Genomic DNA, 72,089 nt, shown 5'->3' on the forward strand with positions numbered 1-72,089 from the left:
TAAAACTATCTAATAGAACGGTTTTAAAGTGTTACCATTTTGGCAACGGTTTTTATGCGTATCCTTTGTACAAATATTTAAACAACAATAAAAAAACGTTGCCTAAAAATAATTTATTGTAACAGTTATAAAACCGTTCTTTAAAATAATCAAAGAAAACAATTTTATTTTGCTACTATAAAGTAGTGTAAAATTGAACTTTAACGGCAACACTTTATAAAACCGTTGTTTAAAATCATCTAAGAGAACGGTTTTAAGGCGTTACAAATTTTGGCGTTGCTAAATAATAAAAACGCATCATTTAATTAGAAATAATATATAACTTTTTGGTGAATGACATAAGATTCTCAAAGGATCACAAATGCAAAAATTTGATTCACTTAACTAACAACATATATTCAAATGCATTTTGAATTTTAAAAAAATGCCTCATATTGCAAATGACCCAAGAATAGTTAGACTTTTTATATATGAGTCTAATACTAGAGAATCGATTCAGTAATAACAAAAAATATTATTTAGTTGGAAATGATATAGGAAGTTTCCGTGAATGACACAAGAAAATTTTAAAGGACCTACAAGTACAGAAATTTGACTCACTCAACTAATAAAATATATTCTAATACATCTTGGATCCGAAAAATATATCAATATATTGCAAATGACATAGAAATAGTTAGACTTGCTATATATGAGTTCAATGCTATACAATGAGTTCGTTGATAATAAGAGCACATCATTTACTTAGAAATGACATAGAACTTTTAGTGAATCACACAAAAAATCTTTAAAAGACCACAAGTACAGAAACTTGACTTGATCAACCAATAAAAGACATTCAAATATGTTTTGCATCCAAAAAAGACATCAATTTATTGCAAATGACACAAAAATGACTATACTTATTATATATGAGTTTACCACCACACAGTTAGTTCACTGATAACAAAAGCACATCATTTAGTTGAAAAAAGGAACTTTCAATGAATGACACTAAAAATTCTCAAGGACTACAAGTATAGAATCTTTATGTAAAATCTGGTTAATTAATAACTAATTAATCTATGAATTAAAATATATTCTAGAAAATGAGAAATGAGGTTTTTATGGTTTGATGTGATAGAGAAATTTAAAGGGAGAATTTTTACACCAATTTTAAAGAAATCGGCCCAAGATTGGGCCGAACGAGCCAAACTGGGCCAACTGTACCCATATTGGGCCCAAGGGCCCAGCCAAGCCCTCCTTCATTAGAGAGCTCAGCTCTCTCTCTGATCTTCTCTAAAACAACACACACACGCTGATTGGGAGGGGAAAACAAGAAACCCTTTTTCCAAATTCATTCCAAGCTTTAATTGATCATAACTTTTGATCCAGAGCTCCGATTGACGCATCGTTTGCAGCCACGCGACCGCGACATCGAGCTCTACAAAATCCACACAAATATTCTTGAGGTGAGCTACGTTTTCTTCTTCAAATTCCCAGCCCTAAGTTTTGAAATTTTTGGGTGAAAAGTGTTGAAATTTTTTAGTTTTGATGTTATAGGATCAAAGTAACTTGAGGGAAAGGCTTGTTCTTGCCTCATTGGTCCTTGGATAAGGTAAGAGATCTCAAATCCTAGTAAAAATTCTAAATTTAAGCATTTGGGTATTGAGTTATTGTGTTTGGGTGTGATATTGTGGCTTAGGCATTGTATATATGTGTATTGGGGCTTGATTGATATCTTGGAAAGCTTGGAAATGAGCTTTTGTCTTGGAAATCTGATTTTGGGAGCTTTGAGACATTGGAAGTTGAGGAAAAAGTGAAAATTGAAGTGTTCCGGGTGGAACGAAAATCGGCCAAGGTATGGTTTTGGTTTCCTGTATCTAAAATGTAATGTGGTTGTGAAAACGTAGGCTAGTGACCCTAGGATAAGATTTTGAAAGATGTAGTTGATGGATGATATGAGTTGTGTTGTTATGTATGTATTTAGTGGATTGTGAAATAATGTTGATGTAATTGTTGGATGATTTGGATTGAGTTGAATATATGGATAATGGTGATAATGGTTGGTAAAGCATGTGATGTTGTATGGGATATGGACTAATATGTTTAATTGATGGTAAGGTTGAGGCTCTTGTTAGTGAGCATGATTGGGTCTATGATATTGATATGTGTATGTATAAAGTGATTGGTGAACTTGAATATGTGTTTGGGAAAATTGAGATATGGTATGTTGATCATGAATGGAATTATTGAATTGAGATTTGGTTAAATGAAGAAGAATTAGTGGGTTGATGATTGAAAGAGTGGATAGAAGTATTTGATATTGAATGACTAATTTTGGTTTATTTTAGGATGAATTTGGAAGTGTATGTTTTAAAAATTGGGAGTTTATGGGTTTTGGTAAAAATAGAATTTTGATGAACTTCAACGGATCATATCTTGAGCTATTGTTTTCGGAATTTGATAATTTTTATATCAAATGAAAGATAACTTCATAAGCTTTAAAATGATTTAAATTTGGTGGAAATCTAAATTTTGTGGAAGGAGATATGATCGTTGAAAGTTTGGGCCTGAAATATGAATTCTGCAAATTCTACAGAATTTGAGATTTCTAGTTTGTGTGCGCACGCACACTGGTGCGGTATTTACAACCACACTTACTAATCTGCAAGTGCACCGGGTCGTATCAAGTATTATCTTACGTGAGTAAGGGTCGATCCCACGAGGATTGATGGATTAAGCAACAATAGCGTTTGATAGGATTAGTTAGACAAATAGAAAAGAGTGTTGATGTGCAAAAAGCATTAAACAGTAACTCAGAATATCAAAGGCATGCACGTAAATAAATTGAAAATAAAATATTGAGAAGGCAGTTAAGGCTTCAGAGTTATCTATTTTCTGCATTGACTTTTCTTATTAACTATTTTAATCATGCAAGATTTAATTCATGGCAAACTATTTGTGACTAGACCCTAACTCCTTAGACCTTCCTAGTCTCCTCTAAAATTCATCAACTGCCAATTCCTTGGTCAATTAATTCCAATTAGAGGGTGATGATCAAATTCCAGTTTATATGCCACAAGAATCCTAATTGTCTAAAAATAAATGGATATATGTCACGTATCCTGTTAAATACAAACAATTAGAAATTCAGGATAATATGTTTTCAAGCTATTGTTCAAGTAAAGAGCTTTTCCAAGTTTTACAAGAACTCAAATAGAACATGGGTCATACTTCCGTTCCACCCAAATTCATAAAATAAAGAACGAAAATAATTATTGATATATAAATCAAAACATGAATTAAAATAGAAAAATAGTAATATCAATACATACAATAGACAGAGCTCCTAACCTTAACAATGGAGGATTAGTTGCTCATGGAATATGGAATGTAAATTTGTATGGAATAATATTGTGGAATGTTGTTCTGGAACCACCCTGTTGGGGTCCCTTTTATAACTAATCCTAATAATTTAAAAATCAAATTTCTAAAATTAAAATTAAAATAATAATATCTTTTCCTAAAATAAGATTTGAATTTAAATTCGAATTAATTAACAAGTCTTTAACTGATGGGTGGGGACCACTTGATTTGTCCATTCTGCAGCTTCTAATCTGTATTTTCTGGGCTAGAAACTGGGTTAAACAGCCCAGAAATCGCCCCCAGCGTTTTCTGTCAATTCTGCAGATCGCTCATGTGACGCGTTCGCGTCATTTGTGCAAATTCCAGTCCACGCATTCACGTCAGGTACGCGATCGCGTCATTGCGATTTCCTCTATTCCGCGCGGTCGCGTGAGCCATGCGTCCGCGTCGGTATTCGCTGGTCATCTCCTTGGCTTCTTCTCTTTCTCTGCAGAAACTTCATCAAATCCATCCGAATGCTACCTAAATTAAATAAAATTGCACAAAACTCAAAATAGCATCCATAGTGGCTAAAATATAATTAATTCTTAATTAAACTCAACAAATTAGATGCAAATTCACTAGGAAAAGATAGGAAAGATGCTCACGCATCACAACACCAAACTTAAACTGTTGCTTGTCCTCAAGCAACCAAAACTAATATAAGCTTAGGATGTGAATTTGCATGAGAATGAGAGTTCGATTAAGCCCATCTTCTCTTATAGTGGGGTTTACAACTACAATCCTGAACAATTTTGGCATCTCACTTTATCCTTTGAAGTTTAGAATGATTGGCATCTATAGGAACTCAGAATTCAGATAGTGTTATTGATTCTCCTAGTTCAGTATGTTGATTCTTGAACACAGCTACTTTATGAGTCTTGGCTGTGACCCTAAGCATTTTGTTTTCCAGTATTACCACCGGATACATAAATGCCACATACACATAACTGGGTGAACCTTTTCAGATTGTGACTCAGCTTTGCTAGAGTCCCCAGTTAGAGGTGCCCAGAGTTCTTAAGCACACTCTTTTTGCTTTGGATCACGACTTTAACCGCTCAGTCTCAAGCTTTTCACTTGACACCTTCACGCCACAAGCACATGGTTAGGGACAGCTTGATTTAGCCGCTTAGGCCAGGATTTTATTCCTTTGGGCCCTCCTATCCATTAATGCTCAAAGCCTTGGATCCTTTTTACCCTTTGCCTTTTAGTTTAAAGGGTTATTGGCTTTTTCTACTTGCTTTTTTTTTCTTTTTTTTCACAAGCTTTGTGTTTTTCACTGCTTTTTCTTGCTTCAAGAATCAATTTTATGATTTTTCAGATTATCAATAACATTTCTCTTTTTCATCATTCTTTCAAGAGCCAACAATTTTAACATTCATAAACTTCACTATAAAAAATACGCACTGTTCATGTCATGCATTCAGAATCACAGGAAATTCCATCACATTTAAGTAAATAAGACTATTCTTCAATATAGACCCACTTTCTCATGCAATATATCACTCCTGTATTTTTTTTATTTGAATTTAAGCTCAGTGAGTAATACATGAGACGTCTTTTCAGAATTAAAGAAATAAAGAGAAAACTAAACTAGACCTAGAATTCTAACTAATAAAGGATCATGCAACAAACATAACATAGAAAAAGAGGGGAGGAATAAAAAATGAAAGGAACTCAACCACCTTAGTTATCCTAGCGGTCGTTTATTCTTCAGGTTGTGCTCCTCAGTGAAGATGATTCGCCTCCCTTTTGGTGCCATAGGAATAAACAGAAAACCTATAAGCGAAGCGTCAACACCAAACTTAAAGGTTTGCTTGTCCTCAAGCAAAGAAGAACTGAAAATAAAAAGAAACAAATATTAGAATGAAATAAGAATAAAAGGATAAAAGAACAAGAGAGAATTAAGATTGGGAGAGGGAGAAAGAAAATTAAAACTAGGCGGCGAAGGCGAGGCGTACGCGTGGGTCGCGATTTTTTCATAATGACGCGTAAGCGTCAGGCACGCGTCCGCGTGACCAAATTTGTGCTTTTATCACACTTCTTGCCCCAAGCCGGCACAACTCTCTGCCCAAACACTCTTTTACGTCGAATTTGCAGGTCACGCGTTTGCGTCGGTGACGCGCCCGCGTGAATGGCGAAAATCACAAACGACGCGAACGCGTGGGGTACGCGTTCGCGTGGGATCGTTTGTGCGAAAGGCATGAGTCTAGCGCTACTCCTGCGCAACTATCTGTCAATTTTTATTTTTTTTACGCACACATGATTGACGCGTTCGCGTCAATGACGCTTGCGCGTCGTGTGCCCCCCCCCCCCTTTTTTTTGAAATATAGCTTGAGGTGTTCGGTTCCTGGAAGAACATAACTGCATGATCAGAAAATTAGTAAGAACTGAATAAAAATAAAATAAAATAAAATAACTAAGAAAACTACTACTATGAAAAATAGCTAAGGATACGAAATTATCGGGTTGCCTCCCGACAAGCGCTTCTTTATCGTCACTAGCTTGATGATCAGCTCCTCTAAGGAGGAGGATCATAGAGGCTCAGTGATGAGCGGATAATTTATACGCTTTTTGGCATTGTTTTTAGTATGTTTTTAGTAGGATCTAGTTACTTTTAGGGATGTTTTCATTATTTTTTATGTTAAATTCACATTTCTGGACTTTACTATGAGTTTGTGTGTTTTTTTGTGATTTCAGGTACTTTCTGGCTGAAATTGAGGGACTTGAGCAGAAATCAGATTCAGAGGTTTAAGAAGGACTGCTGATGCTGTTGGATTTTGACCTCCCTGCACTCAAAGTGAATTTTCTAGAGCTACAGAACTCGAAATGGCGCTCTTCCAATTGCGTTGGAAAGTAGACATCCAGGGCTTTCCAGCAATATATAATAGTCCATACTTTGGCCAAGTTTAGACGACGCAAACTGGCGTTCAATGCCAGCTCTCTTCCCAAATCTGGCGTCCAGCGCCAGAAAAGGATCCAAAACCAGAGTTGAACGCCCAAACTGGCACAAAAGCTGGCGTTCAACTCCAAGAAGGACCTCTACACGTGCAACACTCAAAGCTCAGCCCAAGCACACACCAAGTGGGCCCCGGAAGTGGATTTATGCATCAATTACTTACTCTTGTAAACCCTAGAAGCTAGTTTATTATAAATAGGACATTTCACTATTGTATTTGACATCTTTGGACGCCTGGTTCTTAGATCAGAGGGGCTGGCCATTCAGCCATGCCTGAACTTTCACTTATATATTTTTAACGGTAGAGTTTCTACACTCCATAGATTAAGGTGTGGAGCTCTGCTGTTCCTCAAAGATTAATGCAAAATACTACTGTTTTCTATTCAATTCATCTTGTTTCGCTTCTAAGATATTCATTCGTACTTCAATCTGAATGTGATGAACGTGACAATCATCATCATTCCCTATGAACGCGTGCCTGACAACCACTTCCGTTCTACCTTCGACTGAATGAGTATCTCTTAGATCTCCTAACCAGAATCTTCGTAGTGTAAGCTAGAATGATGGCGGCATTCAAGAGAATCCGGAAGGTCTAAACCTTGTCTGTGGTATTCCGAGTAAGATTCAATGATTGGATGACTGTGACGAGCTCCAAACTCGTGATTGCGGGGCGTTAGTGACAGACGCAAAAGGATAGTAAATCCTATTCCAGCATGATCGAGAACCGACAGATGAATAGCCGTGCCGTGACAGGGTGCGTTGATCATTTTCACTGAGAGGATAAGATGAAGCCATTGACAAGGGTGATGCCTCCAGACGATTAGCCGTGCCGTGACAGGGCATTGGATCATTTTCCCGAGAGATGACCGAAAGTAGCCATTGACAGTGGTGATGTATCACATAAAGCCAGCCATGGAAAGGAGTAAGACTGACTGGATGAAGATAGCAGGAAAGCAGAGGTTTAGAGGAACGAAAGCATCTCCATTCGCTTATCTGAAATTCCTACCAATGATTTACATAAGTACCTCTATCCCTATTCTATTATTTATTTTCGAAAACCCATTTCTGTTTTATATCCGCTTGACTGAGATTTACAAGGTGACCATAGCTTGCTTCATACCGACAATCTCCGTGGGATTCGACCCTTACTCACGTAAGGTATTACTTGGACGACCCAGTGCACTTGCTGGTTAGTTATGCGAAGTTGTGAAGATATGTTTAGACCATGATCCTGTGCATCCGTTTTTGGTGCCATTGCCAGGGAATCAATTTCGAACAACAATTCACAACCTGAGTAGCAATTTCGCATACCAAGTTTTTGGCACCGCTGCCGGGGATTGTTCGAGTTTGGACAACTAACGGTTCATCTTGTTACTCAGATTAGGTAACTTTCTTTTCATTTTCTTTTCAAAAAGTTTTCAAAAATTTTTCAAAATTTTTTCAAAATTTTCTCCTTTGTTTTCGAAAAAAAAAATTTTTAAAATAAAAATATTTTCAAAAATAAATTATTCTATGGCTTCAAAACTTTTAAGAATGAATTCTAGAGTTTCATGGTAACATGTTGAATCCTATCTGGCTGTAAAGCCATACCCAAACTGCTTTGGGATTGGCCTTCAACTAATCACCTCAGTGGAGTCATGTCCAATCCTTCTGGATAGGGTATGTCAGGCGTGTCATGTCTGAGTTACATGCTAAAGCTTGGCTGGCTATTAAGCCATGCCTGACCCTTTGATTGGAGCTTTAGAACATAAGATTCCTGGAATTCATATTAAAAATTTTGGAATCCTTGTTTTTGTTTTTCAAATAATTTTCGAAAAAAAATACAAAAAAATTAGAAAATCATAAAAATCAAAAATATTTTTTGTGTTCTTGTTTGAGTCTTGAGTCATGTTATAAGTTTGGCGTCAATTGCATACTCATCTTGCATTTTTCGAAAATTTTCATGCATTCATAGTGTTCTTCATGATCTTCAAGTTGTTCTTGGTAAGTCTTCTTGTTTGATCTTTGCATTTGCATGTTTTGTGTCTTTTCTTGTTTTTCATATGCATTCTTGGATTCTTAGTGTCTAAGCATTAAAGAATTCTAAGTTTGGTGTCTTGCATGTTTTCTTTGCATTAAAAATTTTTCAAAAATATGTTCTTGGTGTTCATCTTGACATTCAAAGTGTTCTTGGTGTTCATCTTGACATTCATAGCATTCTTGCATGCATTCATTGTTTTGATCTAAAAATTTCATGCATTGCATAATTTTCATGTTTTTCACTCTCATCATAAAAATTCAAAAATCAAAAAAATATCTTCCCCTTTTTCTCTCATAAATTCGAAAATTTGGATTGACTTTTTCAAAAATTTTTAAAATCTAGTTGTTTTTATGAGTCAAATCAAATTTTCAATTTAAAAATCTTATCTTTTTCAAAAATCTTTTTCAAAAATCAAATCTTTTTCATTTTTCTTAGTTATTTTCGAAAATTCCAAAAATATTTTTCAAAAATCTTTTTCTTATTTTTATATCAAATTTTCGAAAATAACAATAACAATTAATGTTTTGATTCAAAAATTTCAAATTTGTTACTTGCTTGTTAAGAAAGGTTCAAACTTTGAGTTCTAGAATCATATCTTGTGATTTCTTGTGAATCAAGTCATTAATTGTGATTTTAAAAATTAAATCTTTTTCAAAAACTAATTTCTATCATATCTTTTCAAAAATATCTTCTTATCTTATCTTTTTCAAAATATGATTTCAAAATATCTTTTCTAACTTCCTAACTTCCTAACTTCTTACCTTTTCAAAATTTGTTTCAACTAACTAACTAACTTTTTGTTTGTTTCTTATCTTTTTCAAAACTACCTAACTAACTCTCTCTCTCTCTAATTTTCAAAAATATCTCACTCTTTTTTCAAAAATTTCTTTTTTAATTAACTAATTATTTTAATTTTTAAAAATTAATTTTCGAAAATTACTAACCTTTTTCAAAAACTATTTTCAAAAATCACTAACTCTTTTTCAAAAATTATTTTCGAAAATTCCCCTTCTCTCTCATCTCCCTCTATTTATTTATTCATCTACTAACACTTCATCTCACCCAAATTCGAACCCTCTCTTCCATCTGTGTTCGAATTTCTTCTTCTTCTTTTCTTCTAACTCACACTGGGACCTCTATACTGTGGTAAAAAGGACCCCTATTATTATTATTTTTCTGTTCTCTCTTTTTCATATGAGCAGGAGCAAGGACAAGAACATTCTTGTTGAAGCAGATCCAGAACCTGAAAGGACTTTGAAGAGGAAATTAAGAGAAGCTAAATTACAACAATCCAAAGATAACCTTTCAGAAATTTTCAAACAGGAAGAGGAAATGGTAGCCGAAAATAATAATAATGCAAGGAGGATGCTTGGTGACTTTACTGCACCTAATTCCAATTTACATGGAAGAAGCATCTCCATTCCTGCAATTGGAGCAAACAACTTTGAGCTGAAACCTCAATTAGTTTCTCTGATGCAGCAGAACTGCAAGTTTTATGGACTTCCATCTGAAGATCCTTTTCAGTTCTTAACTGAATTCTTGCAGATATGTGATACTGTTAAGACTAATGGAGTAGATCCTGAAGTCTACAGGCTCATGCTTTTCCCTTTTGCTGTAAGAGACAGAGCTAGAATATGGTTGAACTCTCAACCTAAAGACAGCCTGAACTCTTGGGATAAGCTGGTCACGGCTTTCTTAGCCAAGTTCTTTCCTCCTCAAAAGCTGAGCAAGCTTAGAGTGGATGTTCAAACCTTCAAACAAAAAGATGGTGAATCCCTCTATGAAGCTTGGGAAAGATACAAACAGCTGACCAAAAAGTGTCCTTCTGACATGCTTTCAGAATGGACCATCCTGGATATATTCTATGATGGTTTATCTGAGTTATCAAAGATTTCATTGGATACTTCTGCAGGTGGATCCATTCACCTAAAGAAAATGCCTGCAGAAGCTCAAGAACTCATTGACATGGTTGCTAATAACCAGTTCATGTACACTTCTGAGAGGAATCCTGTGAGTAATGGGACGCCTATGAAGAAGGGAGTTCTTGAAGTTGATACTCTGAATGCCATATTGGCTCAGAACAAAATATTGACTCAGCAAGTCAATATGATTTCCCAGAGTCTGAATGGAATGCAAGCTGCATCCAACAGTACTCAAGAGGCTTCTCCCGAAGAAGAAGCTTATGATCCTGAGAACCCTGCAATAGCAGAGGTAAATTACATGGGTGAACCTTATGGAAACACCTATAATCCATCATGGAGAAATCATCCAAACTTCTCATGGAAGGATCAAAAGCCTCAACAAGGCTTTAATAATGGTGGAAGAAATAGGTTTAGCAATAGCAAGCCTTTTCCATCATCCACTCAGCAACAGACAGAGAACTCTGAACAAAATACTTTTAATTTAGCAAACTTAGTCTCTGATCTATCCAAGGCCACTGCAAGTTTCATGAATGAAACAAGGTCTTCCATTAGAAATCTGGAAGCACAAGTGGGCCAGCTGAGTAAAAGGATCACTGAAATCCCTCCTAGTACTCTCCCAAGCAATACAGAAGAGAATCCAAAAGGATAGTGCAAGGCCATTGACATAAGCACCATGGCCGAACCCAAAGAAGGAGAGGAGGACGTGAATCCCAAGGAGGAAGACCTCCTGGGATGTCCAGTGATCAATAAGGAGCTTCCCTCTGAGGAACCAAAGGACTCTGAGGCTCATCTAGAGACCATAGAGATTCCATTGAACCTCCTTATGCCCTTCATGAGCTCTGATGAGTATTCCTCTTCTGAAGAGAATGAGGATGTTACTGAAGAGCAAACTGCCAAGTTTCTTGGTGCAATCATGAAGCTGAATGCCAAATTATTTGGTATTGAGACTTGGGAAGATGAACCTCCCTTGTTCACCAATAAATTAAGTGATCTGGATCAACTGACATTGCCTCAGAAGAAACAGGATCCTGGAAAGTTCATAATACCTTGTACCATAGGCACCATGATCTTTAAGGCTCTGTGTGACCTTGGTTCAGGAATAAACCTCATGCCCCTCTCTGTAATAGAGAAACTGGGAATCTATGGGGTGCAAGCTGCTAAAATCTCATTAGAGATGACAGACAATTCAAGAAAACAGGCTTATGGACAAGTAGAGGACGTGTTAGTAAAGGTTGAAGGTCTTTACATCCCTGCTGATTTCGTAGTCTTGGATACTGGAAAGGAAGAGGATGAATCCATCATCCTAGGAAGACCTTTCCTGGCCACAGCAAGAGCTGTGATTGATGTGGACAGAGGAGAATTGATCCTTCAATTAAATGAGGATAACCTTGTGTTTACAACTCAAGGATCTCTCTCTACATCCATGGAGAGGAAGCATAAAAAGCTTCTCTCAAAGCAGAGTCAAACAAAGCCCCCACAGTCAAACTCTAAGTTTGGTGTTGGGAGGCCACAACCAAACTCTAAGTTTGAACTCCCATATCCAAACTCTAAGTTTGGTGTTGGAGAGTCTCAACAAAGCTCTGCACATCTGTGAGGCTCCATGAGAACCCACTGTCAAGCTACTGATATTAAAGAAGCGCTTGTTGGGAGGAAACCCAATTTTTATCTAACTATATTTTTCTTAGTTATATGTCTTTATAGGTTCATGATCATGTGGAGTCACAAAATAAATATAAAAATTGAAAACGGAATAAAAAACAGCAGAAGAAAAATCACACCCTGGAGGAAGCATCTGCCTGGCGTTCAACGCCAGAACAGAGCATGGTTCTGGCACTGAACGCCCAAAATGGGCAACATCCTGGCGCTGAACGCCCAGAACAAGCATGGTTCTGGCGTTCAACGCCAGAAATGGCAACAAATGGGCGTTGAACGCCCAAAATGGGCACCAACTTGGCGCTGAACGCCCAGAGTTGTGTGCAAGGGCATTTTGCATGCCTAAATTGGTGCATGGATGTAAATGCCTTGACACCTCAAGATCTGTGGACCCCACAGGATCATCTCAGGATCTGTGGACCCACAGGATCATCTCAGGATCTGTGAATCTCACAGGATCCCCACCCACCTCACCCTCTATCTCTCCATTCATGACCATCCCTTCTGTTTTCCATCCACCACTCACATCCATACACACATCCCTCCATCTCCTCCATATCTTCTTCTTCTTCTATTCCTTCTTCTTTTGCTCGAGGGCGAGCAACATTCTAAGTTTGGTGTGGTAAAAGCATAAGCTTTTTTGTTTTTCCATTACCATTGATGGCACCTAAACCTCTAAAAAAGGGGAAGGGAAGACAAAGGCTTCCACCTCCGAGTCATGGGAGATGGAAAGATTCATCTCAAGGGTCTATAGCTCAGTGGTAGAACATGTGGCTGCAAATCAAGAAATCCCTGAGATACCTCAGGGGATGCACTCCCCTCCACATAAATATTGGGAGCAAATCAACACCTCCCTAGGAGAATTAAGTTCCAACATGGGACAACTAAGGGTGGAACATCAAGAGCACTCCATCATCCTTCATGAAATAAGAGAAGATCAAAAAGCAATGAGGGAGGAGCAACAAAGACAAGGAAGAGACATAGAAGAGCTCAAGGACATCATTGGTTCCTCAAGAAGGAAACGCCACCATCACTAAGGTGGATTCATTCCTTGTTCTTACTTTCTCTGTTTTTTGTTTTCTATGTTATGTGCTTATCTGTGTTTGTGTCTTCATTACATGACCATTAGTAGTTAGTAACTATGTCTTAAAAGTTATGAATGTCCTATGAATCCATCACCTCTCTTAAATGAAAAATATTTTAATTCAAAAGAACAAGAAGTACATGAGTTTCGAATTTATCCTTGAACTTAGTTTAATTATATTGATGTGGTGACAATGCTTCTTGTTTTCTGAATGTATGCTTAAACAGTGCATATGTCTTTTGAAGTTGTTGTTTAAGAATGTTAAATATGTTGGCTCTTGAAAGAATGATGACTAGGAGACATGTTATTTGATAATCTGAAAAATCATAAAAATGATTCTTGAAGCAAGAAAAAGCAGCAAAGAACAAAGCTTGCAGAAAAAAAAATAGGCGAAAAAAAAAATAGAAAGAAAAAGAAAAAGCAAGCAGAAAAAGCCAAAAGCTCTTAAAACCAAGAGGCAAGAGCAAAAAGCCAATAGCCCTTAAAACCAAAAGGCAAGGGTAATAAAAAGGATCCCAAGGCTTTGAGCATCAGTGGATAGGAGGGCCTAAAGGAATAAAATCCTGGTCTAAGCAGCTAAACCAAGCTGTCCCTAACCATGTGCTTGTGGCGTGTAGGTGTCAAGTGAAAACTTGAGATTGAGCGGTTAAAGTCAAGGTCCAAAGCAAAAAAAGAGTGTGCTTAAGAACCCTGGACACCTCTAATTGGGGACTTTAGCAAAGCTGAGTCACAATCTGAAAAGGTTCACCCAATTATGTGTCTGTGGCATTTATGTATCCGGTGGTAATACCGGAAAACAAAGTGCTTAGGGCCACGGCCAAGACTCATAAAGAAGCTGTGTTCAAGAATCATCATACTGAACTAGGAGAATCAATAACATTATCTGAACTCTGAGTTCCTATAGATGCCAATCATTCTGAACCTCAATGGATAAAGTGAGATGCCAAAACTATTCAAGAGGCAAAAAGCTACAAGTCCCGCTCATATGATTGAAGCTATGTTTCATTGATAGTTTGGAATTTATAGTATATTCTCTTCTTTTTATCCTATTTGATTTTCAGTTGCTTGGGGACAAGCAACAATTTAAGTTTGGTGTTGTGATGAGCGGATAATTTATACGCTTTTTGGCATTGTTTTTAGTATGTTTTTAGTAGGATCTAGTTACTTTTAGGGATGTTTTCATTATTTTTTATGTTAAATTCACATTTCTGGACTTTACTATGAGTTTGTGTGTTTTTCTATGATTTCAGGTACTTTCTGGCTGAAATTGAGGGACTTGAGCAGAAATCAGATTCAGAGGTTTAAGAAGAACTGCTGATGCTGTTGGATTCTGACCTCCCTGCACTCAAAGTAGATTTTCTAGAGCTACAGAACTCGAAATGGCGCGCTTCTAATTGCGTTGGAAAGTAGACATCCAGGGCTTTCCAGAAATATATAATAGTTTATACTTTGGCCAAGTTTAGATGACGCAAACTGGCGTTCAACGCCAGCTCTCTGCCCAAATCTGGCATCCAGCGCCAGAAAAGGATCCAAAACCAGAGTTGAACGCCCAAACTGGCACAAAAGCTGGCGTTCAATTCCAAGAAGGACCTCTACACGTGCAACACTCAAAGCTCAGCCCAAGCACACACCAAGTGGACCCCGGAAGTGGATTTATGCATCAATTACTTACTCTTGTAAACCCTAGAAGCTAGTTTATTATAAATAGGACATTTCACTATTGTATTTGACATCTTTGGACGCCTGGTTCTTAGATCAGAGGGGCTGGCCATTCGACCATGCCTGGACTTTCACTTATGTATTTTTAATGGTAGAGTTTCTACACTCCATAGATTAAGGTGTGGAGCTCTGCTGTTCCTCAAAGATTAATGCAAAGTACTACTGTTTTCTATTCAATTCATCTTGTTTCGCTTCTAAGATATTCATTCGTACTTCAATCTGAATGTGATGAACGTGACAATCATCATCATTCCCTATGAACGCGTGCCTGACAACCACTTCCGTTCTACCTTCGACTGAATGAGTATCTCTTAGATCTCCTAACCAGAATCTTCGTGGTGTAAGCTAGAATGATGGCGGCATTCAAGAGAATCCGGAAGGTCTAAACTTTGTCTGTGGTATTCCGAGTAGGATTCAATGATTGGATGACTGTGACGAGCTCCAAACTCGCGATTGCGGGGCGTTAGTGACAGACGCAAAAGGATAGTAAATCCTATTCCAGCATGATCGAGAACCGACAGATGAATAGCCGTGCCGTGACAGGGTGCGTTGATCATTTTCACTGAGAGGATAAGATGAAGCCATTGACAAGGGTGATGCCTCCAGACGATTAGCCGTGCCGTGATAGGGCATTGGATCATTTTCCCGAGAGATGACCGAAAGTAGCCATTGACAGTGGTGATGTATCACATAAAGCCAGCCATGGAAAGGAGTAAGACTGACTGGATGAAGATAGCAGGAAAGCAAAGGTTTAGAGGAACGAAAGCATCTCCATTCGCTTATCTGAAATTCCTACCAATGATTTACATAAGTACCTCTATCCCTATTCTATTATTTATTTTCGAAAACCCATTACTGTTTTATATCCGCCTGACTGAGATTTACAAGGTGACCATAGCTTGCTTCATACCGACAATCTCTGTGGGATTCGACCCTTACTCACGTAAGGTATTACTTGGACGACCCAGTGCACTTGCTGGTTAGTTATGCGAAGTTGTGAAGATATGTTTAGACCATGGTCCTGTGCATCCGTTTTTGGTGCCATTGCTAGGGAATCAATTTCGAACAACAATTCACAACCTGAGTAGCAATTTCGCATACCACTCAGCTCTTCACCCCTTACTTTGAACTTCTTTTCTGTATCTCCATAACGTAGCTCAATATGCTCCAGAGAGAGGATTCTGATTACTGTATAAACCCATGCTGGATTGCTAGTCAACACCACCTTCATTCCTGGGGAGAAACCTTCAGTGGGGATCTTTTTGTTTCTCCATCCTCTGGGTATTTTTTTCTTTTTGGGGACTTCCTCCTTGGTGGATGATGCAGTTCCAACACCAAACTTAGGTTTGATGTCAGGCGAAATTTTATTGGTTGTCACCACAGGAGGTTTGAGTTGCAAATTTTGCTGTGCATCATCAGGGGGTTCTTGAAGGTTTGGATCAATAAGCTCAGCCTGCATGCACCTCTCTTCTTCACCTGTTGAATGTACATCTTTGAAGACATGAAAGACCAGTTGCTCATTATGCACTCTAAGCACTAATTCACCCACTTCTACATCAATCAGAGCTCTTCCAGTGGCTAGGAATAGTCTTTCTAGAATTATAGAGGCATTCTCATCCTTCCCTGTATCAAGAATTACAAAATCTGTTGGGAGGAAGAACTTACCCACTTTGACCAAGATATTCTCCACTAATCCGTATGCAGGCTTCATAGATTTGTCCGCCATCTGTAATGCTATCTTTGTGGGTTGTGCCTCTTGGATCTGCAGCTTCTTCATCACAGACAAGGGCATTAGATTGATGCTTGTTCCCAGATCACATAACGTTTTCTCAAAGGTTGTGCTCCCAATGGTGCATGGAATTTGAAAGCTCCCTGGATCTGGCATCTTCTTTGGTAAGTTATTCTGAATGATGGTACTGCATTCTTTAGTCAGGACCACTGTCTCATCTCCCTTTAAAGACTTCTTCTTTGACAACAGCTCCTTCATGAACTTGGCATAGAGAGGCATTTGTTCCAAAATCTTAGCAAAAGGAATATTGATTTGCAACTTTCTGAAGACTTCCAAGAACTTTGAAAACTGTTTGTCCTTGGTCTCCTTTTGAAGTCTCTGAGGATATGGCATTTTAGGCTTGTACTCAGGAGCCTTTGGCAAAGTAGGATGAGCGTCAAGAGAGTCTGAAAATAGGTTGTCCGCACACTTTGGAGGGGCGTGTTCTACTTCTTCCTTCTTCTCCTCTGGAACTTCTTTTTCTACTAACTCTTCATTGGCCTTGGTCTCAGAGCCAGCTACTTTACTACTTCTCAATTGAATAACCTTGCAATCTTCTCCTGGATTCACCACTGTATCACCTTGAAATGTACTTGCAGACCTCTCAAGTATTTGTTTGCTCAGTTGGCCCACTAGAACCTCTAAGTTTCTAATGAAGGCTCTGGTTTCCTGCATAACTTGTGCTTCTGTACTTGCCACTTGTTCACTTATTACGGTGATAGCCTTGCATTCCTTTCTTGGATTTGGAATTGTGTTACCAGGAAGGCTATTAGTGGTCCTCTGATCAATTTCATTAACTTTTGTGGCTAATTGACCCATTTGAATCTCCAGGTTCTTGATGGATGCTCTAGTTTCCTGTCTAAAACCTGTCAATATTGCTTCTAAATCATTGCTCTGCTGGAAATCGCCCTGAGAACTATTGTTGAAGTTCTGAGGTCTCTGAGGTTGGTCCCTCCATCCAAAATTTGGGTGATTTCTCCATCCCTGGTTGTATGTCTTAGAATATGGATCATTGTTGGGATTCCTAGGACCACTCCCCATGTAATTCACCTGTTCAGCAGAAGGTTGAGCATAATCATAATTATCATTTTGCATAAAGTTACCTGCCACGTCATAAGAGACTTCCTGTGGTGGATTTTGGGTGTTGATAGCTGAGACTTGCATGCCACCCATCTGTTGAGTAAGTAGATTTATTTGCTGAGACATAAGCTTGTTCTGAGCAAGAAGAGCATTCGCAGCTTCTACCTCCAACACGCCTCTCTTCTGAGGGGTCTCAGAGTTCACAGGATTCCTGTTAGATGTGTATAAATATTGGTTGCTTGCAACCAATTCAATCAGCTCAATAGTCTCCTCTGGTGTCTTCTTCTTGTGTAGTGAACCGCCTGCAGAAGTGTCTAGGCTCATCTTGGACATCTCACCCAAGCCTTCATAAAAAATATTTAGTTGGGTCCACTTGGAGAACATGTTCGGAGGACATTGCCTAGTCAGCAGCTTGTATCTCTCCCAAGCTTCATAAAGAGTTTCACCCTCCTTCTGCCTGAAGGTCTGAACCTCCAACCTAAGCTTAGTCAGCTTCTTTGGTGGGAAAAATTTAGTGAGAAACTCTGTAACAACCTTTTTCCAAGTATTCAGACTCTCCTTTGGTTGTGAATCTAGCCATAGCTTTGCTTTATCCCTCAGAGCAAACGGGAAAAGCATGAGTCTGTACACCTCTGAGTTCACTCCATTTATCTTCACAGTATCACATATCTGTAGAAAATTAGAGATAAATTGATTTGGGTCTTCGTGAGGAAGACCATGATACTGGCAATTTTGTTGCACCAGGGTGTTCAATTGTGGCTTCAACTCAAAGTTGTTTGCAGTTATAGGAGGCACCACAATGCTTTTTCCATAAAGATCCGCAGTAGGGGCAGAGTAAGAGCCAAGCACTCTCCTTTGTTGCTCATCCCCCGGATTTGCCACATTGGCATTAACAGCGTTATTATTTGCTATAGTGGACTCTGCAGCCTTGTAAAGTCTTGCTTGTTGTAAACGTCGTCTGAAAGTTCTTTCAGGTTCAAGATCAAAGTCTAAGAGATGTTCTTCGTCTCTATTCCTACGCATACACAAGCAGAAAACAAGAAAAAATGGGACTCTCTACGTCAAAGTGCAGAGAAGTCCTTGTGAGGTAACCTGTGTAAAATAATAAAATAAAAATACTAAATAAAAAAATAAAAAAAAATTGAAAATTGAAAAGAAAAAATAAACAGAAAAATTAAAATAAAATTAACTGGGTAACACCAAACTTAAATTCAGAAATTAAAAAAATAAATTTTAGTGCTATTTTATTTATTTAAATATATATATATTTTTTAATTTTTTTAATTTTTAATTTTTTATTATTTTTAATAAAAGTAAAAAAAAGGTACGGTATAAAGGAGAGAGGGGGATGTAAACGAAAAGGAAAAGAGAAAAAAATAACGTAAACGAAAGGGAAAAAAATTAACGTAAAGAAAAGAAAAAAGAAAAAATAATCGTAAGAAAAAAATGCAAAATAAAAAAAAATAAAAATTAATAATAATAGAAAAAATATAAAAAAATTATCTAATCTAAGCAATCAAACAACGAGTAGTTGTTAATCACAATCAATCTCCGGCAACAACGCCAAAAACTTGATGTGGTATTTACAACCACACTTACTAATCGGCAAGTGCACCGGGTCGTACCAAGTAATACCTTACGTGAGTAAGGGTCGATCCCACGAGGATTGATGGATTAAGCAACAATAGCGTTTGATAGGATTAGTTAGACAAACAGACAAACAGTAACTTAGAATATCAAAGGCAGGCACGTAAATAAATTGAAAATAAAATATTGAGAAGGCAGTTAAGGTTTCAGAGTTATCTATTTTCTGCATTGACTTTTCTTATTAACTATTTTAATCATGCAAGATTTAATTCATGGCAAACTATTTGTGACTAGACCCTAATTCCTTAGACCTTCCTAGTCTCCTCTAAAATTCATCAACTGCCAATTCCTTGGTCAATTAATTCCAATTAGAGGGTGATGATCAAATTCCAGTTTATATGCCACAAGAATCCTAATTGTCCAAAAATAAAGGGATTATATGTCACGTATCCTGTTAAATACGAACAATTAGAAATTTAGGATAATATGTTTTCAAGCTATTGTTCAAGTAAAGAGCTTTTCCAAGTTTTACAAGAACTCAAATAGAACATGGGTCATACTTCCGTTCCACCCAAATTCATAAAATAAAGAACGAAAACAATTATTGAAATATAAATCAAAACATGAATTAAAATAGAAAAATAGTAATATCAATCCATACAATAGATAGAGCTCCTAATAACCTTAACAATGGAGGATTAGTTGCTCATGGAATATGGAATGTAAATTTGTATGGAATAATGTTGTGGAATGTTGTTCTGGAACCACCCTGTTGGGGTCCCTTTTATAACTAATCCTAATAATTTAAAAATCAAATTTTTAAAATTAAAATTAAAATAATAATATCTTTTCCTAATATAAGATTTGAATTTAAATTCGAATTAATTAACAAGTCTTTAACTGATGGGTGGGGACCACTTGATTTGTCCATTCTGCAGCTTCTAATATGTATTTTCTGGGCTAGAAACTGGGTCAAACATCCCAGAAATCGCCCCCAGCATTTTCTGTCAATTCTGCAGATTGCTCATGTGACGTGTTCGCATCGTCCACGCGTTCGCGTCATTTGTGCAGATTCCAGTCCACGCGTTCGCGTCAGGTACGCGATCGCGTCATTGCGATTTCCTCTATTCCGCGCGGGCGCGTGAGCCATGCGTCCGCGTCGGTATTCGCTGGTCATCTCCTTGGTTTCTTCTTTTTCTCTGCAGAAACTTCATCAAATCCATCCGAATGCTACCTAAATTAAATAAAATTGCACAAAACTCAAAATAGCATCCATAGTGGCTAAAATATAATTAATTCTTAATTAAACTCAAGAAATTAGATGCAAATTCACTAGGAAAAGATAGGAAAGATGCTCACGCATTACACACCCCGTGAAATTTTAAACCTGTGCGCACGCATACACGGAAACAGGGCTACTGATAGGAGCGCTAGCACGCCCTGTGCGCACACACAACCAACGAAGGTTTGCAAGTTGTGCATATGCACATCCTTGTGCACATGCACACGTTAGGAATGACATTCGGTTGATGGCGCTAGCACACCTTGTGCGCGCACTCAACAATGGAAATTTCACTTTCTGTGCGTACGCACACTTTCTGAAAACACTTCTAGGCGTGCGCACACACCTCTGTGCGTACGCACGCAACCCTGTTTTTTTCTAAAGCTTTTGTTTTCATGTCTTTCACATTCCCAACAAGCTTGTAACCTTCCGAGATGTTGTTTCACGCTTATAAACCCCTAATTTCATCCTTTAAATCTTAAATCAATGTAAAATAATTAGTGATTGGGAGAAAGCTAGGGAAGGAGGTAACTTGTGGATGAAGAAAAGGGATATTATGATGAGTTATGATCAATAATGATGATATGAGTTGTTGAGGATGTTGGAGTGTTGAGTATGACATGAGCCGAATGGCTGTGTGTGATGATGATTTATGACTGATTATGAATTATGATTTTAAGCCGGATGGCTGAGATGAATGTTAATGTATGGCTGAGATTGAATGCATATATGCTGAATTTTTTATATTATAATTGTTGCACTCCACCTATCTGAGATACGAGTTTCCCTGGGTGAAAGCAGTGGCTAGCCACCACGTGCTCCAGGTGGGGACTCGATACTCTGCTGACCGTATGTCGTAAGTGTGGCCGGACACTGTAAAAGTTTTGGATGAGTTTCGGCCCCGTGAATATATACCATTGAGGGTGTTGGATGTGAATGATGATTTATAATGTGAGATAACTCGAGTTGGGGATGCACGACAGATGGACAGTCCAATGGTTAGCTACTAGGACTTGTCGGGTTGGCTTTACAACCGACAGATGAGACTCATCAGCCACTAGGACAGGCATGCATCATATGCATTATATGTGATTTGTTTGGAATGCCTAATTGATTGCATCATTACTTGATATTTGCCTAACTGTTATATCTGCTTCCTACTTGTGCATTTCTTTGTTTGATATAATTGTGTTTGCATATCAAAGTACTGGAGGCGGTTGGGAGGTTCGAAGGATTTGGAAAGGGGATATCTAGTTGGACTGAAGATCCTTAAGTAGTTGCCTATTTTCATTCCTTATGGTTTAGTATATTTATATGCTTTGATTATAAACTGGGAGTTCTAGGATTGCCTTCGGCTTTCCTAAGACATTACATGTTAGATATTTGGGCACTGTTACCATGCTGAGAACCTCCAGTTCTCACCCATGTAGATTTTGTGGTTTTCAGATGCAGGACGTGAGGCTCCTCGCTAAGGCATGCTGAAGACTTCCATTTTAGCGAAGATCCTTAGCTCTCGGGATTTTATTTTGACCTTATATACTTGTTTAGATACTTATATTCTCCACTGTATATATATATATATATATATATATATATATATATATATATATATTGTATTAACTCCTCTTAGAGGTTATTTTGGAGAAACAAATTTTGTATTTTGTGTTTTGGGTTTTATTTTGGGTAGATCCTTTATATATGTATGTATACTTATATGCTCGGACCGGTTAACTTCACAAACCGAGTTCTGAGACTTGATATATGTATTTTGACACTCTCTTATATATCTCTTCGTGTTAGCTTATCCCTTACTTGTTTCGTTCACGTTATTGATCGGAGTGTTGCACTTTTCGATTCAAACGGTTTTGATTTACTCTTTTTTCTTCAAAGGCTCCTAGTTATAAACATTTTTTTCACACTACTATATATACTAAATTTTACTTTTAGAGGTCGTAATACCTCGCCACCTCTATTTTATGACTTAAGCATAAGACTCTGTGTGGTAGGGTGTTACACTTTACTCACAACCAATAAAATACATGAAAATGCATTTTGGATCCAAAAAATTAGGATAGTAAATGACACAAAAAAAGGGTAGATATCTTATATATGGGTTTAATACCACACGATCAGTTCAACAACAATAAAAGCACCTCATTTAGCTGGAAATGGCAGAAATTTTTGTGAATGATACAAAAATTATCAAAAGATTATAGGTCCAAAATCTTGACTCACTCAGCCGAAAAATACATTTAAATGTGTTTTTGTGTGCTAGTGTTACTAATTCTTTTGTGCCTTTCGATCACACAAAAAATATTGTTCCTAATTTGCTACAAACAGGTTCTACTAAATTCACAAAAAATATTATTTCGCGAAAAAAAAAAATGCGAGATGAAAGTACTAATTTGCTATAAAGAGAAATAAAAAAAATAAGAGTTCATGATTTACTTGCTTTGATGCTTCTTTCTTTTGCATTTTGGTATGTTTGGTATCCTCTTTGGTTTACGAGAGAGAGTATACAATAAAAAAATAGCGATTGTGAGAGTTTGAGAGATTTGTAAGTGATTTTGAAATTTCAATAATGAATTGAGAGTGAGAGACGAAACAACCTTTTTTAGTATGTATTCATAATACAAAGCACTTTATGCAAAACGTTCACATTAATGGGTGAGTTGGAGTGTGTTTACATGCACTTATTGATGAGATTACTTCTTTTGAGCCAACTTGCATTGATAGTACTCCATTGATAAAAAGATTTAGATATGTAGCGATACTAATAACATTATTTTTTTTTTTATTATTTAAGAAGTATTTTAAGTATATCAGAAATATTAATATTTTAATAATTTTAGCTATTAATCTCAATTATAAAATATATACATATTTAAAATTAAATAAATAAAATAACTGAAACACAATATTATCGAAAATAATTGAAAGTTTTTACATACTTTAAACTTTAAAATTTTGAGTCATGACAATACAGCTTAAATTGTGAAGCCTCCATCTGCAGCTATAGTTTGTCCAGTGATAAACGAAGCTGCCGGAAGACAAAGAAAAGCAACCAGCGATGATATTTCTTTTGGTTCTCCAACACGTCGCAGTGGAGTTTGAGATGTCATAGCACTTACAACCTTCTCACAGTCACCATCAACACCTCTCTACAACAAAAGTAGGTATAATTCACATTTATCACTTATGCATGAGTTAAAGTACGCTATGCAGTATATACTGAAAAATAGTTCTATTGACCTTTTATTTGGTCAAAACTTGTTGAATAAAATCTAAAATATTTTCTTGGAAATTTTAATTTAATCAATCCAGACTTCCCAATTTTGATTTGTGATTTGTGTTAGTTTGTGAAATAATCTCTCATATGTTAGTTTGACATTAACTGATACGGCCTAACAACAATTAAATAGGAAGGTCCAACAATTGTCTGGAATATATATAGAATTAACTTAGTCTCGTTCGACTATGATAAGAGCCTTAAATCCCAAATTTTGAGTAAATGGTTAAATTCGTTCTTAAAAGATCATTTGTTTCTTAATTGGTTTTTAAAAATTTTTTTAATCAAATTTGTTCCTAAAAAATTATAAATTAGTCATATTAGTCCTTTCGTCACTTTTGTTGCTAACGACGTCAAAATTTGCTGATATGGCACGTTAAGTGACATCATACTGATTGAATTTGGATCCTCTAAATTTTGAATTTCACTTTAGAGGGTAAAATGTGATCTTTCACCTTTTATTTCATAGATGGAACCAAAAGAAAATATGATAGAAAGAAACCATTCAAAGTGAGGGATCACACTTTATTCTCTAAAGTGAAAATTCAAAATTTAGAGGATCCAAATTCATACTGACTATAATATACTCTTAACAGTTCTAATTAGCTGTTAACATGATAGGTTTATGCAATTAGATCAAATCAATCTTAAATTGAGCGAGACTTTAAGGCATTAAAATTCCTCAATTTAGTGTCTATTTTATCTAATTTGATAAACTTATCATGTTGGCACCTAGTTAAAACTGTCAAGTGTGTGTTGTGGTGTCACTTAATGTATCATATCAACAAATTTTTGAGAAGTGACGAAAGGACTAATATGACCAACTTAAAATTTTTTAAGGACAAATTTAATTAAAATAAATCTTTTAGAACCAATTTAAAAAATGAATAATCTTTGAAAGACGAATTCTACTATTTACTCTCCAAATTATATATATATATATGGACACAATGCATTTCAAGGAGTCATTATAAGGTACTACTTCTACTTGAAGGTATTATAAGAAAAAGGAAGTATTGTGAATCAATCTCATGAAAAATAATACATTTTTTCTTTTCTCTTTTTTTTTTTTTAATATTTAAAGCAAGAGTTACATACCATGATATCTTTCAATAGTTGGGTCAGAACAAATCCTGGTGCTACAGCATTTACACGAATATTATCCTTTGCCCATTCCAATGCTAAGTTCTTGCTTAGCTGATTCATGGCTCCTGTTAACATCATATATTCAAATATGTTAAAAATGGCTATAAATTACTCAAAATTTTTCACCTTAAATTTTGACCAATGTCATTTTAAACTGCAGAACACATTGTATGATGTGATTGCAATATTGTGGTTGTGTCGAATTTCAATATACAAGGTGTGAGTACTCTTATGTGGTTTGTATGAGAAGTAAAACAGTGAGAGAGAGAAGACAATAGAAGAATTGTGATTAGAAAAGGTAAAGGTTTAATAGTCAAATTAGTTTTTAAAAGATAAGATATGCTTTAAATTTATCCCTGAAAGATTTTTTCAATCAAATTGGTCCTTTAAAGATTGCGAATTAATCATATTTGTCTTCCAATATAATCACTCCATTAACAATTTTCTTCAAAAATTGATGTTGTAAAACGTTAATTGATAACATATATAATACCTGATATGTCTAATTGGATATTGACTAAATATATTTATGAAAATTATTAATTTAGTCATTTTTCTCAATTACAAAAATCTTATTCCTAATATGACCTAATAACTAAATTGATATATTTTCGTAAAGATATTTAGTCAACGTCTAATTAAACATGTTATGTGTCATGTATGCTATCAGTTAATATTTCACATAATTAATTATTGACGAAAATTGTTAGTGGAGTAACTGAAGGACATATTGATTAATTCGTAATCTTTAAAGAACTAATTTGATTAAAAAAATTTTTTAGGGACAAATTTAGAAAATGTCTTATCTTTTAATGACTAATTTGACTATTAACCCAAAAGACAGGTAAATGTTTTACTCTCATTGATACAAGGTGTATATATATGACATTAGTTTTAACAAAAGCTAACTGAAACTGTTATAACCAGTGGCGGAACTTGAAACAAAATTTTGGGGGGGCCAAATAGAAAATAATTGTCAAAATATTTTTTTATATGGACCTCATTTAAGATAAACTCCTCTAGTCTCATCTCTCTGGTTTGGGTGATACTGCCAAATTTAAAGCCCTTTTTCAAGATCTCGTTCCAAAAAGTTAAAGTTAAAGTCATCAGATATAACTTTTTGAACTTTTGAAGGTTATATCTCACTTTCTTCATGATTCATTAAAGTAGAAGAACTATCTACATGTGTTGATATTGTAAAAGTTATATGTTCTCTTTCTTAAATATTAGCCTTATTCTTAAAAAATGTATCAATTCTTTGATTTTTCATTCTTATTTTATATAAAAATTTGAATATATATCCTGTAAAATATATAAAGAAGAAGTTAGAAGGACAAATATTAAAATTTATAATATTTATTGAATTTTTTTATTAATTTATACAAATACAATAATATTAATACTTATTGAATATTTTATTATTTTTTATCATATAAAAAATTAAATTAAATAAATAGTAAAATATAAAATAATATTAAATTAAATAAATAAAAGCTATCTAATTTTTTATATTTGAACCTAAAGATAGAGAAAGTGTTGTTTATTGAACTTATTAGATACTTTAAGTCATAATAAATTATTTAAGTCAGTTGAACTATTTTTTATCTTTTGAAAAAGTACTACTAAATTTTTTATAAAAAGTTTGGGGGGCCATGGCCACCCCTTGTCTGAACTAAGCTCCACCACTAGTTATAACAGAAGCAGTTAAACCAGTTGTAACAACCTACTCTTAACTAAAATTAGACTATTACTATTATCTCTTTGTAGTTCGTGTAGTCAAAAGATTACTACTACGTCTTGCATTAACCCAAATTATTTATTGTAAATTCTTTTAAAAAAAATAAATACAAATTTTAAATAATTAATTGAATAAAAAAGAGAAAGACTAGAAACCAACATTATACGACCAACATTTAACATAAAAAAAAAATATTCAAAATTCTTAATTAAAAACAAGAACATCCGAAACTCAATTAGAAGAAATTTAGAAATTTAAACTCAACAAAAGTGTATTTTTAATTGGCTTCATACTAGACTTATTTAATAATTTGGTATAGTATTAGCCAAAATTGGTTGTTATAGGTAGTTCTTAGCATTACTCATAAAAAAAATGTCATATTTTTATATGAACAAAGTAAAGATATTGTATCAAGTGATCTATGGTACGAATAGTATTTGGGGTTGTATTTCACACTGTAATTGCAATCTAAAATTCTAATTTTTCCTTTGACTTAAAAGAATTGTGAGAAAAGAGAACATACCTTTTGTTGATGCATAAATAGAAGAATAAGGCAAAGCTTTTAAACCAGCAATGGAAGACACAAATACTATGCTCCCATATCCAGAAGCTTTTAGAAGTGGGTATGAAAGTTGACACAAATGGTAAGCAGATTCAAAATTGGTACTCATTGTAATTGTCATATCTTCAGGAGTATAATCTATGGCGTGTTTAGGCGTGTTTGTTCCAGCATTATTTATCTGAAAAATAAAATCTAACAAATCAATTAAAATGTATGCATGCAATGAATTTGTGGGGGAAGAAAAGGAAAAATAAGAGCGGTTTAATTAGACTCTTAGTCTTTATAATTTCATAAAACTTGCAACTAGATCTCTACATTTTTTTTTTCTTTTCAATTGATAAGTTTCTACACTACTTTTAATTTTGTAATTAAGTCCTTTTAAAATCAAAAACTTTAAAATTAACAGAATATTTCTTCCAAAACGACACATATAGTCAGGGACACATCTACTCCTATGGGTGTGGCCGTGTGGGGGCAATTGCCCCATTACAATTTGAAATTTTATTGAGTAGTATATAATAATAATAATATTTATTTGTTCTCACTAAATTATTAAATTTGACCCCACAATAATTTTTTATTCAACTTTCGACACTTGATAGTCAATTTGAGTACTTCATATTAGATGTCCATTATAATGATCAATTTTTAAATTTAAATAAGATTAGTGTTCTTTCTTAAAAATCGACTCGAAAGAATATTATCTATCCATTTGTGTTTTTTCTTTTGAAATTAGCTTTAGTTTTTTATAACTACACTAATTGAATGAACTTTTTCAACTATAAATATCATCAAGAGCTAATTGTATAAAAGTTGAGTTTTAAATGATTGTTCAACGACATATACAAAAAGAAAAGACATTTTAATTATATTGTCAAGGTTTCAAAATATGAAATATAAAAATATTAAATTTTAAATTATATGTTATTATTTAAATTACTATTTTAGTATTTTAATATGTAATTAGATATTTTGACCTAATCATATTTTACAATAACAAAATATAATTATAACAACAATTATGCTACGTATACATAAAATAATCACTTATACAGAATAAATCTTAAAATACAAATTTTGAAATACAAAATACACATTAAAAATAAGTTAAATAATATATGTATTTATACACCAATCTATAGTAGATAATTTGATAGCTAATTTTTTTTATGTAAACGTAATATTATTATTATAAAAATTATTATCATATTATATATATTTCGCCCCCACTATCAAAATTTTCTGGATCCGTTACTACATAGTCAAAGATCTAATTAGGTTCTTAATTGTGATATCTTTAATCTGAAAAGAAATATTAAGTTAATTCTAATATTTTTTATATTAGAAATAACTTAATTATAAAATTAAAAGAATGTAAAGAATATAATGTAATTGAAAAAAAAAAGTATATGAACTTAATTACAAATTTAATAAAACTATTGGTACCAAAAAAAAAATTAAACCACTATTTTTCTATGTCAGAAATGCATATTATTTTTTAACCTTGATATAAAGGTGATAAATTGTTGGTATTTATAATTATTTTATTGTAAAAATATTTAATTCTGCAGCAAAAACTCATTACATTGCTGAAGAAAAAATATATTAAATATGACATGACAAATAATTTGTTAGCTAACTTTTAACATTTGTATAATACTAATTAAAAGTCATTTTGGCCTACATAACCAGAGCGTGTATATCAATATACAACATCAATCAATTTATTGTTTAACCAAGTTTATAAAACTAACTAAAATAACATAAAATCTTGTTAAAGCTAGTCCAAATTTGAGATATATCTTACTAGAATGTTGAGTTTGCCATGAAAGATGGAAGCAACAGTTTCTATTAAATGTTGACGTTGATCACGGGATGAAACATCACAAACAGATCCCGTAACATTTAATCCTTTGTTTTTCCACTCTTCCACACACTTATCAATATCTGCTTCATTTCGTGCACATACATGAACTGCTGCCCCAAATTCTGCTAACTCTTCCACTATTGCATACCTAAAAGAAATGGAGGATTGTAAAACAAAAGCAAGTCTTTTTTTAAAAAAGTAACAAATAAAACTAAATAAATAAATAAATAAATAAGAGTAAAATTATATATATATATTATGAATCATACATCTAAAATAAATTAATTACTGTATAAATATATATATATATATATATATATATATATATATATATATATATATATATATATATATATATATATATATATATATATTTGGTATTGATAAAAAAATTGATTATATTATCATAAAATTATATTATCAATCACATACATCTAAAAATAAAATTAATTAATATATATATATATATATATATATTGATAAGATAAAAGAATTGATTATATATATTATCATAAAATTTTATATATATATATATATATATATGGAGAAAATTTAGAAGGCTAGTATTTTTATTAAAATCTAGCTAGTACTTAATCAGTAAAAAAAAAGTGAGTAATCTCATACTATTAGACGTAATTTCACACTATTAAAAATAATAATAATAATAACTAATTAATAGATACAAATCACAAAATCTATTGGCTTCCTAACACCCCTCTATAAAGATGAGATGAAATTAACGTAATTAGAAAACTCACCCAATACCTCGAGATCCTCCTGTGACTAGAGCTGTCATTCCATGGAGTGACCATCGTTTATCTTTGAAGTTCAGCTTCCTTTCCCCCATTTTTCTTGTTCACAGCAAAGACTCAGAGAAACCCTTTAATTTGGACTGCCCAAAACATGTACAATATAATTATCTAGGATTTGTTGTCAAGCTACAAGAAGTTATGTCTTATATATATATATATATTACTAGTAGATATATTTATAGAGAACGGATGGTGATTATTCGTCTGAATCTTGTGGTTCATGTTTGTTTCAATCATAAATGATCAAGCTCAGAACACGTACATGTGTTCTGTTGAAGAAAACGTTAGATAATGATTTGTTTTTCACTAACATGTCTTAGTTATGACATGTCATTTTAAGTTATTTTTAAAGTATTTTTATTTATTTTTTTTTTTGAGGTTTTAATAAAATTTTTTATATTTTTTGATAGAATTTTATAAATAATTAAATATTTGGAGTTGAGATAGCATTTATGTGTTTTCAAGAATTTTTGGCTAAAAAATAAACAAGAATAAAAAATTTTTCCAAGAAAAAAAACACAAATACAGCAAAAACGTGATCTAAAGAATCAAAATCATGTCTTAAAGACACCTAAATCTCCAAATTGTATGCACCTCTTCACACTTAAGTGGTCATAACTTGAGTTATAGATGTTCAAATGAGGCAGTTTCAATTGTATTAGAAAGCTAATGTCTAGAGTTTCAAAACAATATGCATATACCTAGAGTGAATGTTTAGTTTGAGCTGCACACTACCATCATTTTTTGGACACGGAAAAATAGCGCCAAGAACTTCTCAAAGTGCACGCCCTGCGGCCACGTTCACACGCCTGACCAGTGATGGACCCAGAAAATTTTAAGAGTGGGAGAAAAATATATATATATATACTAAAATAAATTTTGTTAAATATTATTAATTGTATGGAGATATAAAAATTAAAAAGAGTTAGTGAACACTTTCATTCTTAAAATACTATTCATTATATATAATTTATAAAAAAATATTTTTTTATTTCTAAAACTTGAACTTAAAATATTTTAATTAAATTATAGATACCTTAGCTTATTATCCTAACTAATTTTTTATACACATTTAATAATAAAAACTGAATTAATTGGCACATTAGTACCTAATGATACACTAGTTAGTATTTATAATTTGAAACTAGAATTATATATAAATACTAAAAAAATTAAATCTGTTTATGAAAAATATGTTTATATAAAATAACAGAAACATAATTCATAATTTTTTCTTTCTTTCTTTTTAAAATAATTAAATTTGTTATATATTTTTTAAGTTAATTTTGATATAATGTTAGATGAAAGATTTTATGCATTTGTTTAATTATGTATTGTAATTAAAATATTTTTCTATTACTATTTTTAAAAATAAAAAATATATTCTAAATTAGTAAATTAATCAATTCATTTTAAAATTTTATACCCAACATAGGTACATATAATAGAACAAAAGATAAAAAATAAGTAATAAAAATGAATAAACCGAGAATAAAATAAAATATATAAACTCACGAAGAAAATAAAATATTAGATTAATACCTAAACTATAATTGTTTGAATTAAAATTTGTAATTGAAAATATCAAAAAGAGAAACAATGAAATTAGAAGATACATAGAGTCATAGAGAGTTATTTAAAAAAAATAAAAAATAAAAAATTTATTTTTTGATGAAGAGAAGATAACCACTAGACAAGAAATAGAAAAAAAAGTTGAAAATATAAAAATAAGAAGAGGGTTTAAGGAAATAAAGGAGTGAGGACACAAGAATAAAATTTGATTAGGTTAAATAATAATCAAAATGATAGAGAAATAAAAAAGTGAATTTGGAACTTTAACTAATTGAGTTTAATTCACTACAAGAAAAACACCCATTCAGGTACACTTGAAAAGTGTATTCAAGAGTAAAAAAAAATGATGCCTTAGGCTAAGGCTACGCTTTCTGGGCTACGGCTACGCTTTTTGGGGTGATTCATATTCGGCCGTTGCCTATTCTCAAAGGCTACACTTTTCTGCATTAAGGGCTACACTTTTGGCATTTGGGAATAGGGTGCGCTTTTCAAGTGATGCTGTCCAGGACCAAAGGCTACACTTTTCAGCTTCTATTTTTACCAGAATAGGCTACGCTTTTCAACGCTACTGCATCACCTGTAAAGCGTAGCCACATTGTATACCATCACTACCATTTATAAATGTAGCCTTAGGTCCCTCGTTTTTTTTTTATTTTCTATATATATATATATATATTCTAATAATTATTAATACAACATAATATTTAGTAATATGATTACATATATAATAATTCTGTATTTTTAATTAAATGAGTTAAATATTATAAAATAAAAATAAATATATAATTATACTAAATAATTTCTTTAAATAATAAAAATTATCTGTAACTAAAAATATATTTATAATAATGATCCAAAAGTACTAGAATGAAGTTAATTTTGAATTTTCATACATCCCACACTAAAGTAAGCATAGCCATATCAAAATAAGCAGGATACCACTTAGAATTTACTACTAATACTCTACGAAAAACTAAAATATTATATCTTACATAAGTATCTTCTAATAAAGTCAACCATGCATACATGTATCCATTCTCAAAACTACTCTATCTTAGCCAATAAACTACAATAATAATCACCTTAATCTTAATTATCATCCTCAATATTATCAAAAAAAATATTTATAATGACATTCGCAAAGGATATAATGAAGAACTAAGAAGGCCACAATATTCAGATATAAACACGCAAAGGATTCAACTTTAATCCAATAAGAGTACGAAGAACTAGGAAGGCTTCAGCAGAATATAGACAAACTTCCTATATAAACATACATAATGAAGAATTAGGAAGGCCATAATATTCAGATATAAACACGCAAAGGATTCAACTTTAATCCAATAAAAGTATGACTTAATTCTTCCCCGAACTGAAAAAGGAACCCCCTTTCACTATCTCTTCCCCAAGTTCATCGAGTCGAAAAAGCACCCAAATTTAAGCATAAAGATTCGAAGTTAAATAGAACATAACATAACAACAGAAAACATAGGCCAAATAGCAAAGAAAAAAAGCAGCACATTGTTAGTGATAGTAAAAATAGAAGGTGGAATTAGTGAAGATTGTACTTTGTGAAAGAAACACACGTCTTCTACCATTTCTGTAGCTGAAGAAGTGAGAAGAGAGAAAGGGTTCAGCTTTGGGACTTGTTTGCCAGAGAGAGGTGAAACCCATATGGCATTCAAGGCCCTCAAGTCCAAACTCTCAATTTCAAATTTCTTGGCAGATGGGAGTCCAAAAATTCCCCTGTTGATTCCTTGAAACATATTTTTTATTGCAATTGATTTCAAACATATCAGATACACCTTCTGCTTTGTTAAACAATACCAAAAGCATATAATGAAAAAGAAAAAGAAAAAGTAGATTGAATATTGTTGAAATGGGATACCTTCCACTGCCTGGTAAAGCTCTCTTTTCTTCTTAGCAAGTGTGTCATCCATAACCAAGCCTGACCCAAAGCTCTGTTCTCCAACTTTGACAACAGTGAAGGGTTTAAACCAGAGCGGTCTGTCACCAAATCTCGAGGTGTTCATCCTTGAAAGATTCTTAGGTGGAGGCAATCTTTGAAGCTTCATGATATCCATAGTTCTAAAAATCACAAGACTCACATGACAACCGGCCATTGATGCATGAAATAACTTGGTGACCCTTCTAGAAGAAGATTTAACTATGAGAGACAGAAAATGAAGCACATGATAAGATCATATCCTAGCCCTGCACGTTCTTCTATCTTGTTTTGGTTGATAAAGACTCTGGTTCTGATATTACTTATTAGTGTCATCATTTTTGCTCTATGGAAATGGTGAACAACTAACTGGATGGATTGGGGTGGGGGAAGAGAGACAACTAACAGCTAGAAAGTAAAATCAGTCACCACTACTAACCTCATGAGCAAAATCAAAAGGAGTAAGGTTTACTGATGCATCTTTTATTTCTTCAGGCTTTAGTTGAATGTCTTTTAAAGATTGATCCAACTTCTCATGTAACTTGGCCTTCAAATTGTCCACCTGCCAATAGATAGAAAACTTACCATTACTAAACCTTAGATAACAACACAATGTAATGCTTAAAAATAAGATGAGGACTCTAGTTAGGGATAGAAAAAGTTTATTCTTTTTTATTTGATAGAAAAGAATAACTTATTAGAAGAGAAGAAAAGAGGCAAAAAATGAAAATGAAAAAGAAAAAGAAATGGTATCCTTGCAAAGAAACAAAAAATTACCTAATACGACTCTAAATTTAGTAAATTACAAGAGATAAAGTCCTTTTTTAAGATATCAGCATTACCATTTCCAAACATTTTGCAACCTAAAAAATAACAACTTAACAGTTTAGCAAATTAACAAGAATAAGACCTGATAACAACAGAAAAATTACAATATAGAAATCATAGTAACAACCTAAATAGAAAATCATAGTAAAAACAAAAATAAAAATTGAAAAAAAAAATAACAAGAACATGAATCAACTAATAGAATCAACCAACAGAATAGAATCACAGTAATAACAAGTTAACTACAATAATTAAAAAAAACTCAAGTAATAACAACATAAATTAGCTAGAGATGTAAGATTCTGCTCGAAAGGGTATCAAAAATTTTCAATCAATCTCACTTGAAAGATACAATTAAGATTATGCAAAACCACTCTTTTTCAATGTGTATATTTATAAACTAACTCGATATCAATAAAAAATATATAGAAGTCTATATCTGAAAAAAAGACATAAGCAACTATTACACAGGGTGTGTTTCATGTGTGTTTTCACTCATGAAAATTTTCACCCCACTTTTATCCCCAATCAAACATACCCGAAAAAAAGAATGCCCAAAGAGAATGTATGCATTGCGTAAATTTTCCTTTATTTCTTTTTTACTTTTTTATTTTACATGGAAGATAGCCAATTTATTAATTAACAATTCCAAGATAAGCAATCCAAGTGAACTAAAAGAACAGCTTCAGGGAGGGCATTCCTCTAATCTGAACACTCTTATAAAGACTATTTTTTAAACTTAACGTGAGATATTTATACATCAGACTATTTTTTTTTCTTAATAAATAAGAACAGGCAAACAACAATTCTAAAAAAGTCATAATCTTGAGTGCCATTTTAGAAATTACGGTAAGTTTTATGATATTATGCGATATGTAACACCCTACCACTCATAGTTTTACGCTTAAGTCGTAGAACAGAGGTAGTGTAATGTTACGGACCTCTAAACAACAAAATAAATACATAATAGAGAAGAAGATAATATACTAGGAGCCTTGAAACAAAGCGGGTAAGCAAAAATCACAAAATTAAAAGCGCAACGCTCAAAAGAAAGGATTACTTGCGTGCTAAGAAACCTAATAGGATCATGATCAAAATAAGCAAAAGGATAAAGGAAAGCTAAGGAAATAGCATAACTAGCCCCTGACTCAGCCTGCGAAGCTAAGGCTGACCGGAGGATACATATATACATATAAACATAGATAAGTGTCCCCAAAATACACCAAAATACCAAAGTAAACTCCTATCTCTCCCTCAACCTCTAAGAGGAGCAGCGTACATAAGTTACTTGGAGAGTAAACTACACATATATATACATATATACAAACAGAAACCAAAATACACCCAATGACTACTCCGCTTTCCAGGATCCAGACGCCTAGCGAGGAGCCTCTCGACATGCATCTGAAAAACAACAATACAATATGGAATGAGAATCGGATGTTCTCAGCATGGTAAAAGTACCACGCATATAATAAATAAGGTCCTGAGAATGCCATAGGCAATCCTAAAACTCCGTTATTCAGCTATCCAACTTAAGTACTAACCAGAAGGCATAAACAGGGGTAGTATTCTAATTCTACCTAACTTACTCAAGTTCAATCTTAACCTAACATCAAACCATTTTCTCCGTTTCCTCCATCCCTCCATCATTCTGAACGCAGCAGAAACAAGCAATCAAACAAGTTCACGCACAAGTAATGAGCAGATAGTACAAATAGCAGGTATAACAGATAGCAGATGATATACATCAATTAGGAAAACCCAGGAAATGCATAGCAATCAAAACAAACAAATGCATATGATGCATGCCTGTCCTATGGCTGATGGGGCCCATCTGTCGGTTATCCAGCCAACCCGACAAGTTCGAAAACCATAGACTGTCCCCGTCGCGCATCCCCAAGAGTCTATGCATAGAGTTCACATTCATTCATCATATAATCACTCAATGGGGGCTATCCATACCCGAGAATTTATACGTGCCCGGTCACCCTTATGACGTAGGGTCAACAGAGTGTCGAGATTCAACCTGGAACACGTGGTGGCGAGCCACAGTTTTTACTCAGGGAAACTCGTATCTCAGATATCATTATTCATAATCCATGGCAATTATCATCAATACATCATCAAATATCAAGCCTTAACTTTAAACTTCATTAACATTCTTATTTCCTTCATAAAAGCCACCGTTTGCAACTTTCTCCACCCTCAAGTTATCTTGTTTTCCTAGCTTCTTTTATCTACTGGACCTAGAACTATACCTTAAGCCTTAAAGAGAAGAAAATAGAGGTTTAGAAGTAGAAAATTGGTTTAAAAACAGCCAAAACCGGTTTTTACAGCAGGCAGCATCCACGCGTATGCGTAGGCCACGCGCACGCATGGAGGGTACATCAATCCAAAATTTGAGGAGAATATTATAGACGTCCAAAGTTCATCAAAATTTGGTTTTAACCACTTTCAACAAAACCTCATTTTCACCAACTTAAGTTTCCTACCATTTAAACTTGCATTGTAATGCCATCTCAACTCAATTCATCAACAACCATTGCCAATATAAGCTTTAATCAACTCAACCAACCTTGATCATCAATAATCATCCACTTTTACCTCATACATCAATAACCCTTCATTTGTTCATATCAATTCTTCACCTATACCAACTTTCATCATATATTTATCAACCTTCCATCAACATATACCAATTAAATGCCATTAACATAAATCAACCCTTCATACACATTAATCCATCAACTTGACATAACAACTATTTATTAACAATCACCAACCATAATCCATCAATATCAACATCAACACAACCCATTATAAGCAAATCCAAAAGCATGAAATTAATAACCTCAATACCTCATAATTCCAATTTATGTTCATCAACAATTATACCAACAATAATTCAAAGCTACTGATGAGCGGATAATTTATACGCTTTTTGGCATTGTTTTTAGGTAGTTTTTAGTATATTTTAGTTACTTTTTATTATATTTTTATTAGTTTTTAAATAAAAATCATATTTCTGGACTTTACTATGAGTTTGTGTATTTTTTCTGTGATTTCAGGTATTTTTTGGCTGAAATTGAGGAACCTGAGCAAAAATCTGATTCAGAGGCTGAAAAAGGACTGCAGATGCTGTTCAATTCTGACATCCCTGCACTCAAAATGGATTTTCTTGAGCTACAGAAGCCCAATTGGTGCGCTCTGAATTGATTTGGAAAGTAGACATCCTGGGCTTTCCAGCAATATATAATAGTTTATACTTTGTCCGAATTTTGATGACACAAACTGGCGTTTTAACGCCCACTTTCTACCCTATTCTGGCGTTAAACGCTAGAATTGGCATAAAAGCTGGAGTTAAACGCCCAAACTGGCACCAGAGCTGGCGTTTAACTCCAAGAAAAGTCTCTACATGTGAAAGCTTTAATGCTCACCCCAAGCACACACCAAGTGGGCTTGGAAGTGGATTTCTGCATCATTCACTCATTTCTGTAAACCCTAGGTCACTAGTTCATTATAAATAGGACCTTTTACTATTGTATTTTCATCTTCAGATCATTTTTGAGACTATCTTTGTATCACTTTTGATCTCTTGATCACGTTTAGGGGGCTGGCCATTCGGCCATGCCTGGACCTTGTACTTATGTATTTTCAACGGTGGAGTTTCTACACCCCATAGATTAAGGTGTGGAGCTCTACTGTTCTTCATGATGAGTGTGATGATTATGTGACACTCATCACCATTCTCACCTATGAACACGTGCCTGACAACCACTTCCGTTCTACATGAAAACAAGCTTGAATGCATATCTCTTAGCCTCGAGATCAGAGTCTTCGTGGTATAAGCTAGAATCAATTGGCAGCATTCTTGAGATTCAGAAAGTCTAAACCTTGTCTGTGGTATTCCGAGTAGGATCTGGGATGGGATAACTGTGACGAGTTTCAAACTCGCGAGTGTTGGGCGTAGTGACAGACGCAAAAGGATCAATGGATCCTATTCCAACATGAGTGAGAACCGACAGATGATTAGTCGTGCGGTGACAGCGCATTTGGACTATTTTCACTGAGAGAACGGACGGTAGCCATTGACAACGGTGATCCCCCAACATACAGCTTGCCATGGAAAGGAGTATGAATGATTGGATGAAGGCAGTAGGAAAACAGAGGTTCAAAAGGAACAAAGCGTCTTCATACGCTTATCTGAAATCCCACCAATGAATTACCTAAGTATTTCTATCTTTATTTTATGTTTCAATTATATTTTAATTATCAAAACTCTCATAACCATTTGAATCCGCTTGACTGAGATTTACAAGGATGACCATAGCTTGCTTCAAGCCGACAATCTCCGTGGGATCGACCCTTACTCATGTAAGGTATTACTTGGACGACCCAGTGCACTTGCTAGTCAGCTACACAGAGTTGTGTGAAAAGTGTGCGATCACGATTTCGTGTACCAAGTTTTTGGCGCCGTTGCCGAGGATTGTTCGAGTTTGGACAACTGACAGTTCATCTTGTTGCTCAGATTAGGTAATTTTATTTTATTTTAAGCTTTTATTTTTTTTTTCAAAAATTTTTTTCCAGAATTTTTAAGAATGAATTCTAGAGTTTCATGATGATCTGTTGAAGTCTGGCTGGCTGCGAAGCCATGTCTAATCTGTTGGACCGAGGTTTCAACTTATCATCGCAAGAGCTTGATGACTTCTATCAATCTTGTTGTTGAATGTAATGATCTGCTAAAGCTTGGCTGGCCATTGGCCATGTCTAGTATTTTGGACCGAAGCTTTCACTGAAAGCTTGACTAGCTAGTAAGCCATGTCTAATTCCTGGACCGGAGTTTTAGACTAACATTGCATGATTCCTGGAATTCTCATTAAGAATTTTGAATTCCTTATTTTCTTTTTCCAAATAATTTTCGAAAAATACAAAAATTTTTAAAATCATAAAAATAAAAAATAATTTGTGTTTCTTGTTTGAGTCTAGTGTCAAATTTTAAGTTTGGTGTCAATTGCATGTTTTTCTTTTTTTTGCATTTTTTTGAAATTTTATGCATTATGTTCTTTGTTGATCTTCAAGTTGTTCTTGATGATTTTATTGGGTCTGATCTTTAAATTCTCTTGTTTTGTGTCTTTATTTGTTTCTCATATGCATTCTCAATTTGTCAGTATCTCTAATATGAAAATTTCTAAGTTTGGTGTCTTGCATGCATTGTCTATCTGATCTTAGTTTTCCATGATTAGTCTCATTTTGTTGTTTCTCATCATTAAAAATTCAAAAAAAATTTCAAAATTATGTCTTTTCAAGTCAATAATACAGAGAATTGAAGATTCAGAACATACAGCAGGGGAATTACAGAGAAAAAGCTGGGCGTTCAAAACGCCCAGTGAGGAAGGAAAACTGGCATTTAAACGCCAGCCAGGGTACCTGGCTGGGCGTTAAACACTAGAATGGATACCATTCTGGGCGTTTAACGCCAGAACAACACAAGGGAGGCAAGTTAGTTTCAAATCATATCTTTTTCAAATCATATCTTTTTCAAAAATAAAATCTTTTTCAATTTTCTTTTTTTTAATATTTTCGAAAATTCCAAATTAATTTTCAAAATCTTTTTTTTATTTTTATTTCACATTTTTTTTTCAAAATTAATGCTAATATTTAATGTGATTGATTCAAAAATTTCAAGTTGTTACTTGCCTATTAAGAAAGGTTCAATCTTAAAATTTTAAAAATCATATCTTTTAGTTTCTTGTTAGTCAAGTAATCAACTTTAATTTTCAAAATTAAATCTTCTTAAATTATTTTTCAATCATATCTTCTCAACCACATCTTTTTCAAAATAATTTTCAATCATATCTTTTTTATTACTAATTTCAAAATCTTTTTCAAAATCACTTAACCACTTTTTCACTTTTAATTTTCGAAAACCATCAATCACTTTTTCAAAATTATTTTTTTAATTTAAAATTTTTAGTTTTATTTAAAAATTTGTTTTCGAAAATCCTTCCCCCTCTTCACCTTTTTCTATTTAAGGACTAACACTCCCCCTCTTTTAGCAATTTGGACTCACTCCCTCTCTACAAGTTCAAATTCTCCTCTCTACCTCATCCTTCTATTCTTCTTTCCTCCTGACACCTCAAGGAATCTCTATACTGTGACATAGGGATTCCTATTCTTTTCTGTTCTCTTCTTTTTCATATGAGCAGGAGCAAGGATAAGAATATTCTTGTTGAAGCTGATCCGGAACCTAAAAGAACCTTGAAGAGGAAGCTAAGAGAAGCTAAATCACAACACTCTGGAGAGGACCTGACAGAATTTTTCGAAAAAGAAGAAGACGTAGCCGAACCCAACAACAATGGTGGAGATGCAAGGAAGATGCTTGGTGACTTCATTGCACCTTCTTCTGACTTCTGTGGAAGGAGCATCTCAATTCTTGCAATTGGAGCAAACAACTTTAAGCTTAAGCCTCAATTGGTTTATCTAATGCAGCAGAATTGCAAGTATCATGGACTTCTATTGGAAGATCCTCATCAGTTTTTAGCTGAATTCTTGCAAATCTGTGACACTGTTAAGACCCATGGGGTTGACCCTGAGGTCCACAGACTTATGCTCTTCCCTTTTGCTGTAAGAGACAAAGCTAGGACATGGTTGGACTCACAACCTAAAGAAAGCCTGAACTCTTGGAAAAAGCTGGTCAATGCCTTCTTGGCAAAGTTCTTTCCACCTCAAAAATTGAGTAAGCTTAGAGTGGAAGTCCAAACCTTCAGACAAAAGGAAGGTGAATCCCTCTATGAAGCTTGGGAAAGATACAAGCAATTGATCAGAAGGTGTCCTTCTGGCATGCTTTCAGAATGGAGCATCATATGTATATTCTATGATGGTCTGTCTGAACTGTCCAAGATGTCATTGGACAACTCTGCTGGTAGATCTCTTCATTTGAAGAAGACGCCTGAAGAAGCCCAAAAACTCATTGAAATGGTTGCAAATAACCAATTCATGTACACTTCTGAAAGGAATCCTGTGAATAATGAGACAACTCAGAAGAAAGGAGTTCTTGAGATTGATACTCTGAATGCCATATTGGCTCAGAATAAAATATTGACTCAACAAGTCAACATGATTTCTCAGAGTCTGTCTGGAGTGCAAGCAGCATCAGGCAGTACTAAGGAAGCTTCCTCTGAAGAAGAAGCCTATGATCCTGAGAATCCTACAATGGAAGAGGTGAATTACATGGGAGAACCCTATGGAAACACCTATAATTCTTCATGGAGAAATCATCCAAATCTCTCATGGAAGGACCAATAGAAACCTCAACAAGGTTTCAATAATAATAATAATGGTGGATGAAACAGGTTTAGCAATAGCAAGCCCTTTCTATCATCTTCTCAGCAGCAGACAGAGAATTCTAAGTAGAGCCACTCTGACTTAGCAACTGTAGTCTCTGATCTATCCAAGACCACTCACAGTTTCATGACTGAAGCAAGGTCCTCCATTAGGAATTTGGAGGCACAAGTGGGTCAGCTGAGTAAGAAAGTTACTAAACTCCCTCCTAGTACTCTCCCAAGCAATACAGAAGAGAATCCAAAGAGAGAGTGCAAGGCCATAAACATAACCCACACGGCTGAACCTGGAGAGAAGGAAGAGACAGTGATTTCCACTGAGAAAGACCTCAATGGACGTCCACTAGCCTCTAAGGAGTTCCCTAATGAGGAACCAGAGGAATCTGAGGCTCAGATAGAGACCATAGAGATTCCACTGAACCTACTTCTGCCATTCATGAGCTCTAATGAGTATTCTTCCTCTGATGAGGATGAAGATATTACTGAAGAGCAAGTTGCTAAGTACCTTGGAGCAATCATGAAGCTGAATGCCAAATTATTTGGTAATGAGACTTGGGAGGATGAACCACCCTTGCTCACCAATAAACTGAATACCTTGGTTAGGCAGAAATTACCTCAGAAGAAATCAGACCCCGGAAAATTCTTAATACCCTATACCATAGGCACCATGACCTTTGAGAAGGCTCTGTATGACCTAGGGTCAAGTATAAACCTCATGCCCCTGTTTGTAATGGAGAAGCTAGGGATCTTTGAGGTGCAAGCTGCAAGAATCTCACTAGAGATGGCAGACAATTCAAGGAAACAGGCTTATGGACTTGTAGAGGATGTCTTGGTGAAGGTTGAAGGCCAGTACATCCCTGCTGATTTCATAATCCTGGAAACTGGGAAAAATATGGATGAATCCATCATCCTTGGCAGACCCTTCCTAGCCACATCAAAAGCTGTGATTGATGTTGACAGAGGAGAGTTGGTCCTTCAAGTGAATGAGGACTACCTTGTGTTCAAGGCTCAAGGATCTCCCTCTGTAACCATGGAGAGGAAGCATGAAAAGCTTCTCTCAATGCAGAGTTAAACAAAGCCCCCACATTCAAACTCTAAGTTTGGTGTTGGGAGGCCATCATCATGCTCTAAGTATCTGTGAGGCTCCATGAGAGCCCACTGTCAAGCTATTGATATTAAAGAAGTGCTTGTTGGGAGGCAACCCAATCTTTACTTATCTATGTTAAATTTCTATTTTCTATTGTTATTTCATATTTTCTTTAGGTTGATGATCATGTGAAGTCACAAAAACAACTGAAAAAGCAAAAACAGAAGGATGATCTTACTGGCGTTTAAACGCCAGTAAGGGTAGCAGAATGGGCGTTAAACGCACATTGTTGGGTATTCCGAGTAGGATCTGGGATGGGATGACTGTGACGAGCTTCAAACTCGCGAGTGTTGGGCGTAGTGACAGACGCAAAAGGATCAATGGATCCTATTCCAACATGAGTGAGAACCGACAGATGATTAGCCATGTGGTGACAGCACATTTGGACCATTTTCACTGAGAGGACGGATGGTAGCCATTGACAACGGTGATCCCTCAACATACAACTTGCCATGGAAAGGAGTATGAATGATTGGATGAAGGCAGTAGGAAAGCAGAGGTTCAGAAGGAACAAAGTATCTTCATACGCTTATCTGAAATTCCATTAATGAATTACCTAAGTATTTCTATCTTTATTTTATGTTTCAATTATATTTTAATTATCAAAACTCCCATAACCATTTGAATCCGCCTGACTGAGATTTACAAGGATGACCATAGCTTGCTTCAAGCCGACAATCTCCATGGGATCGACCCTTAGTCACGTAAGGCATTACTTGGATGACCCAGTGCACTTGCTGGTCAGTTACACAGAGTTGTGTGAAAAGTGTGCAATCACGATTTCATGTACCAGCTACTCATTAAATGCCATTAACAAATTCAACTTATCCTAGGGTTCCTCTAACCTAAGTTTTCAAAACACCGTAAATATTAAACGTGCGAAACTTAAACCATACCTTGACCGATCACTTAGATCAGCCAAGGCAGCCTCACAACTCAAAATTACAGCCCCTCCAAGCTCAATCAAACAGCTCCAAAACAAGCCTTGGTCACCAACAAACCTCCAAGTAATCCCAATTCAATTTCAATGCATAAACACCCACTTAACCTACACCTAATACATATATATATGTTCCAATTCATTTTTCCATTACAAATACAAGATGGAGCTAGGGTTAGAGTGTTCTTATCATACCCATATGCTCAATAGCTTGAGCTCACAAGTCCCGGAAGCTAACTTGAACCTAGAACACAAGAATTGGACAAGATTCACCATAGGTTTTTAAGTTTACCAAAGAAAGAGGGATAGGGATTCTGAACCTAATAGGAGGCTTACTAGTGAAATTGTTCTGATAGAAAGGTAGAGCTCGATGCACTGAGCGCGTGGCCGCAAACGGTGCGACGATCGGAGCCCAGACGGAGGAGTTATGGTGGATCAAAGGCTTAGGGTTTGAGAGCTTCTCTCCCTTTCCTCCAATTCTGTTGGCTTCGTTGGATGCAAATGGAGGAAAAGAAGCTGCTGCTTCTTTTTAATTATGGGTCTGGTTGGACCAATGGGCCCGGTTTGGACCCCGGTTCAACCGGTTCGGCTCTTTCAGTCCGATTTTGGGCCAAATTTTCAAAATTGGTATCAAAATTCTCGTTTCGATGAGCTCTATCCTATTTTGATATTAGTTTTGCATTTTGAGCTTTCCTAATTAAAATTCAATTTATTAACTAATTATTTACTGATTTTTGTGGGGTTTACATCCTACCTACCTAATTAGGAATTTTGTCCTCAAAATTCAGAGTGAGTTACCTGAAAAGAGGTGTGGGTAGTCCTTCCACATCTCTGATTTAAGCTCCCATGCATGTTCTTCAATACCAGCTCTACTCCAAGCTACTTTCACCAAAGAAGGTTCCTTTCCGCGTAGATGCTTGATGCTGGTATCATCAATCCTAACCGGAGTTACTGGAAGCGTCATATCTTCTCTTACTTAGACTGATTCCGGTTCTAGGACATGACTAGGATCAAAAGTGTATTTATGAAGCTGCGATACATGGAACACGTCATGCAGGTTCGAAAGATGTGGTGGTAACGCGATCCTATACGCCACTGGTCCAATTCTCTTCAGGATTTCAAACGGTCCAACGTAACGGGGATTTAACTTCTTGGTTTTGATGGACCTCCCTATCCTAGTGGTCGGAGTAACCTTCAGGAAGATGTGTTCTCCTTCCTCAAATTCTAAAGGCTTCCGTCTTCACTCAGCATAGCTCTTCTGACGGCTTTGAGCTTCAAGCATTCGACTCCGGATTCTCTTTATTTGCTCAGTGGTTTCACTTACCATTTCAGGTCCTATCAAACTCCTTTCACCTGCTTCATACCAGCATAATGGAGACTGGCATTTTCTTCCATACAAAACCTCATATGGAGCCATTCCAATACTTGCATGATACCTATTGTTATAAGCAAATTCTACCAGAGGCATATATCGATCCCAGCTTGCCGGTTGATCCAAAACACAAGCTCTTGACATGTCTTCTAAGATTTGGATTGTTCTTTCTGATTGGCCATCCGTCTGAGGATGATAGGTAGTACTTAGGCTTAATTGAGTGCCAAAAGCTCACTGAAAAGCACCACAGAACTGTGATGTAAAGCAAGGATCTCTATCCGATACAATGGTGGAAGGTACGCCATGTAACCTGATGAATCCATATTTGACGATATATTTTAGCTTGATTTGAGTGGATTTCATCACATAACCTACACTTAAGCACCATAATAGCATACTTTTGTGTTTGATCCCTAGCTTGTGCCTAAATGTGAAAACATGCTCTTTTGTACTTATTTTGACTAATTTTATTCCATTGACCTTCCATTCGATACCTTGATGTTATTTGTGAGTGTTTTCAGATGAATAAAGTAGGAATGGCTTGGTGGGAATGGAAGAGGAGCATGAAATTGGGAGAAAGTATGAAGAAAACAAAGGAGGAGAGCTCAGCCAGGCGTGCGTACGCACAAGGATGTGTGCGTACGCACAAAATGGAAATTAGCATGCATGCGTGCGCACAACCCCCTGTGCGTATGCACAGGTGGAAATTCAGCGAAGTGTGCGGACGCACGCATCTGTGCGTCCACATAGGTCTCAGCGCATGCCTCCATTAAAAATGCACGTGACTCGCGATTTTGGGGCTTTCTTATCCCATTTCTGAAGTGCTAGAGGCTGGTTTGAGGGGCTATATAAAGGGGAAGGCAACACATATGAAGGGGGCCATCTTAGAATAGGAAAAAACACATAGTAGGAGTAGGAGTAGTGTAGATTAGAAAATTCTCTCTTAGGGTTTTAATTAGAGTTTGTAGCATTTTATACTTCAAGTTTGATTTTGGATTATAGCAATTGCATTGTAAGTATTTCTTTAATTTCTCTTTTAATTACATTACTTGTTCTACACTTTCATCTATTTCAATTTCTCTTGTCCATATTTACATAGTCTTGCAATTTTAGATTCCTAGTTGTTTAATTTGATGTTTGATGGCTTTTATATATTTGTTGAGTTGCTTTTATTGATTTTGATCATTCATGGTTCATAGCTTTTACCATTTTTCCAATTTTGTCATGTTTTATGTTTATGCCCTCTATGTGTTTGATGAAATGCCAAGTTTAGTTATGGGGTATATTTCCATCCCTTGGCTTGGGAAATTGAGTTTATGGATTACTAGAGTCATAGTGTCCAACATTTAGTGGTAATTCTTGGGAAGTTAGTTGATTCTTGTTTCCATTAAAGCTAGCCTTTTATCAACTAGTTTGGTAATTTGGTTAGAACTTTTGGATTAAGGTCAATTATGCTTAGGGGTGGCAAGCGGAGAAGCCCGCCCCGCCCCGCTAGAAGCCCGCCATTTGGCGGGCTGGCCCGCCCCGCCCCGCCTAGTGAGGCGGTCCCAGAATCCTAGCCCGCCCCGCCTAACGGCGGGCTGGCGGGCCGGCGGGCTAAGCCCGCCAAATATCCTCTTTTTTTTTTTTTTTACTTTTAACTATTAAATAATATATATAAAGATATAAAAAAATCTCTTTTGTTTTTTACTTTTAACTATTATAATTTCTAAAAGTATAAACAAATTATAATTTTTGTATTCACAAACATTAAAGTCTTTATAATTATAAATATTGTTTCCAAAGCAAAATAAACATAATCCAAAACATAATTAACAATATTGTCTCTAAAACAAAACAAACATAATCTAAAACACCCAATTTTCATCTTCATTCTCTTGTAAATTGGGTTGGGGAAGTTGGGTTTTGGTAAAAAAAATTATAAAAATGCCCCTTGCTAAAAAAAGACTAAGCCCGGTAGGGAAGCCCGCCCCGCCCCGCCAAAGCCCGCCAAAACCAGCGGTTTAAACGGTGCGGATTAAGCGGGCTTTTGCTATTTGGCGGTCCCAATTTTCCAGCCCGGCCCGCCTTTTTTGGCGGGTTACGCGGGCCGGCCCGGCGGGTTTAGGCCCGTTTGCCACCCCTAATTATGCTTACTTGACTTACTCCTCGATGGTTGGGGTTAACTAGGCGAGAGTAACTCATGATAATTATCATAGTTGTGGTTAGGACAAGGAAGGGATTCCATGATTCATCCCAAGTCAAGGTTTCATTTATGTTTTGAACTACTTTTCCTTCATTTTATAGCATTACTTGTCCATATTACATACATAGTTCTTTTATTCCTTTATTGCTTTATTAATTGCAATTTTGTCTAGCTCTTTTATCTCTTTATTTTATTGCTTCCTTATCATTGAAAACACCCCTTGTTTTCCACAACCAAAATTGTGTGCACTCCTTGGCATTAGTTCCTAGGGAAGATGACCCGAGGTTGAAAGACTCTCGGTTTAGATTAGAAATTGTAAACTTTGATCGAGCATTACTTGTTGGTTGAAAACTATACTTGCAACGAGGTCATTCCTCCTTTACCGAGAAGGGATTCTTAACCGACTATTCTGCTCGCATCAAGTTTTTGGCGCTGTTGTCGGGGAGCTAGCGTCATGAGTGCTATATTTTAGTTGTTGTAAATATGTCCATAGTGTGAATAGATACTTTTTGGTTGCTTGTTTGCTTTTGTACTATATTACAATAAGTCATACCCTTCCCAATATGCACACCCAAATCAAGGATATGGTGGATCTTACTTTGATTATGCACTTCCACCACCATATGCCTATGACCCATACCCCCAACATAACCCTCAATCACCACATTTTCAAACACCACACCAATACCAACAACCACATTCTTACATACCACCTTAATATACCTACCAACATGAATCACCTTCCACATATACAACCTTTCTCCCAAATTATAAATCTCAATTTTCACCCCAATGTGAAGCTTTCCTACCCTTGGTCCAAGACTAACAAGACCTTCAAGCCTTTCTCCAAGAGCAAGAAGGATTCTGAAGCACACAAGGGCAATTCATGGCTACCATAGCCGAAGCGGTGAACCGCTTGGTTCTTCTACGCTCATCCGATCAAGACACTTCTCTTGAAGTATGTGAAGGATCAACTAAAGAATGTAGTGAAGAGGAGAGCATGGAACCACAAGGAAAATAAGAAGATATAGAGCATGAAGTGAAACAAGAGGGAGAAAGGGAAGTATGTGAACCGGAGGAGAGAAAGAAAGATATGAAGGAGATTGATCAAGATGAGGATTCCATCATTAATGATTTTTTGTCCTCCTTGATCAATCCCCTTAATGACCCTATTGAGCCTCTCCCCATTGTGTTTGAGAGAGACATAGAGGTAGACTTCTCACAACCTCCATGTTACGATGTGAGTTATGGGGAAGAGGAGGAAGAAGTTGGTGAGGAAGGAGTCGATAACCAAGAGCGTATTGAGTGGGTGGTAATTTCACCTATGAACTTCATTGGCCCCCATCAATATGCTATCTTGGAGACGGATTACCAACTCAAAGTATTTCTTGGGTTGATGCATGATGGAAAAAGGAGTATTGGTTGCCAAAGGAGTCCAAGGATCTTCAAGAAAAACAATTCAAGAATTGGAGTTCAAGCATAGTGTCGAGCACAATTTGATGATTTTTGGAAAATGTTGGGTTGTACTAGGGTCAATTAGGAGCTTATCCATCCGGCTTGAAGCACGGAAATCAATAAGAAGGTGACCGGATACCTAGAATATGGGATCCCAGAGGAGCTTCAAAGACCAAGCATGGATGGAGGTTCAAGGAGTAGTGAAAACACAAGCCACCCTAGTAAGAGTCTCCTCAACAAGTCCAACTTAAGGACTATAAACCAAAGTGCTAGGTGGGAGACACCCCACCATGGTAACATTGTTCCTATCCTTTACTTGTTTTAATTTCTTGCATGTTTGCTTGTTTTGGTTAGCTTAGGATTAGTTTAATTTTGAGTTTAGTAGGTTGATTTGTATATGGATCATGATTTTGTGGATTTTTGAATGTTTGGGGTTGAAATATGTGTTGAGCTAAGGTAGAGTGCCCCATAAATTGAAGAAAATTTTTTGAAAAACAGGGCATCTGGTGTCCTACAACCTGACCGAAGGACAGTCAAGCAACAGACCTCCTCTTTTCAATGGGAAAAACTATACCTATTGGAAGGAGAGAATGAAGATCTTTGTACAAGCAGTGGATTATAGACTTTGGAAGATTATCCTGGAGGGTCCTCAATATCCAACCATCACAAGTGCTGAAGGAGTTGTCTCTCTTAAACTAGAAGCAAGCTGGACCGAAGAAGACAGAAAGAAGGTTGAACTCAACGCCAAGGCCATCAACTTACTCAACTGTGCTATCAGTTTCGAGGAGTACCAACGTGTATCACGATGCACAACGGCAAAGGAAATCTGGGACAAACTTCTAGTTACTCATGAAGGAACCACCATTGTAAAAAAGACCATGATAGATATGTTAAATAGAGAGTATGAAATGTTTGCAATGAAGGAAGGAAAATTCATTGATGAACTGTTTGAGCGCTTCAACATCATCATTGTCGGCCTGGATGCTATGGGAATCAAGTATCCTGAATCTGTGCTAGTGAGAAGAGTGTTGAGATGTCTCACAAAAGAGTGGGAAACAAAAGCATTAATAATTTCTGAGAGTAATGGTCTTGATTCCATGACATATGATGACTTGAGAGGAAATCTTCTTGCTTTTGAAAACACATATTTGAAAAAGGATTCAAAAAAGAAAGGAATTGCTTTTACATCTGTGACTAACCCCCTGGATGATGAATCCAGTGATTCTGAAAATGAATTTGTGTTGTTTGCCAAAAAATTCAGGAAAATGATGAAGCTCAAGGAGAGAGGCAAAGGAGGCAGTTCAAGAAAATAGAAGAGAGATCTCAGCAAGGTAACATGCTACAACTGTAAGGAAACGTGGCATTTCAAATCCAACTGCCCTAAGTTGAAGAAGGAAGAAAAGCCAAAGAAAGGAAAGAAAAAGGGACTGATGGCATCATGGGAGGATCTGGAAAATGACTCAGAAGAGGATGAAGAATCTGAAACAAAGTCTCAACCATGTCTTATGGCTGACCCCGTTGAACAGGTATGCCTAGCATCCAAACGGAAGGAGAATATGTGGTATATGGACAACGGATGTTCTAGGCATATGACCGAAAAGACAACCTTCTTCATAAAGCTTGATGAATATGATGGAGGATTTGTCACTTTTGGTGATGATGCTAAAGGAAAGATAGTGGTTGTTGGGAAAGTTGGTAAAAGCTTTTCATCTTGTATAAATGATGTTCTTCTTGTAAATGGTTTGAAACATAATTTACTTAGTGTAAGCCAATTGTGTGATCTAGGTTTTGAAGTTATCTTTAGAAAGTTTGTGTGTTTGGTTGTGTGTGAAAAATCTGGGGATATTTTATTTGAGGCTAAAAGGTGCAATAATGTGTATAGATTGACTCTTGAAGACTTGAAAGAAAAAAATGTAACATGTTTTACTTCTCTTGAATCTGAAAAATGGCTATGGCATAGAAAGTTAGGTCATGCTAGCATGTACCAAATTTCTAAGCTAGTTAAGAAAAATTTGGTTAGAGGAATTCCAAATATCAAATTTGATAAAGATCTTACTTGTGATGCTTGCCAATTAGGCAAACAAGTAAAATATTCTTTTAAACCCAAAGATGGAATTTCAACCAAAAGGCCATTAGAGATGTTACACACTGATCTTTTTGGTCCAACAAGAACTCAAAGTTTAGGAGGTAAACACTATGGTCTAGTGGTGGTAGATGATTACTCTAGATTTGGTTGGGTACTTTTTCTTGATCATAAAAATGATGCTTTTCATGCTTTCTCAACCCTTTGCAATAAAATTCAGAATGAAAAAGATTTAAAAATTGCCCATTTGAGAAGTGATCACGGAAGAGAATTTGAAAACCAAGACTTTGAAAAATTCTGTGATGACTTTGGAATTGCTCATAACTTTTCATGCCCTAGAACCCCTCAACAAAATGGGGTGGTTGAGAGAAGCAATAGAAGCCTTCAAGAGATGACTAGGGCCATGCTTTGTGAGAATGAGATTCCTAAATTTCTATGGGCTGAAGCTGTAAATACAACTTGTTACATTTTGAATAGGACCATTATTAGAAAAGGGTTGAAGAAAACACCTTATGAGCTATAGAAAGGAACCCCTCCAAATATTAAGTATTTTCATGTTTTTGGATGTAAATGCTTTGTACTTAATAATAAAGAAAACCTTGGCAAGTTTGATCCAAAATCCTATGAAGGGATGTTTGTTGGATACTCCACCACTAGCAAGGCCTATAGGATTTATCTCAAAGAACATAGGACCATAGAGGAATCCATACATGTTACTTTTTGTGATTCTAATTTAATTTCCAGTTCTGTGATAGATAATGATTTAGATTGTGAAGAAGCTGGAACAAGTAAAGAAAATCACAAGTCTGCTCAAAATCAAGAATCTGCCAGTCCAGTTTTGTCTCGTCAGATTGGAGGATACATTTCCATTTTGTCTTCTGAGCCAGCACAAGAAACTGAAACAGTGAGACCCCCAGAAGCTCATCAAAGCTCAACACCACTCCGGAAGCCTAGGGAATGGAACTCTATGAGGGGTTATCCTTATGACTTTATCATTGGTGATCCCTCTCAAGGTGTAACAACAAAATCCTCAACCAAAAGGCAATACGAACCAAACAATTTTGCCCTCTTGTCACAAATGGAGCCCAACAATGTCAAACAAGCTCTTGAAGATCCCTCATGGGTCAAAGCAATGCAAGAAGAGCTTGCTCAATTCGACAAGAATGAGATTTGGACACTAGTACCTCATCCGGATGGTAAGAAAGTTACGGGTACTAAGTGGGTCTTTAAAAATAAACTTGGTGAGGATGGACAAGTTGTTCGTAACAAGGCTAGATTAGTGGTCCAAGGTTACGATCAAGAAGAGGGTATAGATTTTGATGAGTCTTTTGCTCCGGTAGCTAGAATGGAAGCAATTAGGTTGCTTCTTGCCTATGCTGCCCATAAGGGTTTAAAATGTTTCAAATGGATGTTAAATGTGCCTTTCTTAATGGCTTTATTGATAGAGAAGTGTATGTGGCTCAACCCCCCGGCTTTGAACATAAAGATTTTCCAAATCATGTTTTTAAACTCTCAAAGGCCCTTTATGGCCTTAGGAAAGCTCCAAGAGCTTGGTATGAAAGGTTTAGTGCCTTCCTATTGGAAAATCACTTTCAAAGGGGAACCACCGACACAAATTTATTCATTAAAGCATCTAATGATGATATTCTCCTAGTTCAAGTTTATGTGGATGACATTGTGTTTGGTTCGGCCAATGAGTCCTTGTGTGAAGAGTTTGGAAAACTCATGACTAGTGAGTTTGAGATGAGTTTAATGGGAGAGCTAACTTTCTTTCTTGGTCTCCAAATTAAATAAACTCCTAGTGGTACCTTTATTCACCAAGGAAAGTATACAAAAGAACTCATAAAAAAATTTGGCCTAAAAAGTTCCAAACCAATGGGAACACCAATGCATCCAAACACAAAACTTGAAAAGGATGATGATGGCAAAGATGTGGATGAAACAAGGTATAGAGGAATGATAGGTTCACTTATGTACCTTACCTCCTCTAGACCGGATATTGTTCAAAGTGTGGGTGTATGTTCAAGGTTTCAATATCACCCAAAAGAATTCCATCTTTCAGCCGTTAAGCGCATCATTAGATACATTAAGGGAACTAGTGATTATGGTTTGTGGTATCCTAAATCTGATGACTTTTCTGCAGTAGGGTTTTGTGATGCAGATTATGCGGGAGATGGAGTGGATAGAAGGAGCACCTCTGGCATGTGTTGCTTCCTTGGAAGCTCACTCAACATGTGGTCAAGCAAAAAGCAAGCCACAGTGGCTCTATCCACAGCTGAAGTTGAATATATTTATGCATCTGCATGTTGTTCACAATTAATTTGGTTAAAAATGCAGTTGGAAGATTACAAATTAAAGATCAATAGTATACCCTTATTTTGTGATAATATGAGTGCTATAAACATTTCTAAAAATCCTGTTATGCACTCAAGAACCAAGCACATTTAAATTAAATATCACTTTATTAGGGAACATGTGCAAAAGGGTACTATTGATATTCAATTTGTAAAATCTGAAGACCAACTTGCTGACATTTTTACAAAACCCCTGTGTGAAGACAGATTCTGCACTTTGAGAAAAAGTTTGGGAATGATAGAATTAAGCTCTGTTGAAAATATGTGAATTTTTTGATTCTGTTGGTTTTGTCTCGTAGGAAAGCAGGAGACAAATTTCAGGCTATGACGAACGGGCCATGATACAGGGGGAGACTGAACTGATGCTAATTATCTTGGGCCCCACCAAATCTCTTTGACCTTACTTTGATCCATTTTTGAGTTCCTCAAATTTTTAATAATACTTTTGGGAAGTTATCATTTCAAATCTTATAGGAAGAAGTGATTGTCAAATCAAATCTTTTTCCTTCCCTCATCCCTTGATTCTAGGAGCTAACCTTTCAGTTTTTGATTTGAAAATCTTTCCTTATTGACAACTGCGCATAACCCTCTCTCTCTCCATTTCAACTTAATGGTCATTAACCACCTAATCTTCTCTCTCCACTCAGCATTTAATACTCCTTGTTGCTGCTATTACTACTGAATGCTCTGTTATTTTGTTCTCTGCATATTTGATGCTTTGTTATGGTTCATTGATTTGTTGTCATGTTATGTTTCATTGATTTGTTGTCCTGTTTTGTTTTGCTTTGATTTGGCTCTGTTTTGAGCACTTTATGGATTAATTTCGACTTGAGCTTTGATTGTCATTGATAAATTTATTTGCTCAAATGTATGTGTGATATGGAATTGTATTAAGGTGTTTTGAAAAATATTTTCTTGTGAAAATATGATTCAGTCTTAAAGGATCCAAATCCTTGAAATTTTCATCTTTTAGGAATCCTTTGGAGCTTGTACACAGTTTTTGCTTTCTTGTTTTGGTATTGTACTTGGATACTCTGGACCATTGTGTTTTGGTGGAAAACAAATATTCTGTTGTTTGGTATGTTGTTTCCATTTATTTTTCAGGACCCCATTGATGACAAAAGGGGGAGAAAAAGATGGATAAATTGAAAGAACATGGGCTGAAATCATTTTTGATTCATGATCACCCCTGTGCATAAACTCTATGTTCCAATGATTATGATCTATTTTGTTGAAATGCTTGCTGTATTTGGAACAATTCTCTTTGTTTTGTTGAAATGCTTGCTGTATTTGGAACTTAGTTAGTTATGATAACTTTCTTGTGCTTTGATATGTTGGATAATTTGTTTGCTCTGATATGTTGACTGAAAAATGTTGTTCAAATTATTTGGCAGCAAATTATTTTGAATTATCAATTGTGTTTTTGGTTGATATGTACTCAAGCATTTTGTTTGTATTGAGCAGAAAATCATTTATATGATAACAAATGAGTTTTGTTTATCACTTTACTTCTACTCATAAATCAAGCCATTCAACATTTCAAAATACCATATGTTGAATACATGATGGCTTTAGGCTTGATAAAACATGTTACAGGAAAAGCTTCCCTTGGTAAAATGGCATATATTAAGGGGGAGCCATGTAACAATTGGAAAGGGAAAGGAATCCAAATCTTCAGAGGGAGTACTCTAATCTTTGATTTCTTTCCATTTCAAGTTTTAATAATGTTTGTCATCAAGGGGGAGATTGATGAGTTTGAAAAACTCTAAATTAAATTAGTGATGACTAAACATTATTAATATGATTAATTGCAAAATTATTAATTTGATTTTGATTCATATGTGTTAATTAAATAATTTTGCAGTGCAGATTTTGCTATTGGGCCGAATATTAGCAAGCCCAATATGTTGAAGAATTTCAGCCTAGTGCAAAAATGTTTAAGTTGTTATGGCTGAAGCAATAATTTGTTAATTGGGCCAGAATTATGTTGAACAAGCCCAAAACAATTGTTGCCCCAAGACCATTAAAGCTTGGTCCAAAAATTTGATGAAGAGAAAGCAAATCTGCATGCTTTGTTTGGTCACCTCTTTCTCTCTTTAGTTGGAATTCAAATTTTTATGAAATAGCCTTAATTGCTGGTATGCGAAATTGTTACTCTGAGGTTATAAAATTTGTTGTTCTTTCTCTCCCTGGAAATGGCGCCAATAACTGGTGCACAATACCATGGTCCAAACATAACTTCACAACTTCGCACAACTAACCAGCAAGTGCACTGGGTCGTCCAAGTAATAAACCTTACGTGAGTAAGGGTCGATCCCACGGAGATTGTCGGTATGAAGCAAGCTATGGTCACCTTGTAAATCTCAGTCAGGCGGATATCAAATGGTTATAGTATTTTCGAATAATAATAATAATAAATAAACAGAAAATAAAGATAGAAATACTTATGTAATTCATTGGTGAGAATTTCAGTTAAGCGTATAGAGATGCTTTCGTTCCTCTGAATCTCTGCTTTCCCACTGTCTTCATCCAATCAGTCTTACTCCTCTCCATGGCAAGCTTTCTGTAAGGGCATCACCGTTGTCAATGGCTACATCCCGTCCTCTCTTGTGAAAATGGTCCAAATGCTCTATCACGGCATGGCTAATCATCTGGAGGTTCTCGATCATACTGGAATAGGATTCACCCTCCTTTTGCATCTGTCACTACGCCCAACACTCGCAAGTTTGAAGTTTGTCACAGCCATCCCTTCCCAGATCCTACTCGGAATACCACAGACAAGGTTTAGACTTTTCAGATCTCAAGAATGGCCATCCATGGGTTCTAACTTATACCACGAAGATACTAATAACTCGGACTCGGTCCCCTGTATTAGATATCTAAGAGATATTCATTCAAGCTTGTTTGCATGTAGAACGAAAGTGTTTGTCAGGCACGCGTTCATGAGTGAGAATGATGATGAGCGTCACATAATCATCACATTCATCATGTTCTTGGGAACGAATGGATATCTTAGAGGCAGAATAAGTTGAATTGAATAGAAAAATAGTAGTACTTTGCATTAAATCATGAGGAACAGCAGAGCTCCACACCTTATTCTATGGAATGCAGAAACTCTACCGTTTGAAAATACATAAGTGATAATGGTCCAGGCATGGCCGAATGGCCAGCCCCCAAACGTGATCAATATGATCCTAAGTTGAACTAAAAATCATAAGATGATCCGAAGATGTCTAATATAATAGTAAAAAGTCCTATTTATACTAAACTAGTTACTAGGGTTTATAGAAATAAGTATTTGATGCATAAATCCACTTCCGGGGCCCACTTGGTGTGTGCTTGGGCTGAGCTTGAATGTTACACGTGCAGAGGCTTCTTCTGGAGTTGAACGCCAAGTTGTAACGTGTTTTTGGCGTTCAACTCTGGTTCGTGACGTGTTTCTGGCGTTTAACTCCAGACTGCAGCGTAGAACTAGCATTCAACACCCTTTTGCGTCGTCTAAACTCGGCCAAAGTATGGACTATTATATATTGCTGGAAAGCCCTGGATTTCTACTTTCCAACGCAATTAGAAGCGCGCCATTTTGAGTTCTGTAGCTCCAGAAAATCCACTTTGAGTGCAGGGAGGTCAGAATCCAACAGCATCAGCAGTCCTTCTTCAACCTCTGAATCTGATTTTTGCTCAAGTCCCTCAATTTCAGCCAAAAAATACCTGAAATCACAGAAAAACACACAAACTCATAGTAAAGTCCAGAAATGTGAATTTAACATAAAAACTAATAAAAACATCCCTAAAAGTAACTAGATCCTACTAAAAACATACTAAAAACAATGCCAAAAAGCGTATAAATTATCCGCTCATGTATTTTTCAACGGTAGAGTTTCTACACTCCATAGATTAAGGTGTGGAGCTCTGCTGTTCCTCATGAATTAATGCAAAGTACTACTATTTTTCTATTCAATTCAACTTATTCCGCTTCTAAGATATTCATTCGTACTTCATTATGAATGTGATGAACGTGACAATCATGATCATTCCCCTACGAACGCGTGCCTGACAACCACTTCCGTTCCACCTTAGATTGGATGATTATCTCTTGGATCTCTTAATCAGAATCTTCGTGGTATAAGCTAGATTGATGGCGGCATTCATGAGAATCCGGAAAGTCTAAACCTTGTCTGTGGTATTCTGAGTAGGATTCAGGGATTGAATGACTGTGACGAACTTCAAACTCGCGAGTGCTGGGCGTAGTGACAGACGCAAAAGGATAGTAAATCCTATTCCAGTATGATCGAGAACCTCCAGATGATTAGCCATGCAGTGACAGCGCATCGGACCATTTTCGCAGAGAGGATGGGATGTAGCCATTGACAACGGTGATGCCTCCAGATGATTAGCCATGCAGTGACAGCGCATCGGACCATTTTCACAGAGAGGATGAGATGTAGCCATTGACGACGGTGATGCCCTTACATAAAGTTTGCCATGGAAAGGAGTAAGACTGATTGGATGAAGACAGCGGGAAAGCAGAGATTCAGAGGAACGCAAGCATCTCTATACGCTTATCTGAAATTCTCACCAATGAATTACATAAGTATTTCTATCTTTATTTTCTGTTTATTTATTATTATTATTATTCGAAAACTCCATAACCATTTGATATCCGCATGACTGAGATTTACAAGGTGATCATAGCTTGCTTCATACCGACAATCTCCGTGGGATCGACCCTTACTCACGTAAGGTTTATTACTTGGATGACCCAGTGCACTTGCTGGTTAGTTGTGCGAAGTTGTGAAGTTATGTTTGGACCATGGTATTGTGCACCAGTTATTGGCGCCATGCCAGGGAGAGAACGAACAACAAATTTTACAACCTCAGAGTAACAATTTCGCATACCAAGTTTTTGGCGCCGTTGCCGGGGAACAATCAATTTCGAACAACAATTCACAAATGTTTCCAGACCACAATGGTGCCAAGTTTTTAATCCGGCAACAACACCAAATTTTTGGCGCCGTTGCCAGGGATTGTTCGAGTTTGGACAACTGACGGTTCATCTTGTTGCTCAAATTAGGTAATTTTTTTTTTGTTTTATTTTCAAAAATTTTTCAAAAATCTTTCAAAAATTTCTCATCTGTTTTCGAAAATTATTCTAAATTTTTTAGTATAAATTTTAGTGTTTCATGAAGCATGTTGAAGCCTGGCTGGCTGTAAAGCCATGTCTAATTCTTTTGGATAGGGGCTTCCAACCATCAGCATAGAGGCAAGTTAATTTGAATATCAGCTGTTGCATGCCTGATTTATATCCTAAAGTTGACTAGCTATTAAGCCATGTCCAACCCTTTGATTGGAGCTTTGGGCTAATATTGAAAGATTCCTGGAATTCTTCTTAAAAATTTTGGAATCCTTATTTTTCTTTTTCACATTAATTTTTGAAAAATACCAAAAAAAATTAGAAAATCATAAAAATAAAAAAATATATTTCATGTTTCTTGTTTGAGTCTTGAGTCAATTTTAAGTTTGGTGTCAATTGCATGTTTTAAAGTTTGCATAAAATTTTCGAAAAATTCATGTATTCATAGTGTTCTTCATGATCTTCAAGTTGTTCTTGGTAAGTCTTCTTGTTTGATCTTGATGTTTTCTTGTTTTGTGTCTTTTCTTGTTTTTCATGTGCATTTTTGCATTCATAGTGTCTGAACATGAAAGATTTCTAAGTTTGGTGTCTTGCATGTTTTCTTTGCATTGAAAATTTTTCAAAAATATGTTCTTGATGTTCATAATGACCTTCAAAGTGTTCTTGGTGTTCATCTTGACATTCATAGCATTCTTGAATGCATTCATTGTTTTGATCCAAAATTTTCATGCATTGAGTCTTTTTCATGTTTTTCTCTTTCATCATTAAAAATTCAAAAATCAAAAAAATATCTTTCCCTTTTTCACTCATAAATTTCGAAAATTTGGATTGACTTTTTCAAAAATTTTAAATCTAGTTGTTTTTATGAGTCAAATCAAATTTTCAATTTAAAAATCTTATCTTTTTCAAAATGTTTTTCAAAAATCATATCTTTTTCATTTTTCTTATTTATTTTCGAAAATTTTAAAAATATTTTTCAAAAATATATATTTTTTTAATTTTAATTCATAATTTTCAAAAATATCATCAAAAATTAATGTTTTGATTCAAAAATTTTAAGTTTGTTACTTGCTTGTTAAGAAAGATTCAAACTTTAAATTCTAGAATCATATCTTGTGATTTCTTGTGAGTCAAGTCATTAATTATGATTTTAAAAATCAAATCTTTTTCAAAACTAATTATAATCATATCTTCCTATCATATCTTTTTTTTTAATCTTATCTTTTTCAAAAAATTGACTTTCAAATATCTTTTCTAACTTCTTATCTTCTTATCTTTTCAAAACTGATTTTCAAATCTTTTTCAACTAACTAATTGACTTTTTGTTTGTTTCTTATCTTTTTCAAAACTACCTAACTAACTCTCTCTCTCTAATTTTCGAAAAATCTCTCCCTTCTTTTTCAAAAATTCTTTTTAATTAACTAATTGTTTCAATTTTTAATTTTAATTTGATTTCATTCCTAATTTTCGAAAATCACTAACCCCTTTTCAAAATTTTATTTTCGAAAATCCTCCTTCTCTCTCACCTCCTTCTATTTATTTATTCATCTACTAACACTTCATCTCACCCAAATTCGAACCCCCTCTTCCATCTGTGTTCGAATTTTCTCTTCTTCCCTTCTTTACATTACATTCTTTTCTTCTTCTACTCACACAGGGGAACCTCTATACCTGGGCAAAAAGGATCCCTATTATTATTATTATTTTTCTGTTCCCTCTTTTTCATATGAGCTGGAGCAAGGACAAGAACATTCTTGTTGAAGCATACCCTGAACCTGAAAGGACTCTGAAGAGGAAACTAAGAGAAGCTAAATTACAACAATCCAGAGACAACCTTACAGAAATTTTTGAAAAGGAAGAGGAAATGGCAGCCGAAAATAATAATAATGCAAGGAGGATGCTTGGTGACTTTACTGCACCTAATTCCAATTTACATGGAAGAAGCATCTCCATCCCTACCATTGGAGCAAACAATTTTGAGCTGAAACCTCAATTAGTTTCTCTGATGCAACAAAACTGCAAGTTTCATGGACTTCCATCTGAAGATCCTTTTCAGTTCTTAACTGAATTCTTGCAGATCTGTGATACTATTAAGACTAATGGAGTAGATCCTGAAGTCTACAGGCTCATGCTTTTTCCTTTTGCTGTAAGAGACAGAGCTAGAGTGTAGTTGGACTCTCAACCCAAAGATAGCCTGAACTCTTGGGATAAGCTGGTCACGGCTTTCTTAGCCAAGTTCTTTCCTCCTCAAAAGCTGAGCAAGCTTAGAGTGGATGTTCAAACCTTCAGACAGAAAGAAGGTGAATCCCTCTATGAAGCTTGGGAGAGATACAAGCAACTGACCAAAAAGTGTCCTTCTGACATGCTTTCAGAATGGACCATCCTGGATATATTCTATGATGGTCTATCTGAATTAGCTAAGATGTCATTGGATACTTCTACAGGTGGATCCATTCACCTAAAGAAAACGCCTGCAGAAGCTCAAGAACTCATTGACATGGTTGCTAATAACCAGTTCATGTACACTTCTGAGAGGAATCCTGTGAGTAATGGGACGCCTCAGAAGAAGGGAGTTCTTGAAATTGATACTCTGAATGCTATATTGGCTCAGAATAAAATATTGACTCAGCAAGTCAATATGATTTCTCAGAGTCTGAATGGAATGCAAGCTGTATCCAACAGTACTCAAGAGGCATCTTCTGAAGAAGAAGCTTATGATCCTGAAAACCCTGCAATAACAGAGGTGAATTACATGGGTGAACCATATGGAAACACCTATAATCCCTCATGGAGAAATCACCCAAATCTCTCATGGAAGGATCAACAAAAGCCTCAACAAACTTTAATAATGGTGGAAGAAACAGGTTTAATAATAGTAAACCTTTTCCATCATCCACTCAGCAACAGACAGAGAACTCTGAACAAAGTACCTCTAATTTAGCAAACTTAGTCTCTGATCTATCTAAAGCCACTCTGAGTTTCATGAATGAAACAAGGTCCTCTATTAGGAATTTGGAGGCACAAGTGGGCCAGCTGAGTAAGAAGATCACTGAAACCCCTCCTAGTGCTCTCCCAAGCAATACAGAAGAAAATCCAAAAGGAGAGTGCAAGGCCATTGACATAGTCAACATGGCCGAACCTAGAGAGGAAGGGGAGGACGTGAATCCCAAGGAGGAAGACCTCCTGGGACGTCCAGTGATCAACAAGGAGTTTCCCTTTGAGGAACCAAAGGACTCTGAGGCTCATCTAGAGACCATAGAGATTCCATTAAACCTCCTTACGCCCTTCATGAGCTCTGATGAGTATTCTTCTTCTGAAGAGAATGAGGATGTTACTGAAGAGCAAGTTACCAAGTTCCTTGGTGCAATCATGAAGCTGAATGCCAATTTATTTGGTAATGAGACTTGGGGAGATGAACCTCCCCTGTTCACCAATGAACTAAATGCATTGGATCAACTAAGATTACCTCAGAAGAAACAGGATCCTGGAAAGTTCCTAATACCTTGTACCATAGGTACCATGACCTTTGAGAAGGCTCTATGTGACCTTGGGTCAGGAATAAACCTCATGCCACTCTCTGTAATGGAGAAACTGGGAATTTTTGAGGTACAAGCTGCTAAAATCTCATTAGAGATGGCAGACAATTCCAGAAAACAGGCTTATGGACAAGTAGAGGACATATTAGTAAAGGTTGAAGGCCTTTACATCCCTGCTGATTTTATAATCCTAGATACTGGGAAGGATGAGGATGAATCCATCATCCTTGGAAGACCCTTCCTAGCCACAGCAAGAGCTGTGATTGATGTTAACAGAGGTGAACTAGTCCTTCAATTGAATGAGGACTCCCTTGAGTTTAAAACTCAAGGACATCCTTCTGTAAACATGGAAAAGAGGCACAGTAAGCTTCTCTCAAAACAGAGTCAACCAGAGCCCCCACAGTCAAACTCTAAGTTTGGTGTTGAACTCCTATATCCAAACTCTAAGTTCGGTGTTGGGAAGTCTCAACAATGCTCTGAACATCTGTGAGGCTCCATGAGAGCCCACTGTCAAGCTATTGACATTAAAGAAGCGCTTGTTGGGAGGCAACCCAATTTTTATTTATCTAATTTTATTTTTATTTTATTGTTCTTTCATGTTTTATTAGGTTTATGATCATGTGGAGTCACAAAATAAATATAAAAATAAAAAACAGAATCAAAAATAGCAGAAGAAAAATCACACCCTGGAGGAGGATCTTACTGGCGTTTAAACGCCAGTAAGGAGCATCTGGCTGGCGTTCAACGCCAGAACAGAGTATGGAGCTGGCGCTGAACGCTAGAAACATGCTACATCTGGGCGTTGAACGCCCAGAACAAGCATCAGTTCGGCGTTTAAACACCAAAATTGCATGCAAAGGTGTTTTACATGCCTAATTGGTGCAGAGATGCAAATCCTTGACACCTCAGGATCTGTGGACCCCACAGGATCCCCACATACCTCCACTCACCTTACCTCCTCATAATCCTATATCACCCTTTCCCAAGAACCCTTCACCAATCACCTCCAATTCCCCTCTAAAACCATCATACACCCACCTACACCCACCCACTCAAAATTCAAACCATCACTCCCTCCTTTTCACACCTCATAACCACCTTAAACCCCATATAGCCGAATACACACATCCCTCCATCTCCTCCATATCTTCTTCTTCTTCTACTATTCTTTCTTCTTTTGCTCGAGGGCGAGCAATATTCTAAGTTTGGTGTGGTAAAAGCATAGCTTTTTTGTTTTTCCATAACCATTGATAGCACCTAAGGCCAGAGAAACCTCTAGAAAGAGGAAAGGGAAGACAAAAGCTTCCATCAAGGGTCTATAGCTCAGTGGTAGAACATTTGACTGCAAATTAAGAGATCACACCACCATCACTAAGGTGGACTCATTCCTTGTTCTAAAATTTTCTGTTTTTCGTTTTTATGTTAAATGTTTATCTATATTTGTGTCTTATTACATGATCATTAGTATTCAAGTGTCTATGCCTTAAAGTAGTGAATATGAATCCATCACCTTTCTTAAATGGAAAAATGTTTTAATTACAAAAGAACAAGAAGTACACGAGTTTTGAATTTATCCTTGAACTTAGTTTAATTATATTGATGTGGTGGCAATACTTTTTGTTTTCTGAATGAATGCTTGAACAGTGCATATGTCTTTTGAAGTTGTTGTTTAAGAATGTTAAATATGTTGGCTCTTGAAAGAATGATGAACAGGAGAAATGTTATTTGATAATCTGAAAAATCATAAAAATGATTCTTGAAGCAAGAAAAAGCAGTGAATACAAAGCTTGCAGAAAAAAATAGCGAAAAAAAAAAGAGAAAAAGAAAGAAAAAGCAAGCAGAAAAAGCCAAAAGCTCTTAAAACCAAAAGGCAAGGGCAAAAAGCCAATAACCCTTAAAACCAATTGGCAAGGGTAAATAAAAAGGATCCCAAGGCTTTGAGCATCAATGGATAGGAGGGCCTAAAGGAATAAAATCCTGGCCTAAGCGGCTAAACCAAGCTGTCCCTAACCATGTGCTTGTGGCGTGAAGGTGTCAAGTGAAAACTTGAGACTGAGCGGTTAAAGTCAAGGTCCAAAGCAAAAAAGAGTGTGCTTAAGAACCCTGGACACCTCTAATTGGGGACTTTAGCAAAGCTGAGTCACAATCTGAAAAGGTTCACCCAATTATGTGTCTGTGGCATTTATGTATCCGGTGGTAATACTGGAAAACAAAGTGCTTAGGGCCACGGCCAAGACTCATAAAGTAGCTGTGTTCAAGAATCAACATACTGAACTAGGAGAATCACTAACACTATCTGAACTCTGAGTTCCTATAGATGCCAATCATTCTGAACTTCAATGGATAAAGTGAGATGCCAAAACTATTCAAGAGGCAAAAAGTTACAAGTCCCGCTCATCTGATTGGAGCTATGTTTCATTGATAGTTTGGAATTTATAGTATATTCTTTTCTTTTTATCCTATTTGATTTTTAGTTGCTTGGGGACAAGCAACAATTTAAGTTTGGTGTTGTGATGAGCAGATAATTTATACGCTTTTTGGCATTATTTTTAGTATGTTTTTAGTAGGATCTAGTTACTTTTAGGGATGTTTTTATTAGTTTTTATGTTAAATTCACATTTCTGGACTTTACTATGAGTTTGTGTGTTTTTCTGTGATTTCAGGTATTTTCTGGCTGAAATTGAGGGACTTGAGCAAAAATCAGATTCAGAGGTTGAAGAAGGACTGCTGATGTTGTTGGATTCTGACCTCCCTGTACTCAAAGTGGATTTTCTAGAGCTAAAGAACTCAAAATGGCGCGCTTTCAATTGCGTTGGAAAGTAGACATCCAGGGCTTTCCAGCAATATATAATAGTCCATACTTTGGCCGAGTTTAGACGACACAAAAGGGCGTTGAACGCCAGTTCTACGCTGCAGTCTGGAGTTAAACGCCAGAAACACGTCACGAACCAGAGTTGAACGCCAAAAACACGTTACAACTTGGCGTTCAACTCTAGAAGAAGCCTCTGCACGTGTAACATTCAAGCTCAGCCCAAGCACACACCAAGTGGGCCCCGGAAGTGGATTTATGCATCAAATACTTATTTCTGTAAACCCTAGTAACTAGTTTAGTATAAATAGGACTTTTTACTATTGAATTAGACATCTTATGATTTTTAGTTCATCTTTAGATCATATTGATCACGTATGGGGGCTGGCCTCTCGGCCATGCCTGAACCTTCATCACTTATGTATTTTTCAACGGTAGAGTTTCTACACTCCATAGATTAAGGTGTGGAGCTCTGCTGTTCCTCATGAATTAATGCAAAGTACTACTGTTTTTCTATTCAATTCAACTTATTCCGCTTCTAAGATATTCATTCGTACTTCAATATGAATGTGATGAACGTGACAATCATCATCATTCCCCTACGAACGCGTGCCTGACAACCACTTCCGTTCCACCTTAGATTGGATGATTATCTCTTGGATCTCTTAATCAGAATCTTCGTGGTATAAGCTAGATTGATGGCGGCATTCATGAGAATCTGGAAAGTCTAAACCTTGTCTGTGGTATTCCGAGTAGGATTCAGGGATTGAATGACTGTGACGAACTTTAAACTCGCGAGTGCTGGGCGTAGTGACAGACGCAAAAGGATAGTAAATCCTATTCCAGTATGATCGAGAACCTCCAGATGATTAGCCATGCAGTGACAGCGCATCAGACCATTTTTACAGAGAGGATGGGATGTAGCCATTGACAACGGTGATGCCTCCAGATGATTAGCCATGCAGTGACAGCGCATCGGACCATTTTCACAGAGAGGATGAGATGTAGCTATTGACGACGGTGATGCCCTTACATAAAGTTTGCCATGGAAAGGAGTAAGACTGATTGGATGAAGACAACGGGAAAGCAGAGATTCAGAGGAACGCAAGCATCTCTATACGCTTATCTGAAATTCTCACCAATGAATTACATAAGTATTTCTATCTTTATTTTCTGTTTATTTATTATTATTATTCGAAAACTCCATAACCATTTGATATCCGCCTGACTGAGATTTACAAGGTGACCATAGCTTGCTTCATACCGACAATCTCCGTGGGATCGACCCTTACTCACGTAAGGTTTATTACTTGGACGACCCAGTGCACTTGCTGGTTAGTTGTGCGAAGTTGTGAAGTTATGTTTGGACCATGGTATTGTGCACCAGTTATTGGCGCCATGCCAGGGAGAGAACGAACAACAAATTTTACAACCTCAGAGTAACAATTTCGCATACCAAGTTTTTGAAAAAAAAATCAAAACATTAATTGATGATGTGATTTTCGAAAATATGATATAAAAATAAGAAAAAGATTTTGAAAAATATTTTTAAATTTTTTTTTAAATTTTCGAAAATAAATAAGAGAAATGAAAAAGAAGCAATGGAGGAGAGGGAGAGAGAGATGTGTTTCGGCCAAGAAGAGGAGGAGAGGGTTGTGTTGTGTGAAAATGAAGAAGAATGGAGGGCTTTATATAGGGAAGGGAGGGGGGTTAAGGTTCGGCCATTTAGGGAGGGTTTGGGTGGGAAATTGATTTTGAATTTTGAAGGTATGTGGAGTTTATGAGGTAGGTTTATGGGGAAGAGTGGATGGATGTGAGTGGTGATATGGTGATAGGGAAGAGAGATTGAGGTGACTGGTGAAGAGTGTTTGGGGAAGAGTGTTTATTGGAAAGAGAGGATGAACATTGAGAAGAGGGAAGAGAGTGAGTGATGGTAGGTGGGGATCCTGTGGGGTCCACAGATCCTTGAGGTGTCAAGGATTTGCATCCCTGCACCCATTAGGCATGTGAAATGCCTTTGCATGCAATTCTGGCGTTTAAACGCCGAATTGATGCTTGTTCTGGGCGTTCAGCGCCCAGATGCAGCATGTTTGTGGCGTTGAACGCCAGTTCTATGCTTGTTTCTGGCGTTCAGCGCCAGCTTTCCTCAGTGTGCATTCCTGGTGTCTGAACGCCAGGATGCTCCTTACTGGCGTTTAAACGCCAGTAAGCCCTTCCTCCAGGGTGTGATTTTTCTTCTGCTGTTTTTGATTCTGTTTTTTATTTTTCTATTTATTTTGTGACTCTACATGATCATGAACCTAATAAAACATGAAAGAACAATAAAATAAAAATAGATAAATAAAAATTGGGTTGCCTCCCAACAAGCGCTTCTTTAATGTCAATAGCCTGACAGTGGGCTCTCATGGAGCCTCACAGATGTTCAGAGCATTGTTGAGACTTCCCAATACCAAACTTAGAGTTTGGATATGGGAGTTCAACACCAAACTTAGAGTTTGGTTGTGGCCTCCCAACACCAAACTTAGAGTTTGATTGTGGGGGCTCTGGTTGACTCTGTTTTGAGAGAAGCTTACTGTGCCTCTTTTCCATGTTTACAGAAGGATGTCCTTGAGTTTTAAACTCAAGGGAGTCCTCATTCAATTGAAGGACTAGTTCACCTCTGTTAACATCAATCACAGCTCTTGCTGTGGCTAGGAAGGGTCTTCCAAGGATGATGGATTCATCCTCATCCTTCCCAGTATCTAGGATTATAAAATCAGCAGGGATGTAAAGGCCTTCAACCTTTACTAATATGTCCTCTACTTGTCCATAAGCCTGTTTTCTGGAATTGTCTGCCATCTCTAATGAGATTTTAGTAGCTTGTACCTCAAAAATTCCAGTTTCTCCATTACAGAGAGTGGCATGAGGTTTATTTCTGACCCAAGGTCATATAGAGCCTTCTCAAAGGTCATGGTACCTATGGTACAAGGTATTAGGAACTTCTCAAAGGTCATGAAGGGCGTAAGGAGGTTTAATGGAATCTCTATGGTCTCTAGATGAGCCTCAGAGTCCTTTGGTTCCTCAAAGGGAAACTCCTTGTTGATCACTGGACGTCCCAGGAGGTCTTCCTCCTTGGGATTCACTTCCTTCCCTTCCTCTCTAGGTTCGGCCATGTTGACTATGTCAATGGCCTTGCACTCTCCTTTTGGATTTTCTTCTGTATTGCTTGGGAGAGCACTAGGAGGGGTTTCAGTGATCTTCTTACTCACCTGGCCCACTTGTGCCTCCAAATTCCTAATGGAGGACCTTGTTTCATTCATGAAACTCAGAGTGGCCTTAGATAGATCAGAGACTAAGTTTGCTAAATTAGAGGTACTTTGTTCAGAGTTCTCTGTCTGTTGCTGAGTGGATGATGGAAAAGGTTTACTATTATTAAACATGTTTCTTCCACCATTATTAAAGCCTTGTTGAGGCTTTTGTTGATCCTTCCATGAGAGATTTGGGTGATTTCTCCATGAGGGATTATAGGTGTTTCCATATGGTTCACCCATGTAATTCACCTCTGTTATTGCAGGGTTTTCAGGATCATAAGCTTCTTCTTCAGAAGATGCCTCTTGAGTACTGTTGGATGCAGCTTGCATTCCATTCAGACTCTAAGAAATCATATTGACTTACTGAGTCAATATTTTATTCTGAGCCAATATAGCATTCAGAGTATCAATTTCAAGAACTCCCTTCTTCTGAGGCGTCCCATTACTCACAGGATTCCTCTCAGAAGTGTACATGAACTGGTTATTAGCAACCATGTCAATGAGTTCTTGAGCTTCTGCAGGCGTTTTCTTTAGGTGTTTGGATCCACCTGCAGAAGTATCCAATGACATCTTAGCTAATTCAGACAGACCATCATAGAATATATCTAGGATGGTCCATTCTGAAAGCATGTCAGAAGGACACTTTTTGGTCAGTTGCTTGTATCTCTCCCAAGCTTCAAAGAGGGATTCACCTTCTTTCTGTCTGAAGGTTTGAACATCCACTCTAAGCTTGCTCAGCTTTTGAGGAGGAAAGAACTTGGCTAAGAAAGCCGTGACCAGCTTATCCCAAGAGTTCAGGCTATCTTTGGGTTGAGAGTCCAACCACACTCTAGCTCTGTCTCTTACAGCAAAAGGGAAAAGCATGAGCCTGTAGACTTCAGGATCTACTCTATTAGTCTTAACAGTATCACAGATCTGCAAGAATTCAGTTAAGAACTGAAAAGGATCTTCAGATGGAAGTCCATGAAACTTGCAGTTTTGTTGCATCAAAGAAACTAATTGAGGTTTCAGCTCAAAATTGTTTGCTCCAATGGTAGGGATGGAGATGCTTCTTCCATGTAAATTGGAATTAGGTGCAGTAAAGTCACCAAGCATCCTCCTTGCATTATTATTATTTTCGGCTGCCATTTCCTCTTCCTTTTCAAAAATTTCTGTAAGGTTGTCTCTGGATTGTTGTAATTTAGCTTCTCTTAGTTTCCTCTTCAGAGTCCTTTCAGGTTCAGGGTCTGCTTCAACAAGAATGTTCTTGTCCTTGCTCCTGCTCATATGAAAAAAAGGGAACAGAAAAATAATAATAATAATAGGGATCCTTTTTGCCCAGGTATAGAGGTTCCCCTGTGTGAGTAGAAGAAGAAAAGAATGTAATGTAAAGAAGGGAAGAAGAAAAAATTCGAACACAGATGGAAGAGGGGGTTCGAATTTGGGTGAGATGAAGTGTTAGTAGATGAATAAATAAATAGAAGGAGGTGAGAGAGTAGGAGGATTTTCGAAAATAAAATTTTGAAAAGGGGTTAGTGATTTTCGAAAATTAGGAATGAAATCAAATTAAAATTAAAAATTGAAACAATTAGTTAATTAAAAAGAATTTTTGAAAAAGAAGGGAGAGATTTTTCGAAAATTAGAGAGAGAGAGAGAGTTAGTTAGGTAGTTTTGAAAAAGATAAGAAACAAACAAAAAGTCAATTAGTTAGTTGAAAAAGATTTGAAAATCAATTTTGAAAAGATAAGAAGATAAGAAGTTAGAAAAGATATTTGAAAGTCAAATTTTTGAAAAAGATAAGATTTCAAAAAAAAAAAAGATATGATAGGAAGATATGATTAGAATTAGTTTTGAAAAAGATTTGATTTTTAAAATCATAATTAATGACTTGACTCACAAGAAATCACAAGATATGATTCTAGAATTTAAAGTTTGAATCTTTCTTAACAAGCAAGTAACAAACTTGAAATTTTTGAATCAAAACATTAATTTTTGATGATATTTTCGAAAATTATGAATTAAAATTAAAAAAAAATTTTTGAAAAATATTTTTAAAATTTTCGAAAATAAATAAGAAAAATGAAAAAGATATGATTTTTGAAAAAGATTTTGCAAAAGATAAGATTTTTAAATTGAAAATTTGATTTGACTCATAAAAACAACTAGATTTTAAAATTTTTTGAAAAAGTCAATCCAAATTTTCGAAATTTATGAGTGAAAAAGGGAAAGATATTTTTTTTATTTTTGAATTTTTAATGATGAAAGAGAAAAACATGAAAAAGACTCAATGCATGAAAATTTTGGATCAAAACAATGAATGCATGCAAGAATGCTATGAATGTCAAGATGAACACCAAGAACACTTTGAAGGTCATGATGAACATCAAGAACATATTTTTGAAAAATTTTCAATGCAAAGAAAACATTCAAGACACCAAACTTAGAAATCTTTCATGTTCAGACACTATGAATGCAAAAATGCACATGAAAAACAAGAAAAGACACAAAACAAGAAAACATCAAGATCAAACAAGAAGACTTACCAAGAACAACTTGAAGATCATGAAGAACACTATGAATACATGAATTTTTCGAAAATTTTATGCAAACTTTAAAACATGCAATTGACACCAAACTTAAAATTGACTCAACACTCAAACAAGAAACATGAAATATATTTTTTTATTTTTATGATTTTCTAATTTTTTTTTTGTTTTTTTCAAAAATTAATGTGAAAAAGAAAAATAAGGATTCCAAAATTTTTAAGAAGAATTTCCAGGAATCTTTCAATATTAGCCCAAAGCTCCAATCAAAGGGTTGGACATGGCTTAATAGCTAGTCAGCTTTAGGATATAAATCAGGAATGTAACAACTGATATTCAAATTAACTTGCCTCTATGCTGATGGTTGGAAGCCCCTATCCAAAAGAATTAGACATGGCTTTACAGCCAGCCAGGCTTCAACATGCTTCATGAAACACTAGAATTTATACTTAAAAATTTAGAATAATTTTCGAAAACAGATGAGAAATTTTTGAAAGATTTTTGAAAATAAAACAAAAAGAAAATTACCTAATCTGAGCAACAAGATGAACCGTCAGTTGTCCAAACTCGAACAATCCCCGGCAACGGTGCCAAAAACTTGGTAAGAGAAATTGTTACTCTGAGGTTGTAAAATTTGTTGTTCTTTCTCTCCCTGGCAATGGCGCCAATAACTGGTGCACAATACCATGGTCCAAACATAACTTCACAACTTCGCACAACTAACCAGCAAGTGCACTGGGTCGTCCAAGTAATAAACCTTACGTGAGTAAGGGTCGATCCCACGGAGATTGTCGGTATGAAGCAAGCTATGGTCACCTTGTAAATCTCAGTCAGGCGGATATCAAATGGTTATAGTATTTTCGAATAATAATAATAAATAAACAGAAAATAAAGATAGAAATACTTATGTAATTCATTGGTGAGAATTTCAGATAAGCGTATAGAGATGCTTTCGTTTCTCTGAATCTCTGCTTTCCCACTGTCTTCATCCAATCAGTCTTACTCCTCTCCATGGCAAGCTTTCTGTAAGGGCATCACTGTTGTCAATGGCTACATCCCGTCCTCTCTTGTGAAAATGGTCCAAATACTCTGTCACGGCATGGCTAATCATCTGGAGGTTCTCGATCATACTGGAATAGGATTCACCCTCCTTTTCCGTCTGTCACTACGCCCAGCACTCGCGAGTTTGAAGTTCGTCACAGCCATCCCTTCCCAGATCCTACTCGGAATACCACAGACAAGGTTTAGACTTTCTGGATCTCAGGAATGGCCATCCATGGGTTCTAACTTATACCACGAAGATACTAATAACTCGGACTCGGTCCCCTGTATTAGATATCTAAGAGATATTCATTCAAGCTTGTTTGCATGTAGAACGAAAGTGTTTGTCAGGCACGCGTTCATGAGTGAGAATGATGATGAGCGTCACATATTCATCACATTCATCATGTTCTTGGGAACGAATGGATATCTTAGAGGCGGAATAAGTTGAATTGAATAGAAAAACAGTAGTACTTTGCATTAAATCATGAGGAACAGCAGAGCTCCACACCTTATTCTATGGAGTACAGAAACTCTACCGTTTGAAAATACATAACTGATAATGGTCCAGGCATGGCCGAATGGCCAGCCCCCAAACGTGATCAATATGATCCTAAGTTGAACTAAAAATCATAAGATTATCCGAAGATGTCTAATA

General features: G+C 35.9%; 1 protein-coding gene, 1 long non-coding RNA gene and 4 other non-coding genes across 8 annotated transcripts; 1 reads left to right on the forward strand and 5 right to left on the reverse strand.

The window, feature by feature from the left end:
- Positions 1 to 10,094: 10,094 nt before the first annotated feature.
- On the reverse strand, positions 10,095 to 10,202 carry LOC112781291 (small nucleolar RNA R71). Its single transcript, XR_003192076.1, has one exon. It is a non-coding gene; the product is annotated as a small nucleolar RNA R71 (small nucleolar RNA).
- Positions 10,203 to 23,365: 13,163 nt separating this feature from the next.
- On the reverse strand, positions 23,366 to 30,168 carry LOC112779880 (tropinone reductase homolog At5g06060). 3 transcript variants are annotated; one of them, XR_011877080.1, is made up of 5 exons: positions 29,822 to 30,019; positions 29,004 to 29,211; positions 27,158 to 27,388; positions 24,849 to 24,961; positions 23,366 to 23,622 (listed from the first exon to the last, which is right to left on the reverse strand). XR_011877080.1 is itself a non-coding variant. In XM_025824235.3 (5 exons), the coding sequence occupies exons 1-5, from the start codon at positions 29,908 to 29,910 to the stop codon at positions 23,449 to 23,451; spliced, it is 801 nt and encodes a 266-aa protein (XP_025680020.1). In that variant the 5' UTR covers positions 29,911 to 30,168; the 3' UTR covers positions 23,366 to 23,448. The 3 variants fall into 3 exon arrangements, 2 of the variants coding, with proteins under 2 accessions (XP_025680020.1, XP_025680022.1); XM_025824235.3 differs by having other exon boundaries at positions 27,158 to 27,374; positions 29,822 to 30,168; XM_025824237.2 differs by having other exon boundaries at positions 27,158 to 27,374; positions 29,829 to 30,018.
- A 2,518-nt stretch (positions 30,169 to 32,686) lies between these two features.
- Positions 32,687 to 33,621, reverse strand: LOC114925894 (uncharacterized). Its single transcript, XR_011877629.1, has 2 exons — positions 33,336 to 33,621; positions 32,687 to 33,203 (listed from the first exon to the last, which is right to left on the reverse strand). It is a non-coding gene; the product is annotated as an uncharacterized lncRNA (long non-coding RNA).
- Positions 33,622 to 40,961: 7,340 nt separating this feature from the next.
- Positions 40,962 to 41,065, reverse strand: LOC112780941 (small nucleolar RNA R71). Its single transcript, XR_003191747.1, has one exon. It is a non-coding gene; the product is annotated as a small nucleolar RNA R71 (small nucleolar RNA).
- Positions 41,066 to 60,493: 19,428 nt separating this feature from the next.
- On the reverse strand, positions 60,494 to 60,601 carry LOC112780638 (small nucleolar RNA R71). The gene has a single exon (XR_003191461.1). It is a non-coding gene; the product is annotated as a small nucleolar RNA R71 (small nucleolar RNA).
- Positions 60,602 to 68,492: 7,891 nt separating this feature from the next.
- Positions 68,493 to 68,600, forward strand: LOC112780863 (small nucleolar RNA R71). Its single transcript, XR_003191672.1, has one exon. It is a non-coding gene; the product is annotated as a small nucleolar RNA R71 (small nucleolar RNA).
- Positions 68,601 to 72,089: the final 3,489 nt, after the last annotated feature.

The sequence above is a fragment of the Arachis hypogaea genome, chromosome 19 (genome assembly GCF_003086295.3).
Source record: "Arachis hypogaea cultivar Tifrunner chromosome 19, arahy.Tifrunner.gnm2.J5K5, whole genome shotgun sequence".
Lineage (NCBI taxonomy): Eukaryota > Viridiplantae > Streptophyta > Magnoliopsida > Fabales > Fabaceae > Arachis > Arachis hypogaea.

Coding starts and splice junctions, on each gene's coding strand:
- LOC112779880 (XM_025824235.3), bottom strand. CDS start 29,910: ATGGGGGAAAGGAAGCTGAACTTCAAAGATAAACGATGGTCACTCCAT. Junction 29,212..29,821: donor GGAGGATCTCGAGGTATTGG/GTGAGTTTTCTA, acceptor CATTTCTTTTAG/GTATGCAATAGTGGAAGAGT. Junction 24,962..27,157: donor TATTTATGCATCAACAAAAG/GTATGTTCTCTT, acceptor TGATGTTAACAG/GAGCCATGAATCAGCTAAGC.